The sequence below is a fragment of the Apodemus sylvaticus genome, chromosome 15, assembly GCF_947179515.1.
Source record: "Apodemus sylvaticus chromosome 15, mApoSyl1.1, whole genome shotgun sequence".
NCBI classification, from domain to species: Eukaryota; Metazoa; Chordata; class Mammalia; order Rodentia; family Muridae; genus Apodemus; species Apodemus sylvaticus.
Genome location: NC_067486.1, coordinates 40365089 through 40437177, shown reverse-complemented (window position 1 = coordinate 40437177; position 72089 = coordinate 40365089). Strand labels below are relative to the sequence as shown.

At 38.2% G+C, this 72089-nt stretch overlaps 1 protein-coding gene and 1 pseudogene across 3 annotated transcripts; one reads left to right on the top strand and one right to left on the bottom strand.

Moving 5' to 3' along the window:
• Positions 1-15314: 15314 nt before the first annotated feature.
• On the top strand, positions 15315-71485 carry LOC127665791 (olfactory receptor 183). 3 transcript variants are annotated; one of them, XR_007973504.1, is made up of 2 exons: positions 15315-15459; positions 59468-59537. XR_007973504.1 is itself a non-coding variant. In XM_052158330.1 (2 exons), exon 2 carries the CDS (start codon positions 70479-70481, stop codon positions 71406-71408), a length of 930 nt encoding a protein of 309 aa, XP_052014290.1. In that variant the 5' UTR covers positions 15323-15459; positions 70461-70478; the 3' UTR covers positions 71409-71485. The 3 variants fall into 3 exon arrangements, 2 of the variants coding, with proteins under 2 accessions (XP_052014290.1, XP_052014289.1); XM_052158330.1 differs by lacking the exon at positions 59468-59537 and adding an exon at positions 70461-71485 and having other exon boundaries at positions 15323-15459; XM_052158329.1 differs by lacking the exons at positions 15315-15459; positions 59468-59537 and adding exons at positions 60645-60771; positions 70461-71485.
• Positions 68811-69659, bottom strand: LOC127665792 (nascent polypeptide-associated complex subunit alpha-like; annotated as a pseudogene).
• Positions 71486-72089: the final 604 nt, after the last annotated feature.

Below are 72089 nucleotides of genomic sequence, written 5' to 3'. Positions count from 1 at the left end.
CCTTCCCCACTTTCTCTTCTATTAGATTCAGCATATGTAGTTTTATATGGAGGTCGTTGATTTACTTGAACTTGAGCTTTGTACAAGGAGATAATAATGGATCAATTTGCATTCTTCTACATGCTGACTGCCAAGTGAACCAACACTATTTATTGAAATGTTGTCTTTTGTCCACTGGATGTTTTTAGTTTCTTTGTCAAAGATCATGTGAGCACAGAAGTGTGGGTTTATTTCTGCCTCCTCAATTCTATTCCATTGATCTATGAGCCTGCCTCTGTACCAACACCATGCAGTTTTTTATCACTATTACTTTGTAGTAGAACTTGAGGCCTAGGATGGTGATTCCACCGGAAGTTCTTTTATTGTTGAGAATAGTTTTCACTATCCTGGGTTTTGATAGTCCAAAACGTTGTTCAAAAGTTAAAAGTTGCAAATCTCTTCTCAATTCAATCTCTTTAACTATTGACTTCTGTAGAGCACACACACACACACACACACACACACACACACACATACACACACAATCATATACTTTCTGTATACAATGGAATAATATAGAGTAAACATTTTCATTCCCAAAGTAAGGAAAGATTGGACCAAGGAAGCCAAGAATACAGCAGAGCAAACAAAATAACCTTCAATTTTATGTCCTGAGTCTGAAGTTTATGATGATATATACTAGTTGTAGGACAGACATGCCCACCCAGTTCTGCTGCACTACAGCAAATGTATGCGACTTTTCTCTTTGTGTTGTGGTTAAAGGAATGCCTCTTCATATGCCCTTTTTATATGTCTTAGACTTTGGAGATACCAAAAGTCAATCTGTATATTCAACAATACAATTAGGATGATAAAGTCTTGGCATTGGAATTTTGATTTGCTAGTGTGAATTGTCTAGCTGGGGTATTATTCTCCTATTGTACGGTAACTTTATTAAACTTCCATATATATATATATATATATATATATATATATATATATATATATATATATATATATATATATATGTGCATATGCATTTTAATAAGCATTTTAGAGTATAGTAGGTTTCCATATAACTTTGTAAGTAGATCTCTGTCAGTTATCCTTCCATTACATTCTTTTTCCATTAATTAATTAATTTATTCACTTTATATTCTAATAGTTGTTCCCTCTTTTCCAGACCCCTCCCCTCACACAGATCCAACCCCCATAGCCAAGTCCTCTGAGAGGGTTGAGGACATTTCTCAGTATCCCCCCAATCTGGTACATCAAGCATTTGCAGGCCTAGGTACATCCTTACCCACCAAGGCCAGATAAGGCAGCTCAGTTAGGGGAATGGGATCAACAGACAGGCAACAGCCTTAAAGACAGCCCACACTCCAATTGGTGGTGCATATGAAGACTGAGCTGCACATCTGCTCCACATGTGACAGGGCCCTGAGTGGAACTGATGTGTACTCTTTGGCTGGTAGTTCTTTATCTGACAGCCCCTAAATGTCCAGGATAGCTGACAGAATCTTTCAGTCAGCTACTGGATAGAGCTTCTCAGAGGATAATTATGTTAAGCTGTCTACAAGCATAACAGTATCATAAACAGTGTTAGTGTCTTAGGGTTTTAGGCTATGAAGAGATACCATGAACAAGACAACTTTTATAAGGACAACATTTAATTGAGGCTAGCTTATAGGTTAAGAGGTTCAATCCATTATCATCAAGGCAGGAGCATAGTAACATCCAGGCAGGCATGGAACAGGAGGAGCTGAGAGTTCTACATCTTCATCTAAAGGCTGCTAAGAGAAGCTGTCTCTTGCATGGCTAGGAGGAAGGTCTCAAAGCCTACCCCCATGGTGACATGCTTCCTTTAAAAAAGACGCACATACTTTAGCAAGGCTACACTTCCTAATAGTGACACTCCCTGTGTCAAGCATATTCAAACCATCACAGTCAGGGATTGTCTTTGCCCATGAGATGGTTCTCAAGTTGGTTGCCCATTTCTTCAGTCTCTGTTCCATCTTTGCCTCTGAGTTTCTTATAGAGAAAAGTTTTGTTGGTGGGCCATTGTCCATAGTTTCTACTAGAGGTCTTGCCTGGCAACAGGAGGTGGCATCTTTAGGTTCAATATCCACACTACTAGCAATCTCAGCTAAAGTAAGCCCCAGGGATTCCAGGAACCCTCCCCCATCCCAGGTCTCTTGCACATTCTAGAGATGCCCACACATCCCCCAAACCACCATCCATTGATTTTCATTCATTCTCCTGGCCCTGTGGCTCTCTTTCTTGTCTCTCTCTATACCTGATTCCCACCCTCTTTGCCCTTCCCATCCCTTCTTCAAGGATTTCCATCCTTCCACCTGATTCCCATAACTAACTGTTTTATTCCCTCTTATAAGTGAGTTTACGTTTTCTCTCTTGGCCCCTCCTTCTTGTTTAGCTTCCTTGGGTCTGTGGAGTGTAGCATGGGTATCCTGTACTTTATGGCTAATATACACTTACAAGTGAGTACATAACATTCATGTTTGGGTTACCTGACTCAGGAAGACATTTCCTTGTTCCATCCATTTGCCTGCCAAATTCATGATGTCTTTGTTTTTAATAGCTGAGTAGTATTCTATTATGTAAATGAGCTACATTCTCCATATCCATTCTTGAAGAACATCTATGTTACTTCAAGTTTGTAGCTATTATGAATAAACCTGCTATGAACATAGTAGAGCACATGTCCTTGCGGTATTGTAGAGCACATTTTGGGTATGTGCTCAGGAGCAATATAGCTATGTCTTCAGGTATAAATCATTCCAGTTTTCTGAGGAACTGCCAAGATTAATTTTCAGAGTGGTTTTATAAGCTTGCATTCCCATTAGCAATGGAGGAGTGTTCCTCTCGCTACACATCCTTGCCAGCAAGTACTATCATTTGAGATTTTTATCTTAGCCATTGTGATTGGTGTAAAATAGAATCTCAGAGGCATTTTGATTTGTAGTTCTCTGATGACTTAGAGCTTTGAACATTAAGTGCTTTTCTGTTGTTTGAGATTTCTCTGTTGGGAATTATAATTAGCTCTATACTCCAATTTTAGTTGGATTAATTGATTTATTGGTGTCTAACTTCTTGAGTTCTTTATGTAAGTTAGATATTATCCCTCTCTTGGATATAAAGTTGGTAAAGATTTTTTCCCACTCTTTAGCCTGCCATTTTGTTCTAATGACAGTGTCCTTTGCCTTACTGAATCTTTTAAATTTCATGAGGTCCCATTTATTGTTGATCTTAGTGCCTGAGACATTGGTGTTTAGTTGAGCAAGTTGTCTCCTATACTAGGGAGTTTGGGGTTATTTACCAATTTCTCTTCTATTAAAGTTGTGTATTGGTTTTATGTTGAGGTTTTTGATGTACTTGAACTTGACTTATATACAGGATAATTAATATGGATCCATTTGTATTCTTCTACATGCAGACATCTGATTAGACCAGCACCATTTGTTGAAGATGTTCTGCCATTTCCATTGTGTGTTTTTGGTTTCTTTGTTCAAATCAAATATTTGTAGATATATGGATTTATTTCTAAGTCTTCATTTCAGTTCCATGGATCAACTTGTCTGTTTGTATACCAATACCATGAAGTTTTTATTACTATTAATTTGTAGTACAGCTTGAAATCAGGAATGGTGATACCTCCAGAAGTTATTTTACTATACACAATTATGTTAACCATCCTGTTTTTTCCGACATGAAGTTGAGAATTACTTTTTTTAAAGGCCTGTAAAGAATTATGTTGTAATTTTGATGGGGCTGTATTGAATCTGTAGATTTCTTTTGGTAGCATGACCATTTTTACTACGTTAATCCTATCAATCCATGAGCATGGATACCATTCAATATCAGATTTTCTGATATCTTCTTCAATTTCAAGTTCTATGGTAGAATTTTGTGGGTCACTTATAAATACTACCATATCTTCTGTAAATAGTTATAATTTGGTTTCTATTTTGCAATTTGTATCCTCTTGATATACTTTAATTGCCTTGTTGCTGTAACTAAAACTTCAAGTACTATATTGAAGAGATAGGGAGAAAATGGGCAGCCTACCCTTATCCCTGATTTTAGTGGAAGTGCTTTAATTTTCTCTCCATTTACTTTTATGTTGGATATTATCTTGATGTATATTTTCTTCATTGAGTTTATGTATGTGCCTTGTATCCTTGATCCGTCCAAGACTTTTAGCATGAAGGGGTTGTTGGGTTGTGGCAAAGGCTTTCTCAGTATCTAATGAGATAGTCATGTGCTTTTTTTTCTTTCAGGTTGTTTATAGGGCGAATACATTGATGGATTTTCATATAATGAACCAACCCTGTATTCCTGGGATGAAGCCTAGTTGATCATGTTGGAAGGTGTTTTTCATGTGTTCCTGGATTTGGTTTGCTAGTATTTTGTTGAGAATTTTTGCATCAACGTTCATAAGGGAGATTGGTCTGAGATTCTCTTTTTTTGTTGAGGCAAATTGTGCTTTATATATCAGGGTGACTGTGGCCTCACAGAATGAGTTTGGAAATGTTCCTTGTGTTTCTATTTTGTGGACTAGTTAAAGAAGTATTGGTAGTAGCTCTTCTTAATTCTGTACTAGAACTACCTGGCCCTGGGTATTTTTTTTAATAGTTGGGGGAGACTTTTAATGACTGCTTCTATTTCTTTAGGGGTTATAGCACTACTTAAATAATTTACTTCTTCTTGATTTAACTTTGGTAAGTGTTGTCTGTCTATAAAATTATCCATTTCATCTAGATTTTCAAATTTCATGGAGTACAAGCTTCTGAAGTAAGTCCTAATGATTTTGACTTTTCCTAAGTGTCCATTATTATGTCTCTTTTTTTATTTCTGATTTTGTTAATTTGACTGCTATCTCTGTGCCTTTTAGTTAATTTGACTAAGGGGTTGTCTATCTTGTTGATTTTCTCAAAGAACCAGCTTTTAGGTTTTTTTTGTTTGTTTGTTTTTGGTTTTTTTTTTTTTTTTTTTTTTTTTTTTTTTGCTTGTTCTCTTTGCTTCTAGTTGATGGATTTCAGCCCTGATATTGATTATTTCCTGCTGTCTACTCATTCTGCTTGTGTTTACCTGTTTGTTTTATAAAGCTTACAGGTGTACATTTAAATTATTGGTATGAGAATGCTTCAATTTCTTCACTTGATCTTAGCCAAAAGGTCAAGAAGTGATGCTTAAATTTCTTTATTTAGGCACTTAGTGCTATGAACTTTCCTTTTAGCACTGCTTTTTTTATGTCCCAGACATTTGGGTTTGTTGTGTCTTCTTTTCATTGAACTCAAAAGCATCTTTGATTTCTTTCTTTATTTCTTCTTTGACCCAATGTTTATTGAGTAGAGAATTGTTCAGTTTCAATGAGTTTTTAGGTTGTCCATTGCTTCTATTGTTGTTAATGTCTAATTGTAATCCATGGTAATGAGATGAATGCAAGGTGTTATTTCAATCTTCTTGTATCTATAGAGGCTTGCTTTGCGACCAAGTACATGGTCAGTTTTTGAGAAGGTTTCATAAGGTGTTGAGAAGAAGGTATTTGTGTGTGTGTGTTCTATTGGTATGTTCTGTAAATATTTGATAGGGCCATTTGAATCATAACCTCTGTTAGCTTAATTATTTCTCAGTTTAGTTTCTGTTTCAATGACCTGTCCATTAGTGAGAGTGGGGAGTTGAAGTCTCCTCCTACTAATGTGTGAGTTATATAATGTGGATTAAATTTTAGAAATATTTCTTTTATGAATGTGGTATTCTTGCATCTGGGGCATAGATGCTCAAAATTGAGACATCACTTTGATAGATTTTTCCTTTGATGAGTATGAAGTGTCTCTTGCCATGTGTTTTGATTACTTTTGTTTGACATTATATTTTATTATATAGTAGAATGGCTGCTCCAACTTAATTCGAGTCTATTTGCTTGAAAAAAAACCCTTTTTATCCCTTTATTCTGAAGTAGTGTGTATCTGTATTGTCCAGGTTTGTGTCTTGTATACAGAAGAATGATGGATCCTGTTCATGGTTTCACTCTGTTAGCCTCTGTATTTTTATTGGTGAATTAAGTCCATTGATGTTGAGAGGTATTAATCACCAATGATTGTTAATTCCTTTAGGCTTAGATTTTTTAAATCCCACTTTAATTATGGTTCTTTAATGTTTTTCCATTCTAGTAGAAAATGGGGGTTGTCGGCATGTTTAGAAATATTTCTCTGGGGGAGATTCCAATCTTTATTGTCAGCAGTCCAGTATGTTAGCAAAACACCAAACATGAATCAGTAGGAACAGCTCAATCCTGAAGAAACTATGTGGCTCTGCCAGTTGGCATGAATCAGTGGAAGTGTCAAGAAGCAGGTAGAATAACACCAGAAATTCTTTGGTGCATTTCTTTCTACAAAGTCATGTCAAGTGAAGATCAGTGAAGAGAGAAAGATGAACCAATGCAAGAGTATCATCAGCCAAGACCAGCATCAGTGAAGCCCAACGAAGCCTAGCAAAGGCCAATGCAAAAGCATTATCTACTATTTGGTTATATTTATAATCTTTCCAAATATCACGTGGCTTGTCAAGCATTGCTCCAGCAAAACATCACATGATAGCTTCCAGAAAAACAGCACATGCCTGTTCTCAGCAAAACATCTTCTTATAAGACAGTTCCTAAAAAAAAATTACATAACACAACAGAATCTCCAAGGAAACCAGAAATTCCCACCTCAAGTTCCTGTTAATTTGATGGTGGTGGTGGAGGTGGTGGTGGTGGTGATGGTTGGGGTAGTAGTGGTGTGTGGTGGGTGGTATGTGGTGTGTGTGTTTCTCTTCTTTTCACTTTGCTATGAGATTATTAATTTCTTGTGCTTTCTTGGGTGTAGTTATCATCCATGTGTTTGAATTTGTCTTCTAGTATCCTCTGTAGGGCTGGCTTAGTGGAAAGATATTGCTTAAGTTTGTTCTTGTTATAGAATCTCTTGGTTTCTCCATGTATGGTGATTGAATATTTTGCTAGATACAGTAATTTGGACTGGCATCTGTGGTCCCTTAGGGTTTGCAAGACATCTGTCTAGGCTCTTCTAGCTTTTAGAATCTCTGCTGAGAGCAAAGGATCCAGTCTGGAGGCCTCTAGTGGGAGCCTTCCAGTCTCCACCTCTTGATTGGGAACAGCCTGGGCTAAGGTGCCCCATCTCCAGGCAGTGCAGAAGGCCAGCTGTGCACCTGGAGGCCAACTGCAAAGAGGCAGCTTGCACTGGTGAGTCCATCTGACCCTGCAGAGTGGAGGATCCAGTCCTGAGGCCTTTGGCGGGAGCCGTCTGGTCTCCACCTCGGGATCAGGAACAGCCTGGGCCACAGCGCCCCATCTCCAGGCACTTCAGAAGGCCAGCTGTGCATCCGGAGGCTGACTGGGAGGAGGCACTTTGCACGGGTGAGTCCTGCATTGACAACAAGACAAACTAACACCAGTGAGAACTAGATGGCAAAAGGCAAAAGTAGGAACGTTACTAACAGAAATCAAGGCAATATGGCCGCATCTGAACCCAATTCTCTGTTAACAACAAGTCCTGGATATCCCAACACACCAGAAAAACAAGATTTGGATTTAAAAATCACTGGCCATGATGCTGTTACAGGAACACCTGAAGGACATAAATAAATCTCTTAATGAAATTCAGGAGCAGAGGGAGAGACTCCACGCGGCCATATTTGTTGCCTGCCAGGGCAGAAAAGCATCACTAGGTACTGTATTACCCTGAACTTAAGATCTCTGGGGGTCCTTCACTTGCTTGTTTGTGCTTTACTGTAATTCGTTAAGAGATTTTTGTGTTTCCTCTTTCATGACCTCAGCCTGTTGACCAAAGTTCTCCTGTATTTCTTTAAGTGTTTTTTGCGTTTCCTCATTATTGGCTTTTGTATTCTCCTGGATTTCTTTCAATGATTTTTGTGTTTCCCTTGCAAGGGCTTCTAACTTTTGATCCATTTTCTCCTGAATTTCTTTAAGTATGTCCTTCATGTGTTCCTGTACCAGCATCATGACCTGTGATTTTAAATCCAAATCTTGTTTTACTGGTGTGATGGGGTGTCCAGGACATGCTGGTAAAGGAGAATTGGGTTCAGATGTTGCCATATTGCCTTGATTTCTGTTAGGGATGTTCCTGTGTTTGCCTTTTGCCATCTAGTTCTCACTGGTGTTAGTTGGTCTTGTCAATGTTGGACTCACCAGTGCAAGCTGCCCCTTCCCAGGTGTCCTCTGGTGCACAGCTTACCTCCTGCACTGCCTGGAGACAGGGTGCTGTTGCCCAGGCTGTTCAGATCCTGAAGCAGACACCTTATGGCTCCCTCTGGGGCCCGCTGGATTCACCAGAGCACACCGACTTCTCCCTGCTGGCCGCCCGAAAGCCCATCTTGCCTCTAGCAGGGCCTGGAGAAGTGGTGTTGCCGCCCAGGCTGATCTGGATCCGGAAGCAGAGAGATCTGAGTGCTCTTGCCAGAGGCCTCAGGACTGGAACCCAAGCTCCGTGCCACAGAGCAAGCTGCACTGCAAACTCCCAGACTGCCTCTGGGTGCACACCGGGTCCCCTGCACTTCCTGGAGACTGAGCGCTATGGCCCAGGCTGTTCAGATCCCACCTGTGCACACCGACTTCTTCCCACTGGCCGTCCGGAAGCCCCTCTTGCCTCTTTTTGAAATCTCCTCAGGGACATTAGGCAGGACCTGGGCAGTAAGAGAAAAAGGCCAAGTAACATATAAAGGAAGACCTATCAGAATCACAGCAGACTTTTCACCTGAGACTATGAAGGCTAGAAGGTCCTGGGCAGATCTCATGCAGACTCTAAGAGAACACAAATGCCAGGCAAAACTACTATATCCAGCAAAACTCTCAATCACCATAGATGGAGAAACTAAGATATTCCATGACAAAACCAAGTTTACCCAATATCTATACACAAACCCAGCCCTACAAAGGATAATAGGAGGAAAACACCAATACAAAGAGGGAAACATCACCCTGGAAAAAGCAAGATAGTAACCTTTCATCAAACCCAAAAGAAGTTAAGCAATCAAATTTAAAAAATAACGTCAAAAATGACAGGAAGTAACAATCACTATTCCTTAATATCTCTTAACATCAGTGGACTTAATGCCCCAATAAAAAGACACAGACTAACTGACTGGATACGTAAACAGGACCCTACATTTTGCTGCTTACAGGAAACACACCTCAGGGTCAAAGAAAAACACTAGCTTAGAGTAAAAGGCTGGAAGACAATTTTACAAGCAAATGGTCTCAGGAAACAAGCTGGAGTACCATATTAATATCAGATAAAATTGACTTTCAACCCAAAGTCATCAAAAGAGACTCTGAGAGACACTTCTTGCTGGTCAAAGGAAAAGTAAAACAAGAACTCTCAATCCTGAACATCTATGCTACAAATGCAAGGGCACCCTCTTTCATAAAAGAAACTTTATTAAAGCTCAAATCACACATTGCACCTAACACTATAATTGTGGGTGACGTCAACACTGCACTTTCCTCAATGGACCGATCAGGAAAACAGAAACTAAACAGGGACACAATGAAACTAATTGAAGCTTTGACCAATTAGATTTAACAGATATATATAGAACATTCTATCCTAAAGCAAAAGAATATACCTTTTTCTCAGCACCTCATGGTACCTTCTCCAAAATCGACCATATAATTGGTCACAAGACAGACCTCAACAAATATAAGAAGATCGAACTAATCCCATGCCTCCTATCAGATCACTATGGAGTAAAAGTGGTCTTCAATAGCAACAAAAACAACAGAAAACCCACATATACTTCGAAACTGAACAATATTCTACTCAATGATACCTTGGTCAAGGAAGAAATAAAGAAAGAAATTAAAGACTTTTTAGAACACAATGAAAAGGAAGACACAACATACCCAAATCTATGGAACACAATGAAAGCAGTGCTAAGAGGAAAACTCATAGCCCTGAGTGCCTCCAAAAAGAAAATGGAAAGAGCATACATTACCAGCTTAATGACACACCTGAAAGCCCTGGAACAAAAAGAAGCTATTTCACCCAGGAGGAGTAGAAGGCAGGAAATCATCAAACTCAGGGCTGAAATCAATCAAGTAGAAACAAAGAGAACCATACAAAGAATCAACAAAACCAGGAGCTGGTTCTTTGAGAAAATCAACAAGATAAACCCTTAGCCACACTGACCAAAGGGCACAGAGAAAGTATCCAAATTAACAAACTTAGAAATCAAAAGGGATATATAACAACGGAAACTGAGGAAATCCAAAAAATCATCAGATCCTACTACAAGAGCCTGTACTCAACACAACTGGAGAATCTGGAGGAAATGGACAATTTCCTTGACAGATACCAAATACCAAAATTAAATCAGGACCAAATAGATCATCTAAACAGTCCCATAATGCCGAAAGAAATAGAAGGAATCATAGAAAGTCTTCCAACCAAGAAAAGCACAGGACCAGATGGTTTCAGTGCCGAATTCTATCAGACCTTCAAAGAAGAGTTAACACCAATACTCTTCAAACTATTCCACAAAATAGAAACAGAAGGAACACTACCCAATTCCTTCTATGAAGCCACAATTACGCTGATACCAAAGCCACACAAAGATCCAACAAAGAAAGAGAACTTCAGACCAGTTTCCCTTATGAACATCGATGCAAAAATACTCAATAAAATTCTTGCCAACCGAATCCAAGAACACATCAAAACGATCATCCACCATGATCAAGTAGGCTTTATCCCGGGATATGCAGGGTTGGTTCAATATACGGAAATCCATCAATGCAATCCACTACATAAACAAACTCAAAGAAAAAAAACACATGGTCAGTTCATTGGATGCTGAAAAAGCATTTGACAAAATTCAGCATCCTTTCATGCTTAAAGTCTTGGAAAGAACAGGAATTCAAGGCCCATACCTAAACATAATAAAAGCAATATACAGCAAACCGGTAGCCAGCATCAAACTAAATGGAGAGAAACTTGAAGCAATCCCACTAAAATCAGGGACTAGACAGGGCTGCCCCCTTTCTCCTTATCTTTTCAATATTGTACTTGAGGTACTAGCTCGGGCAATTCGACAACATAAGGAGGTCAAAGGGATACAAATTGGAAAGGAAGAAGTCAAACTATCATTATTTGCAGACGACATGATAGTCTACCTAAGTGACCCAAAGAACTCCACTAGAGAGCTCCTACAGCTGATAAACAACTTCAGCAAAGTGGCAGGTTATAAAATCAACTCAAGCAAATCAGTGGCCTTCCTATACTCAAAGGATAAGGAGGCTGAGAAAGAAATTAGGGAAATGACCCCCTTCACAATAGCCACAAACAGTATAAAGTACCTTGGGGTGACTCTTACCAAACATGTTAAAGATCTGTATGACAAGAACTTCAAGACTCTGAAGAAGGAAATGGAAGAAGACCTCAAAAAATGGGAAAACCTCCCATGCTCATGGATCGGTAGAATCAATATAGTTAAAATGGCCATTTTGCCAAAAGCAATATGCAGATTCCATGCAATACCCATCAAAATCCCAACTCAATTCTTCACAGAGTTAGAAAGAGCAATTATCAAATTCATCTGAAATAACAAAAAACCCAGGATAGCTAAAACTATTCTCAGCAACAAAAGAAAGTCTGGGGGAATCAGTATCCCTGACCTCAAGCAATACTACAGAGCAATAGTGTTAAAAACTGCATGGTATTGGTACAGTGACAGGCAGGCAGATCAATGGAACAGTATTGAAGATCCAAAAATGAACCCACACACCTATGGCCACTTGATCCTCAACAAAGAGGCTGAAAACATCCAATGGAAAAAAAGATAGCCTTTTCAACAAATGGTGCTGGTTCAACGGGAGGTCAGCATGCAGAAGAATGCGAATTGATCCATCCTTGTCTCCTTGTACTAAGCTCAAATCCAAATGGATCAAGGACAGAGCAGTCCAGGAACACCTTGTTCACTCTGACAAACCAAGTATAACATTGCTTGAGGCAAGCCTGAGCAGAGTTCCAAAGGCACAAAAGAGGAAGGCAGCATATCAGCAATCTGTGCCAGAGGAATCCCAGTCATCCAGTATCTCAGAAATAAACTTAAAGGTCCACAGTAGGTTGAAGCACCAGCCTGTGACAATAAGACCATCTAACACCAGTGAGAGCTAGATGGCTAAAGGCAAATGTAGGAACATTACTAACAGAAACTAAAGCATTATGGCAGCATCTAAACCCATGTCTCGAACAACAGCAAGTCCTGGATACCACAACACACCAGAAAAACAAGAGTTGCATTTAAAATCGCTAGTAAGGATGCTGTTAGAGGAATACATGAAGGACATAAATAAATCTCTTAAAGAAATTCAGGAGAAAAATGATCAAAAGCTAGAAGCCCTTACAAGGGAAACACAAAAGTCACTTAAAGAAATTCAGGAGAATATGGGTCAGAAGTTAATAGCCAATAAGGAGGAAATGCAAAAATGACTTAAAGAAATACAGGAGAACTTTGATCAACAGGCAGAAGTCATGAAAGAGGAAACACAAAAATCTCTCAAAGAATTACAGGGAAACACAAACAAGCAAGTTAAAGAACTGAGCAAAAACTTCCACGATCTAAAAACAGAAGTAAAAACAAATAAGAAAGCACAAAGGGAGATAACTTTGGAGATAGAAAACCTTGGGAAGAAATCAGGGACCATAGATGCAAATATCAACAACAGAATACAAGAGATAGAAGAAAGAATCTCAGATGCCGAAGATACCATAGAAACCATGAACTCAACAGTCAAAGAAAATGCAAAATGCAAAAAGTTCGTAATCCAAAACATCTAGGAAATCCAGGACACCATGAGAAAGCCAAACCTAAGGATTATAGGCATTGATGAGAGTGAAGATTTAAAACTTAAAGAGCCAGCAAATATCTTCAACAAAATTATGGAAGAAAACTTCCCTAACCTAAAGAGAGAGATGCCCATGAATATACAAGAAGCCTTCAGAACTCCAATCAGACTGGACCAGATCAGAAATACCTCCTGTCACATAATAATTAAAACCGCAGATGTACTAAACGAAGAAAGAATACTTAGGGCAGTAAGAGAAAAAGGGCAAGTAACATATAAAGCATGACCTATCAGAATTACGCCAGACTTCTCACCAGAGACCATGAAAGGTTGAAGATCCTGGGCAGAGCTCATGCAGACTCTAAGAGAACAAAAATGCCAGCCAAGACTACTATACCCAGGGAAACTCTCAATCACTGTAGATGGAGAAACCAAGATATTCCATGACAAAACCAAATTTACACAATATCTTTCAACAAATCCAGCCCTACAAAGGATAATAGGGGGAAAACACCATTATAACAAGGGAAACGATACACTGGAAAAAGCGGATTATTAAACATCTTTCATCAAACCCAAAAGAAGATAATCACACAAGTATAAAATTAACATAAAAAATGATAGGAAGCAATAACCACTACTCCTTAATATCTCTTAACATCAATGGACTCAATTCCCCAATAAAAAGACATACACTAACAGACTGCATATATAAACAGGACCCTACATTTTGCTGCATACAGGAAACACACCTCAGTGTCAAAGAACAAAACTACCTTAGAGTAAAAGGCTGGAAGGCAACTCTACAAGCAAATGATCTTAGGAAACAAGCCAGAGTTGCCATTCTAATATCAGACAAAACTGACTTTCAACCTAATGTCATCAAAAGAGACATGGAAGGACACTTCTTGCTGGTCAAAGAAAAATCCAACAAGAACTCTCATTCCTGAACATCTATGCTCCAAATACAAGGGTGCCTTCATTCATAAAAGAAACTTTACTAAAGCTCAAAGCACACATTGCACCTAACACAATAATTGTGGGTGACTTCAACACTCCATTCTCATCAATGGACTGATCAGGAAAACAGAAACTAAACAGGGAGACAGTGAAACTAATTGAAGCTTTGGACCAAGATTTTACAGATATATATAGAAATTTTCATCCCAAAGCAAAAGAATATACCTTTTTCTCAGCACCTCATGGTACATTCTCCAAAATCGATCATATAGTTACTCACAAGACAGATCTCAACAAATAGAAGAAGATCAAAATTATCCCATGCCTCCTATCAGATCACTATGGAGTAAAAGTGGTCTTTAATAACAACAAAAACAACAGAAAGCCCACATAAAAATGGAAACTAAACAATACTCTACTCAATGATACCTTGGTCAAGGAAGAAATAAAGAAAGAAATCAAAGATTTTTTAGATTTTAATGAAAATGAAGGCACAACATACCCAAATCTATGGGACACAATGAAAGCAATGCTAAGAGGAAAATTCATAGCTTTGAGTGCCTCCAAAAAGAAATTGGAGCAAGCATACACTAGAAGATTAATGGAACAACTGAAATCACTAGAACAAAAAGAAGCTAATTCACCCAGGAAGAGAAGAAGACAAGAAATTATTGAACTCAGGGCTGAAATCAATCAAGTACAAACTAAGAGAACCATACAAAGAATCAACAAAACCAGGAGCTGGTTCTTTGAAAAAATCAACAAGATAGATAAACCCTTAGCCAGACTAACCAAAGGGCACAGAGAAAGTATACAAATTAACAAAATTAGAAATGAAAACGGAGATATTACAACAGAAACCGAGGAAATTCAAAAAAATCATCAGATCCTACTACAAAAACCTGTACTCAACACAACTGGAGAATCTGGAGGAAATGGAAATGAGGTACAAGAAGAACGGAGGAGTGGCCCCTTGTTCTGAAAAGACTCAGTGAAGCAGTATAGAGCAAAATCAGAACAGGAAAGTGGGCAGGGCTGGGTGGGAAAACAGGGGGAGGGAAGGGGACTGATGGGACTTTCGGGGAGTGGGGGTACAGAAAAGGGGAAATCATTTGAAATTTAAATAAATATATCAATAAGTTAAAAAAAAAAGATTCCTAATCTAAAAAAAAAAAAAAAAAGGAGGCTTACCCCCTTGATATGCATTTACATAAAACACAGGAATACTAAAAAAGAGATATTTTTACATCATTTAAAAATGTATGATTTGTTTATATATTCATTTAAGTTTATTTATTAAAATATAATGCTGTTTAACAAAAAAAAAATCAAACCAAACAAGAGATCTGTATTCAACCCCACCCCCCAAAAAAGAAAAAGAAATTCAGGAGAAAATGGATCAAAAGTTAGAAGCCCTTACAAGGGAAACACAAAAAGCATTGAAAGACATTCAGGAGAATATGGGTCAAAAGATAGAAGCCAATAAGGAGGAAATGCAAAAATCACTTAAAGAAATAACAGGAGAACTTTGGTCAACAGGCTGAGATCATGAAAGAGGAAACACAAAAATCTCTTTAAAAATTACAGGAAAACACAAACAAGCAAGTGAAGGAGCTGAATCTCTGCTGAGAAGTCAGGTATAATTCTGAGATGTCTTTTTTAACCTTTTAAAGTTGTGTTCCTTTTCCCTTGCAGCATTTAATATGTTTTCTTTATTCTGTATATTTAATGTTTTAATTATCTTGTGCTGGGAGATTTTCTTTTCTGGTCCAATCTATTTGGCATTCTGTAAGCTTCTTGTACATTTATAGCTATCTCATTGTTTAGGTTAGGGAAACTTTGTTCTATAGTTTTGTTGAAGATATTTTCTAGGCTGTTAATTTGAGAATCTTCTTCTATTCCTATTATTCTTAGTTTTGGTCTTTTCATAGTGTCTAAAATTTCCTGGGTGTTTTGTGTTAGAAATTAGATTTTGCATTTTCTTTGATGTATCACTTTCTTCTATCATATCTTCTACACCTGAGATTCTCTCTTCCATCTCTTGTATTCTGCAAGCTTCTTCTATGTTTCTACCTATCTCTTTGTTTATGCTAGGGTGCATTTTTCTATGATTGTTTTGAATATAGCTTCTAAGCCATTAATTTGAGAATCTTTTTCTATTCCTATTATTCTTTGGTTTGTTCTTTTCATGGTGTCCCAAATTTCCTGGATGTTTTGAGTTAGAAACTTTTTTTCATTTTTTTCTTATATTATCTTCTATGCCTGAGATTACCTCTTCCATCTTCTTGTATTCTGTTGGTGATCCTTACATTTGTAATTTCTGTTTTCTTTCCTAGGCTTTTAATCTCTAATTTTGCCTCTATTTGTGTTTTCTTCATTGCTACTCTTTCCACTTTCAGTTCTTGAACAGTTTTATTAATTTCCTTCACCTGTTTGATTGTATTTTTCTATATTTCTTTACATTTATTAGTGTCATCTTTAAAAGCCTCTAACTCTCTAATCATATTTTTCTGTATTTCTTTAAGAGATTTATTTATTTCCTCTTTAAGAGCTTCCACCATCTTCATAAAGTGAGATTTAAAGTCATTGTCTAGCTCATCAGTTGTGTTAAGATATCCAGAGCTTGCTGTCATATGAGCAGCTGGGTTCTGCTGATGGCAAATTTCACTGGCTTTTTTTTTGATAGTATAATGTGTGCTGGTTTTTAGTCATCTGCTTATGTCTGGTCTTGACTGGCATGGTAGTCCTTTGTTGTAACATGCTTCTGGGTCTGCAAATAGATGAGCTAGTTTTTAAGGACAACAGGCTTCTAGTTGCCTTAGGTGACCGTAGGTCTCCAGTCAAGCAGGCAGAGCTGGTTGTTGTGGTTTTTCCAGGTGGCAGAAGGTCTTCAGGAGGCAGACTGAGCTGGTTGTTCTGGGTGGCAGCAGGCCTCCTCCTGGGAAACATGCTGAGCTGTGGCTTAGGGAGTGGGGTACAGATTCCAGATTGCAGATAGAGGTGTGGACTGGAAGATGGAGCACAGAAAGGATCTCCATTAGCTTCTTTACTCTGCTTTTCAACACCATAACCCATGGTTTCTAATTCCCCTCTTCCACTTTGTCTTAGCCACTTTTCTATTGCTGTGAAAGAACACCACAACTAAGGCAACTATTACAAAAGAGTATTTAACTGAGGGCTTGTTTACACTTTCAGCGGTTTAGTTCACTATCACCATGGCAGGAAGCATGGTGGCATGCAGGCAGATGTTGGAACAGTGGCTGAGGACCTCATTCTGTAGGCAGAGGGAAAGACTTCTGGATTTCCATAGGGTTTTGAATCTCAAATCCCATCCCCAGTGACATCCTTCCTCCAACAAGGCCATACTCTTTAATGTTTCTAATCATTTCAAATAATGCTACTCCCCATTGATGAGCCATTCAAATATGTGAGTACAGGGTGCAGGGGCGGGGGGAAGCTTTCTGAACAGAATACCATTTGCACAGGCACTAAGATCAGCAACTAATAAATATGGCCTCATGAAACTGAAATGCTTCTCCATGGGAAAGGAAACCATCATGCACACAAAACGGAAGACTACGTAACGGGAAATATTTTTAGGCATTCCACTTTAGATAGAGAACTAATATTCAAAATGTATAAAGAAGTCAAAAGGCTAGAAATCAAGAAATAAAAGAATTCTATTGAAAATGGGGTACAGATCTAAACAAACCTTGAAATAAAGGGAACTCAACAGGCTGAGAAACACTTGAAATGTTTAACATCCTTAACCATTAGGAGAATGAAAATCAAACTATTTTGGTATTTCATTTTTCACTATTAGAATGGCTAAGAGCAATAAAACAAATAAAACAAGTAATAGCTCATGCTGGCTAGGGAGTGGAATAAAGGAAAGACTTATCTATTTGTGGTAGGAGCAGAAATTTATACAGCTGCTATGGTAACCAGTGTGGTTACTCCTCAGAAAAACGGAGATTAAACTACCTAAAGATCCAGCTATACCAATCTTGGGCATATACCTCATTCTATCTCAGAGGCACTTGTTCAACCATGTTAATTGCTGCTGTATTCATAGTAACCAGAAATTGAAACTATCTAGATGTCCCTCATGTACACAATGGAGTATTACTCAGTTGTTAAAAGAATGAAAATGTGAAATTCAAAGACAAATGGATAGAACTAGGAAAAAAATCAGCCTGTGTGAGGCAACCCAGATAGGCAAATAGAATAAACAGCTATGAAAGGATAGCAGAGGAAAGGAGAGCTGGAATAGGAGGATCAAGGAAAGAGGGAGAAGGTAGAGGGAATCAGGGGAGGAACTACAGAGAGAGACTGCCAAATGTAAGGGCCATCTGAGGTGTTGTGTAGAAACCTAATACAATAGATGCTTCCTAAAACATGTACTCGTATTAACAATGGCTTAATAAAATTGACAAATAATTGGGGAAACAAGCCCTGCTGGCCATTCTTGTCACCAAATGAAGCTTTCAGCATTTGGACTGGGTTATATATAATTGACAAATGGGTCCCATGGGAATCATCAAGAAGCCTAGGCAGTAGCCAAGACTTTGGGCTGCTCTCCACAAACAGATAACAAGGCCCCATTGCTGAAGAAAACACAAACATAACTCATTGAACATGGAGAAGTGGAACATTTGTAGACATGGAGCCTTCTTCTTTCCTACATTAGAATATTTTGTTACAGGAAGATACGCTGAATGCTACCAAAGTAGAAACAAAATACAAACCTCCCATAAACCTTTGATCTACAGTGGTGTTCTTCCTGCAAGGGATGCTAGTGCGATAGTGACAGAAGACTTATGGGAGTAACCAACCAATATCTTACTTGACTTAAGGCCCATTCTGTAATATGGAATTGGTCACTGTGTGGGTGATCAAGAATCTGAGACCAGATAGCTCAGGGACCTAGCATAAAGTGAAATAGTAGTGTTCTAAAGAAACAAAAACCCAAACAAACTAATAAAAAGCAAACAAAAACAAAAACAAAAACAAAAAAAAAACCCAACAACAATAAACATGAAGTAGCAATAAATGACCCTTAAAAACATTCTGCTATACTCAGATCAGTGCCTTCCTCATCCATCATCAGACTGTTCAATAGCTAAATAAATTTAAGAGTCCTCCCATTCACTTGTCTTTATCGTCATCTCCAGCCGTAGATGTAGGATATTTTGTTTATAATTTTAAGACGTAGGTATTTTGCTTATAATTTCAATGAGATATCAGTCTTCCAAAAAACACTTCAGCATAATATTGCTAAGCTCTTTCTACATGACAAGCTTTTCATGAAATATGTTTGACTCATACAAATTCTGGAAATCCTCTCAAAATATCTCCAACATAATTTAATTATTCTCACACCTCATTCCTATTTACTAATGAAAGAATATAGGAACATGTCATTGGTGACATAGCCAGGGTTATATGACAAGTCAGTAGAAAAGCCAGACTTTAAAATATAGACTGTGAAATTATTTTCACACAGAAATTATGCATTCTGCTTTCTTCTCCATCCCTCCTCCACTTATGATTACTGCCGATTTGGATACATTCAGTAATTCTTGTAGTTAGTTCAAGGAGATCCAGAATAGGTAATTAAAGTCAGTAATGAGCTCTGCAAATAAGCTTTGATTCATAGAAGATGTAGTTTTGGAGTTAAACTAGAAAAATAAAACCCCTTCTTTGGTCTGCTTAGGATTCACAACTACTAAAGTGGGGAGATTTCTAGGACGGCATGAGTTAGAGCATGTGGTTAGCCGCATACTAGTGGTGGAAGTGAAGAGATTTACGAAATGTCAGAGAACAGCCATCACCACTAACACACTGCTCTAATGAATCCTCCATCGGTTGATGAAAGATGTTAAGTGTAAGAATATATTCATGACTTGGCCTAGTGCCAGAAAAGGAAGAAATTTTCTTCTCATGCCAAAGTCGACTCTCGGGTCTCATCACTATTAGTAAGCATTGCTTTCAGTTGGCGAAAATAATGTGACCTTTCCAATAAAGTCTCTGTATATTCCCTAATAAGGTCCACTGAGCATTGCATACACATTGCAGGCACAAACTTAAATTACAAAACTTTTCAACTCCCAGTACATAAGCATGAAACTTCTAATGAAGTCTCAAGTGGAGGCCTGGATTCATAATTATATTTTCAATAGAGATTGTTAATTTACTGTGCATGTCCCTGATTAACAGTTTAATAAGGTTGTTCACCATTATCCTATCTCCAGTGATGCTTGGTAGATCAATCCTTATAAAATTCATGATACTCACAAAAGGGGAAATATTTTTGCAATAACTATTCTAGGAAATAAATAAAGATGCTCCTTCCCTTCATTTCATAATGAAACAAAAGTTTTTCAGTCTTCTCATTTAGACTTACTGAAGTTAGTTCAGATTTATATTTGAGAAAAAGTACATTAGAATAAAATTAGAATATCATTATTCCAATATCTGAGCATTAAACTGAAATAATGAATAGATTTGCATGAACTAGAATTCTTAATCTCATGAATGAGAGCTTTACTTAATTTTCATTTAATTACATAGATAAAAAGCCAATGGATTCACTTCTATAAGTCCACTTTCCCTGCATCATCACCCCCTCCCCTGACCCCCAAAACGTACACTATAGCACCAGTATATGCCATGGTCCCTCTTCCCTCTTGAATTCTTTCTTAAGTTCATTTCTCACTCCCTACCTGTATCATCTAAAAATTAAAATTTTTATTTCTATCCTTATAATCTCCTTCCCTTCCTTTCCCCTGGCATTTTCCAATCACCATTTCTTTTTTCTGCTACCTGGTCTGCAGTTTTGAAAGTGGAGGTTCTACCCACACTGGTGGTTTGCTTCAGATGTTATTTCTAGTTTTGGTCACTGTAAATAGTGAGCAATGAACTTGGGAGCCTGCATGTTTTTTTAACCTATTCATTCAGTTTTCTTTAAAGTGGTGGGATGCAGTGCCTTCCTTCCTTCCTTCCTTTCTTCCTTCCTTTCTCTCTCTCTCTCTCTCTCTCTCTCTCTCTCTCTCTCTCTCTCTCTCTCTCTCTCTCTTTCTTTCTTTCTTTCTTTTATTTTTTTAAAACAAAGCCATGCTATTGTTTGTTTGTTTGCTGATACAAGGTTTATTTTTGTAGCCCTGGCTGTCCTGGAACTCACTTTGTAGACCAGGCTGGCCTCTAACTCACAGGTCCACATGCCTCTGTCTCCTAAGTGCTTAGATTAAAGGTATACACCACCACTGCCTGGTCTATGGTATTTTTTAAATTAAAACATTTATTTTATATGTATGGGTATTTGCCCCTGCATGTATGTTTGTGTATATCTAATGCCCACAGATGTCAGAAAGAAGTGCCATATGACCTAGACTGGTGTTTACAGATAGTTGTGAGCTGACATGTGAGGGGCTGGAATTGACTCAGTCTTCTGGAAGATCAGATGAACTCTTATCTACTGAGATATCTTTCTATTTCTAGGTCTAGGTCTACTTTTTGACAGATATTCCATATTGTATTTAATAATAACTATACTAATTTACATTTGTGGCAGTAAGGTATAGGGGTTTATCTCCACTCAATATCATTTGGATATATCATCATTATCCATTTTTACATTAACCATTTTTACTGAAGTGATCCTTCTTGTAATAATGGCTTTGAGTTATTTTGAGTATTTTTTAGATAGAAATATGACTTTTATATAGAGAGATGTCTATTTAGATTCATATATCATTTTTTAGCCAGGTTGGGAGTTTTTGTTTGTTTCCTTATGTATTCTAACTACCGCCACCCTTTCAGATATATAATTGTAACCATTCTCTCTCCTTCTGTAATGCTCTCTGTCCATGGTTGAGTATTTCCTCTCTGTGGAGAAGCATTTTGGTTTTAGGGAATTGCCTTTGTCTCGTTTGTTTCCTCCTGTCATTATGAGGTCTTGAACACAAATCCCAGGTACATTCTCAATGGCATGGAGCATATCTACCCATTTCAGTTTCAGGTCTCAGACTTGAGAATATAGTCTATATTAGTAGATTTTTAAAGTTCCTAAAATCTGAGGATCTAGTTGTATATTCTATAAATAGATTTGCTATGTTCCCAGTTTATTGAAAAGACTCCTCTCTTACATGCTGGGGAATCCTCTGTGTATATGGCCAGGAGTGGTATAGCAGGATCTTCTGGAAGTGAGGTGCCCAGTTTTCTGAGGAAATGCCAGACTGATTTCCAGAGTGGTTGTACCAATTTGCAACCCCACCAGCAGTGGAGGAGTGTTCCTCTTTCTCCACATCCTCACCAACACCTGCTGTCTCCTGAATTTTTAATCTTAGCCATTCTGACTGGTGTAAGGTGAAATCTCAGGGTTGTTTTGATTTGCATTTCCCTGATGACCAATGAAGTTGAGCATTTTTTAAGATGTTTCTCCGCCATCCAAAGTTCTTCAGGTGAAAATTCTTTGTTTAATTCTATACGCTATTTTTTAATAGGGTATTTGTCTTTCTGGGGTCTAACTTCTTCAGTTCTTTGTATATATTGCATATTAGCTCTCTATCTGATGTAGGGTTGGTGAAGATCTTTTCCCACTTTGTTGGTTGCTGATTTGTCCTTTTGATGGTGTCCTTTGCCTTACAGAAACTTTGTAATTTTATGAGGTCCCATTTGTCAATTCTTGATCTTAGAGCATACACTATTGGTGTTCTGTTCAGGAACTTTCTCTCCCCCTGTACCGATGTCCTCAAGGATCTTCCCCAGTTTCTTTTTTATTAGTTTCAGAGTGTTTGGCTATATGCTCCACTATGTTTATAGCAGCCATATTTATAATAGCCAGAAGCTGGAAAGAACCCAGGTATCCCTCAACAGAAGAATGGATGTAAAAAATGCGGTATATCTACACAATGGAGTACTATTCAGCCATTAGAAACAATGAATTCATGAAATTCTTAGGCAAATGTATGGAGCTAGAGAACATCATACTAAGTGAGGTAACCCAGTCTCAAAAGATTAATCATGGTATGCCCTCACTAATAAGTAGATATTAGCCTAGAAAACTGGAATACCTAAAACATAATCCACACATCAAATGAGGTACAAGAAGAACGAAGGAGTGGCCCCTGGTTCTGGAAAGACTCAGTGTAGCAGTATAAGGCAAAACCAGAACAGGGAAGTGGGAAGGGGTGGGTGGGAGAACAGGGGGAAGGAAGTGGGCTTATGTGACTTTTGGGGAGTGGGGGGGCCAGAAAAGGGGAAATCATTTGAAATGTAAATAAAAAATATATCGAATAAAAAAAAAGACTCCTTTCAAAGATCATCCAGATCCTATGCCACCTAGGAATCCATCCCATAAACAATTACAAAACCCAGTCACTATTGTGGATGACCACAAGTGCTTGCTAACAGGAACTGGATATAGTAGTCACCTAGGAGGCTCTGCAAATGCATGATAAATACAGAGGGGGAACTTTCAGTCAGCCATTGAACAGAGCACAGGGTCCCCAATGGATGAGATAGAGAAAAGACCAAAGGAGCTGAAGGGGTTTGCAGTGCCATAGGAGGAACAACAATATGAGTCACTAAGTACTGCCAGAGCTCCCAGGGACAGAACCATCAACCAAAGAATACACTTGGAGTTACCCATGGCCCCAGACACATCAGCAGCAGAGGATGATCTTGTTGGACACCAAATGGGGGAGAGGCCCTTGGTCCTGGAAAGACTTGATATCGTAGTGTAGACGAATGCCAGGACAGGAAGGCAGGGATGGGTTGACTGGAGAAGGTTAGATGGCATAAGGGATTTTGTGGGGAGACCAGGAAAGGGGACAACATATGCAGTGTAAATAAAGAATATACCTAATTTTAATAAAAGGAAAAGAAAAAAGAAAAGACTCCTTTCATCAACTCAGATTCTTTGCACTGTTGTCAAAGATCATTTGATTGCTGATATATGGGCTTACCTCTGGGATCTTTATTCTGTTGTCTGCTTTTTATGTCAATATGGCATTATTGTGGTTAATACAGTCTTAAAGCATATTTTGGCCTTAAGCCACATCTTGTCTTCTTTATTGCCATTTAAAAATTACTTGAAGTCTTTGGGTTTATGTGTGATTAATGGTTTTATATAAATTTTATAGTTTTTAAATAATCTCTAAAGAATGTTATTGTTAATTGGATGATGGCTATCTAATCTATATATCACTCTGGGGTATTTGAATTCTTTAATAATATTATTTCAACTCATAAACATAGGATGTTTCATCATTTTTCTTTCTCTTTTCTTCAATCTCTTACATCAGTGTTTTATGTTTTCATCAATGAGATCATTCTTCCTGTAGGATGGATTTATGAACAGACATGTGTTTTATCTTTTATAGCTATTGTAAATGACATTGATGTCTTGATTTCCACATTAGGTAATTCAGTGTTTAACATTTACTAACTCACTACATTTTGTACAATGTTCTTTCCTACTGAATCTTGGCTAAAATAAATTTTAAGTTCTAATAGTGTTTGCTGTAAGTTTTGTGTTTTTATTTACATCAAATCATATTGTCTGAGAAATTGTGACTATTGACCATCTTTTTAAATTTGGATAACCTTAGTTATTAGTTTTGGAGATATTCAGGTTAAGAATCTCAGTAGTACATTGAATAAAAATGAAAGTAAACATCTTCGATCTGCTCCAGTGAAAGAGTTCAGATTTTTTCCATTCAATAAAATGTTAGGGCTATGAGTTTTCCTCTTAGTACTTCTTTCATTGTGTCCCATAGATTTGGGTATGTTGTATCTTCATTTTCATTAAATTCTAAAAAGTCTTTGATTTCTTTCTTTATTTCTTCCTTGACCAAGATATCATTGAGTATTGTTCAATTTCCATGTTTATGTGGGCTTTCAGGGTTTTTTTTTTGTTTCTATTGAAGACCACTTTTACTCCATAGTGATCTGACAGGAGGCATGGGATTATTTCGATGTTCTTATAATTGTTGAGGTCTGTCTTTTAACCAATTATATGATCGATTTTGGAGAAGGTACCATGAGGTGCTGAGAAAAAGGTATATTCTTTTGCTTTAGGATGAAATGTTTCATATATATATGAAGATATATAATATATATATATTATATATCTTAAATCTAATTGGTCCAAAGCCTCAATTAGTTTCGGAGGACCCTGCTATACCTCTCCTAAGCATATACCCAAAGGATTCTCTGGCATGCAATAAGGACACATGCTCCATTATGTTCACAGCAGCCTTATTTATAATAGCCAGAAGCTGGAAAGAACCCAGATGTCCCTCAATGGAGGAATGGATACAGAAAATGTGGTATATTTATACAATGGAATACTATTCAGCAATTAAAAACAACGAATTCATGAAATTTTTAGGCAAATGGTTGGAACTGAAAATATCATCCTAAGTGAGGTAACCCAATCACAAAAGAATACACATGGAATGCAATCTCTGATAAGCTGATATTAATTAGCCCAGAAGCTCTGAATGCCCAAGGCACAAATCGCATAACAAATGACTCCCATGAAGAAGTATGGAGAGGGTCTTGATCCTGGAAAGGATTGATCTAGCGTTGGAGGGGAATATAAGGACAGAGAAAAAGGAGGGAGGTGACTGGAGAATGGATGGAGAGAAGAGGGTTTATGGAACATATGGGGAGGGGGGATCCAGGAAAGGGGAAATCATTTGGAATGTAAACAAAGAATATAGAAAATAAAATACACACACACACACACACACACACACACACACATACACACACACACACACACCAATATATATATATATAAAATAAAATGTTAGTGGTTCATTTGTATTCAGCATAACCTCTTGCAATTCTAACAGAATACATCCATTTCACTATACTTTACCACTGTTAAAGATTTCTTTTCAAAATTATCTGATTATTTTTATTTTCTTTGGTTTTATCACACTACAGTTAATAATTTCCTTTACTTTTTCATTTTAAAATTATCTAATAGTTTCTCTGGTTCTTTTACAGTACAGTTAAAGATTTTCTACACTATTTCTTTATAAAATTATCTGATTGTTTTTATTTTCTCTGCTTCAATGCAAGTGTTCAACATTATGACTGTTCTGATCTCCTTGTCATTAAAGAAAACCCCCTGAAAAAAGAATAAGGAAAGATTTCTACACTTGTGAAGCCTATCCAATATCTGCATTTTATGCTATGTCTCTCTGCTCTTCATGTTCGTACAATCCAGTTGTCCATTAGTCGATGGTCAAGGCATGATTGAGTCTCTACATATATGCTCATAGTTCCCCCTAAGTTCAACTATCTACATTCTGAGAAGTCGGCAAGCCACAGATTCTCTGAGAAGAATCTTTAAATTTTTTAAAATTTATATCTTACTTTAATATTTTCTTTTTTATTAAAAGAGTTAGAAATTGTGACATTGTAGACATGTCACATTATATTTTAAAATATTATATTATAAAATATTAGTTTTTTTAAAAACTTGGCAATTTTAATCATTGCAGATTTTTCAATCAAAATTTTAAGTTTAATATCACTAGCTTTAATATATTTTAAGTATTTTATTTGATATTTATTAGCATGTATAAAGATTTTAAATAAATTACTCTTATCATACATTAATGATTATAACTGAGAGCAATTGAAATGTTACAGACTCATATATTATGAATGTGATAGGTATTACAATCAGTTTTACCTCTTAAAAATCGACTGCATGTGACTCTACATTATACAGGATTGTACAGCCATATTATCAGTATAATTTGGTAGTCATTGTGTTCCTGTATATTAGTGGCCAACTTGTGCTTGAATGGGTAAAAGGAAATCCCAGGAGTACTGAGATGCATCAAAAGGTCTTCATTATACCCTTGAGAGAAAATTGTGAGCTTTACTTGTTGGAAGTATTGACCTTGCAGTGTCTCGGAGAAATAAAAGTTGGAGTACAGCCAGAACTAAGAAAGGAGGCAAAGCAGGGAACAGAACCGATCAGTAGGAAGAATCATTTAGATTATTGTGGACTGAGTAAAGATAAAATGTGATTTGCCCTTTTGCTTCAGAGTACTTAGAGACAAAGCAACTAAATAAGGCAAAATCTAAAGAAAAAACAAAGTTATCATAGTATAATGAAATGTTTCCAATCTTCCTAAAACAAACTAGAAACCAAAATGGAAAATCAGAAAACACACATATAAAATCAGCATCATTTTTTATTTCTTTAAAAACAGTATTTTTAAAGCAAATTTTGAAAAAATGTGTGCACATGTACTATATTTTGATCTCTAGCACTGCTCTCCACCCCTATGTTATCTCTCTATGTGTACTCCTCTTCTGTTTCAAGTTAATAGCTCACTGAGTCTGATTAGTACTGCTTATATACGCACGGGTGTAAGGTCATCCGTATGTGCTGTAATATGGAAAATTTCCCGGTGACCACATTTTCCAAAACAGGTGACATTCCTCTTTCAGTCATCAGCTGCCAATAACTCCCTAGAAAGAGCTAAAGCATCCATAACTCTTCCCTCATTCCTGATAGTATTTTAACTGGTTGGATTCTGTGTAGAACTTGTGTATGTAACCAGATTGTTATATATTCATGTATGCTAAGGCCATGTTATATCCTGAAGACAACAATCTTTCCTCCTTTTTTCTTTTGTTTCTTTTTCTTTTATTTTTAATTAGGTATTTTCTTTATTTACATTTCAAATGTTTCCCCCTTCCTCTCTGAAAAGCCACTATCCCATTTCACCTCCCCCTGCTCACCAACCTACACACTCCTGCTTCCCTGTCCTGGAATTTCCATACATTGGGGCATCAAGCCTTCTCAGGACCAAGGGTCTCTCCTCACTTTGATATCCAACAAAGCCATCCTCTGCTACGTATGCAGCTGGATCCATGGGTCCCTCCATGTGTACTCTTTGGTTGATGGTTTATTCCCTGGGAGCTCTGGGGGGTACTGTTTGGTTCATATCTGCCTATGGAGCTACAAGCTCCTTCAGCTCCTTCAGTCCTTTCTCTAGCTCCTCCATTAGGGACCTTGTGCTCAGTCCAATGGTTAGCTGACAGCATCCACCTCTGTATTCGTCAGGTACTGACAGAGCCTGTCAAGACACAGCTATTTCAGGCTTCTGTCTGCAAACGCTTGTTGGCTCCACAATAGTGACTTGGTTTGGTGACTCTATATGGGATGGATCTCCAGGCAGGGCAGTCTCTGGATGGTCTTTCCTTCAGTCTCTGCTCCACACTTTGTTTCTATATCTCCTCCCATGGGTATTTTGTTCCCCCTTCTAAGAAGGATCAAAGTATCCATACTTTAGCATTCCTTCTTCTTGAGCTTAATTTGGTCTGTGAATTGTACCTAGGATATTCAGAGCTTCTGGCTAATATCCACTTATCACTGAGTGCATACCATGCGTGTTCTTTTGTGATTGGGTTACCTCACTTAGGATGATATTTTCTAGTTCCATCTATTTGCCTGTGAATTTCATGAATTCATTGTTTTTAATAGGCTGAGTACTATTCCATTGTGTAAATGTATCACATTTTCTGTATCTATTCCTCTGTTGAGGGACATCTAGGCTCTTTACAGCTTCTGGATATTATAAATAAGGCTGCTAGGAACATAGTGGAGCATGTGTCCTTATTGCATGTTGGAGCATCTTCTGGATATATGCCAAGGAGTGATATAGCAGGTCCTCAGGTAGTATCATGCCCAGTTTTCTGAGGAACCTCCAGATGATTTCCAAAGTGGTTGTACCAACTTGCACTCCCACCAGCAGCAGTGTTCCTCTTTCTCCACATTCTTACCAGTATATGCTGTCCCTTGAATTTTTTATCTTAACCATTCTGAATGGTGTAAGGTAGAATCTGAGGGTGGTTTTGATTTACCTTTCTCTCATGACTAAGGATGTTGAACATTTCTTTAGGCGCTTCTTGGCCATTCCATATTCCTTAGTTGAGAATTCTTTGTTTAGCTGTGTACCCCATTTTTAATAGGGTTATTTGGTTCTCTGGAGTCTAACTTCTTGAGTTCTTTGTATATATTGGATATTAGACCTATTAGCAAATGGACTATAGGTAAAGATCTGTTCCCAATCTGTTAGTTTCCATTTATTCTATTAATAGAGTCCTTTGCCTTACAGAACCTTTGGAATTTTAGAGGTCCCGTTTGTCAATTCTTGATCTTAGAGGATAAGCTTTTGGTTCAGGTAATTTTCTCCTGTGCCCATGTGCTTGAGGCCCCTCTGCACTTCCTTTTCTATTAGTTTCAATCTATCTGGTCTTACATGGAGGTCCTTGATCTACTTGGATTTGAGCTTTGTACAAGGAGAAAAAAATGGATTCTTATACTGCCAGTTGAACCAGCACAATTTGTTGAAAATGCTGTTTTTTGTCTACTAGATGAATTTATCTCCTTTGTCAAAAGTCAAGTGGTCATAGGTGTGTGGGTTCATTTTGGGGACTTAAATTTTATTCCATTGATCTACCTCCCTGTCAGTGTACCAATACCATGCAGTTTTTATGACTATTGCTCTGTAGTACTGCTTGAGATCAGGGATGGTGATTCAGCCAGAAGTTCTTTTATTGTTGAGAATAGTTTTTGCTATACTGGGTTTTTTGTTATTCCAGATGAATTTGCAAATGCTCTTTCTAAGTCTATGAAGAATTTGCAAATTGCTCTTTCTAACTCTATGAAGAATTGAGTTGGGATTTGATGGGGATTGCATTGAAACTGTAGATTGCTTTTGGCAAGATAGCCATTTTTACTATATTAATCTGGCCATCCATAAGCATGGGAGATCTTTCAATCTTCTGAGTTTTCTTCTGTTTCTTTCTTCAGAGACTTGAAATCTTGTCATACAGATCTTTCACTTGTTTGGTTAGAGTCACACCAAGGTATTTTATATTATTTGTGACTATTGTGAAGGGAGTCATTTCCCTACTTTCTTTCTCAACCTGTTTATCCTTTGAGTAGATGAAGGCACTGATTTGAATTAATTTTATATCCAGCCACTTTGATGAAGTTGTTTATCAGCTGTAGGAGATCTCTGGTGGAATTTTTGGGGTCACTTAAGTATACTATCATATCATCTGCGAATAGTGATATTTTGACTTCTTCCTTTCCAATTTGCATCCCTTTGATCTCTTTTTCTTGTCTAATTGCTCTGGCTAGGACTTCAAGTACTGCATTAAATAGGTAGGGAGGGAGTGGGCAGCTTGTCCAGTCCCTGATTTTAGTGGGTTTGCTTCAAGTTTATGTTGGCTACTGGTTTGCTGCATATTGCTTTTACTATATTTAGGTATGGGCCTTGAATTCCATATCTTTTCATGACTTTTATCATGAGTAGATGTTGGATTTTGTCAAATGCTTTCACAGCATCTAATGAAATTATCTTGTGTATTTTTTGAGTTCATTTATATAGTAGATTATGTTGATGGATTTCCATTTATTGAACTATCCCTGTATCCCTGGGATGAAGCCTACTTGATCATGATGGATAATAGTTTTGATGTGGTCTTGGATTGGTTTTAGAGAATTATATTGAGTATTTTTGCATCAATATTCATAAGGGAAACTGGTCTGAAGTTCTCTTTCTGTGGTTTAGGTATCAGAGTAATTCTGGCTTCATAGAATGAATTGGGTAATGTTCCTTCTGTTTCTATTTTGTGAAATAGTTTGAAGAGTTTGGTATTATGTCTTCTTTGAAGGTCTGATAGAACTCTGCGCTAAACCCATATGGACCTGGATGTTTTTTGGTTGGGAAACTATTAATGAAGACTGCTAGTATTTCATTAGGTGTTATGAGATATTTTAGATGCTTTATCTGATCCCAATTTAACTTTGGTACCTGGTATCTGTCTAAAAAATTGACCATTTCATCCAGATTTTCCAGTTTTGAGGAATATGGTCTTTTATAATAGGATCTGTTGATTTTTTGGATTTACCCATTTTTTTGTTGTTTTGTCTCCCTTTTTGATTTTGTCAATTTGGTTACTGTCTCTGTGCCCTCTGGTTAGTTTGGCTAAGGGTTTATCTATCTTGTTGATTTTCTCAATGAACCCCCTCCTGGTATGGTTGATTCTTTATATAGTTCTTTTTCTTTCTACTTGGTTGATTTCAGCCCCGAGTTTATCTCCTGTCCTCTTGGGTGTATTTGCTTCTTTTTCTTCTAGGGATTTCAGATATGCTGTTACGCTGCTAGTGTTTTAGTAAAGTTTCTTTCATGAATGTGGGTGCCCTTGCAGTTGGAGCACAGATGATCAGAATTGAGAGTTCTTCTTGGTAGATTTTTCCTTTAATGTTTATGAAGGCACTCAGAGCTTTGAGCTTTCGTCTTAGCACAACTTTCATTGGGTCTCATAAGTTTGGGGTAGTTATGGCTTTATTTTCATTAAATTCTAAAAAGATTTTAATTTCTTTCTTCCTTGACCAAGTTATCATTGAGTAGAGTATTGATCAGCTTCCATGTGTATGTTAGCTTTCTATTGTTTTTGTTGTTATTGAAGACCAACCTAAGTCCACAGTGATCTGATAGGATGCATGGGATCATTTCAGTTTTCTTGTTTCTGTTGAGGCTTGTTTTGTGACCGATTATATAGTCAATTTTGGACAAAGTATCTCAAGGTCCTAAGAAGAATGTTTATTCTTGTTTTTTAGGATAAAATGCTCTATAGATATCTATTCAATCCATTTGGTTCATAATTTCTGTTAGTTTCACGGTATCTTTGTTTAGTTTCTGTTTCCATGATCTGTAAATTGATTAGAATGGGGTATTGAAGTCTCCCACTATTATTGTGTGAGGTGCAGTGTGTGCTTTGAGTTTTAGTAAAGTTTCTTTCATGAATGTGGGTGCCCTTGCATTTGGAGCACAGATGATCAGAATTGAGAGTTCTTCTGGGTAGATTTTTCCTTTGATGTTTATGAAGTGTCCTTCCTTATCTTTTTTGATAGCTTTAGGTTGAAAGTCGATTTTATTCGATATTAGAATGGCTACTCCAAATTTTTTCCTGGGACCATTTATTTGGAAAATTGTTTTCCAGCCTTTTACGTTGATGTAGTGTCTTTGTCACTGAGGTAAGTTTCTTGTATGCAGCAAAGTTTTGGTTCCTGTTTATGTATCCAGTCTGTTAGTCTATGTCTTTTTATTGGGGTGTTGAATCCATTATTATTAGGAGATATTAAGGAAAAGTGATTGTTTCTTCCTGTTATTTTTGTTGTTATAGGCAGAATTATGTTTATGTGAATATCCTCTTTTTGGTTTGTTAAAAGAAGATTAGGTTTTTTTTGCTTTTTCTAGGGTGTAGTTTCCCTTTTTGTGTTGGAGTTTTCTATTTGAAAGGCTGAATTTGAGGGAAGATATTGTGTAAATTTGTTTTTGTCATGGAATATCTTGGCTTCTCCATCTAAGATAATTGAGATTTTACTGGGTATAGTAGCCTTGGCTGGCATTTGCATTCTCTTAGGGTCTGTATGACATCTGCGCAACATCTTCTGTCTTTTATAGTCTCTGGAGAGAAGTCTCATGTAATTCTCATAGGTCTGCCTTTATATATGTTACTTGACCTTTTTCCCTTACTAGTTTTAATATTCTTTCTTTGTTTTGTGTATTTCATGTTTTGATTATTATATGATGAGAGGAATTACTTTTCTTTTCCAATCTATTTGGAGTTCTGTAGGCTTCTTGTATGTCCATGGTTATATTTTTCTTTAGGATAGGGAAGTTTTCTTCTATAATTTTGTTGAAGATATTTACTGTCCCTTTAATTTGGGAATCTTCACTCTTTTCTAACCTATTATCCTCAGGTTTTGTCTTCTCAATATATACTAGATTTCCTGGATGTTTTGGGTTAGGGACTTTCTGCATTTTGCATTTTCTTTGACTGTTGTGTCAGTGTTTTCTATGGTATTTTCTGTACCTGATATTCTCTCTTCCATCTCTTGTATTCTGTTGGTGATGATTCCTGATCTATTTTCTAGGTTTTTCTCTCTCCAGAGTTGTCTCCCTTTGTGATTTCTTTATTGTTTTTACTTCCATTTTTAGGTCCTGGATGGTTTTGTTCAATTCTTTTACCTGTTTGGTTGTGTTTTCCTGTAATTCTTTAAGGGATTTTTGTGTTTCCTCTTTAAGGGCTTTTACCTGTTTACCTGTGTTCTGTATTTCGTTAGGGGAGTTATTTTTGTCCTTCTTAAAGTCATCTATCAGCATCATGAGATGTGATTTTTAAATACAAATCTTGCTTTTCAGGTGTGCTAGGGTAGCCAGGACTTGCTGTGGTAGGAGAACTGACTTCTGATGATGCCAAGTAGCTATGATTTCTGTTGTTAGGGTTCTTTTGCTTGCCTCTCACCATCTGGTTATCTCTGGTGTTAGTTGGTTTTTCTTTTTCTGGCTGGACCTTGTCCCTCCTGTGGGCCTGTAAGCCTGTGTCAGTACTACTAGGAGACCGGCTCTCTTCCTGTGTGATCTCTGTACAGTGGTATGTGGAATAGCCCCAGCTCCTAGATACAGCTGGAGACTGAGAGGGTCCTCTCTCAGCTGTTCCACTGTTCCTGTAGCCATGTGCTCCTGACCAGTCCCACTCTGGACAGTCATTGGAGAGAAAGTAAAATGCTCACCTCTAAGCCTGGGATTGAGAGCACTCCTGGGTGATCAGCTCTCTCCTGGCAGGACCCATGCACAGAGGTTGAGATGGTTTTAATGATTGCTTCTATTTGTTTAGGGGCTATGGGACTGTTTAAATGGTTTACCCGAGTGAGATTTAACTTTGGTAAGTGGTATCTGTCTAGAAAATCATGCATTTCATCTAAATTTTGTAGTTTTGTCAAGGATATGATTTTTTAAAACGATGTGAAGAATTTTTTTTTGAATTTCCTTAGTTTCTGTTATTATGTCTCCCTTTTAATTTCTAATTCTGTTAATTTGGATACTGTCTCTTGTTTTGTTAGTTTGGAAAAGGATTTACCTATTTTGTTGGTTTTCTCAAAGAACCAGATCTTGTTTTTGTTGATTGTTTGTATTGTTCTCTTTGTTTCTAATTGGTTGACTACAGGCCTGAGTTTTACTATTTCTTGCTATTTAATCTTCTTGTGTGTATTTGCTTCTGTTTGTTCTAGAGCTTTCAGGTGTGTGTGTGTGTGTGCTGTGAAATTGTTAGTGTACGATTTCTCCAATTTCTTTAGGAAAGCAGTGAGTGCTATGAATTTTCTTCTTAACACTATCTTCATTGTGTCCCATATATTTGGGTATACTGTTCCTTCATTCTCATTTTATAAAGTCTTTAATTTCTTTCTGTATTTCCTCCCTGACCAAGTTATCATTAAATCGAGAGTTGTTCAGTTTCCGTGAGTGTGTTGGCTTCCTGTTGTTTTGGTGTTAGTGAAGTTCAGCCTTAATATGAGGTGATCTGATACAACGCAAGAAAAGTATTTCAGTCTTATTGTATCTGTTGAGGCTAGTTTTGTGTCCAATTATATTTTCAATTTTAGATAAGGTTCTATGAGATGCTGTGAATAGGTATATTCCTTTATTTTTGGGGTGCAAAGTTCTGTAGGTATCTGTTAAACCCATTTGGTTCATAACTTGTGTTAGTTTCAGAGTATCTCTGTTTAGTTTCTGTTTCAATAACTAAACCCTAGTGGTGAAAATGGGATGCTGATGTCTCCCACTATTATTGTGTGAAGTTCAATGTATGTTTTAAGCTTTAATAAAGTTTCTTTTAGGAATGTGGGTGCCTTTACATTTGGGGCATAGATGTTCCAATTTGATTCTTCGTCTTGGTAGATTTTTCCTTTGATGAGTATGAAGTGTCCTTCCCCATCTGTTTTGATTTATGTTGGTTTAAAGTCTATATTATTGTATGTTAAATCATCTAATCCATTATGTTTCTTGTGACCATTTTCTTGGAAAACTTTTTCTAGCTCTTTATTCTGATGTTGTGGTTATCTTTGTTGCCAAGATATGTATCTTGCATACATAAATTAATGGATCTTGTTTGCACATCTAGTCTGTTAGCTTGCAGCTTTCTATTGGGGAATTGAGTCCATTGATGTTGAGAGCTATTAAAGAATAATAATTGTTATTTCATATTATTTTTGTTGTTGGAGGTACTATTTTCTCTGTCTCTTTCTTTCTCTCTTTCTCTGTCTCTGTCTCTGTCTCTCTCTCTCTCTCTCTCTCTCTCTCTCTGTGTGTGTGTGTGTGTGTGTGTGTGTGTGTTTCTTTTTGGCTTGTCATGAGATAACTAATTTCTTGTGTTTTCTTGGGTGTAGTTACCTTCCTTGTGTTGGAATTTTTCTTCTAGTATCTTCTGTAGAGGTGGATTACTAGGAGGATATTGATTAAATTTGGTTTTGACATCAAATATCTTGGTTTCTCCATCTATAATGATTTAGTTTTTCTTGGTAGAGCACCCTGGGCTGGCATTTGTGTTCTCTTAGGATGTGCATGATATCTGTCCAGGAGCTTCTGGCTTTTACAGTCTCCACTGAGAAATCTGGTACAATTCTGACAGGTCTGCCTTTTTATGTTCCTTGGCCCTTTTTGTTTACAACTTTTCGCATTCTTTCTTCATTCATAATGTCCAATCTAGTGTTTTGATTATTATGTGACAGGAGAATTTTCTTTTCTGATCCACTCCATTTGGTGTTCCATAGTCATCTTGTATGTTTATGCCATTTCTTTTTCATTAGGGAAGTTTTCTTCTATAATTTTGTTGAAGATATTTTCTGGACCTTTGAATAGAAAATCTTCACCTTCTTCTATTCCTATTAGTCTTAGGTTTGGTCTTTTCATTGTGTCCCAAATTTCCTGGATGTTTTGCACTATGAACTTTTTAAAATATTTTTTGACAGATGTGTCAATATCTTCTTTGGCATCTTCCACAGCTGATATTCTCTCTTCCATCTCTTATATTCTGTCAGTGATGCTTGCATCTGTAGCTCCTGTACTCTTTCCTAGATGTTCCATCTCCAGCATTGCCTCTATTTGTCATTTCTTCATTTTTCTTTTTCTATTTTTATGTCATGGACCATTTTGCTCAATTACTTCTCCTGTTTGATGGTATTTCTCTGTATTTCTTTAATGGATGTGTTTCCTCTTTAAGGTCTTCTACCTGTTGGCCTGAGTTTTCCTGTATTTCTTTAAGGGAGTTATTTATATGCTCTTTCAAGTCCTCTATAGGATTTGCTGCCTGCCGGGTCAGAAAAGGATCACTAAGTACTGTATTACCCTGAGCTTTAGATTTCTGGTGGTGCAAACCGCCAGGGGTCTGCCTGCACTCAGGAGCTGAGCACATAGGCGGTTTGTCTGCCAGCCCTCCAGGCTCGGGGCCTTGTCCTGCCCAGGGAGCTGTGGAAGGGGAGAAGCCCCGCGGCCATATCTGCTGCCTGCCAGAACAGAAAAGGATCACTAGGTACTGTATCACCCTGAGCTTTAGATCTCTGGTGGTGCAAACCACCAGGGGTCTGCCTGCACTCAGGAACTGAGCACATAGGCGGTTTGTCTGCCAGCCCGCTGGGCACAGGGCCTTTGTCCTGCCCAGAGAGCTGAGGAAGGAGAGAAGCCCCGTGGCCATACTCGCTGCCTGCCAGGACAGCAAAGGGTCACTAGGTACTGTATCATCCTGAGCTTTAGATCTTTGGTGGTGCAAACCACCAGGGATTTGCCTGCACTCAGGAACTGAGCACATAAGCGGTTTGTCTGCCAGCCCGCTGGGCATAGGGCCTTTGTCCTGCCCAGAGAGCTGAGGAAGGAGAGAAGCCCCACGGCCATACTCGCTGCCTGCCAGGACAGCAAAGGGTCACTAAGTACTGTATCATCCTGAGCTTTAGATCTTTGGTGGTGCAAACCACCAGGGATTTGCCTGCACTCAGGAACTGAGCACATAAGCGGTTTGTCTGCCAGCCCCGCCGGGCCTCCTGCCCAGTGAGCTGCGGAAGGAGAGAAGCCCTGCAGCCATTTTCGCTGCCTGCCAGGACAGAAAAGGGTCACTAGGTACTGTATCACCCTGAGCTTTAGATTTCTGGTGGTGCAAACCGCCAGGGGTCTGCCTTCACTCAGGAACTGAGCACATAGGCAGTTCATCTGCATGCCAGTCCATTGCTGGACCTGTGTCCTATGTGAGAATCAACAGAGGGAGTGACCCCTACCACAACATCTTCGCTCCATAATAGAGCAGACAGAGAACACCTGGTTGACCTTGACAACCTAAGGATATCATTGCTTGAGGCAATACTGAGAAGGGCTCCAAAGGCACAAAAGAGGAAGGCTGCATATCAGTAATCTGTACCCGAAGAAACCCAGTCATCCAGTGTTGCAGAGATAACCTTAAAGATCCACAGTATGTTGAATCACCAGCCAGTGACAATAAGACCATCTAACACCTGGGAGAACTAGATGGCTAAAGGCAAACATAGGAATGTTACTAACAGAAACCAAGGCATTATGGCAGCATCTGAACCCAATTCTCCAACAATAGCAAGTCCTGGATGACTCAACACACCAGAAAAACAAGATTTGGATTTAAAATCACTGGTCATGATGCTGGTACAGGAACACATGAAGGACATACTTAAAGAAATTCAGGAGAAAATGGATCAAAAATTAGAAGCCCTTATTCTAATGACACAAAAATCATTCAAAGAAATTCAGGAGAATACAAAAGCCAATAAGGAGGAAATGCAAAAATCACTTAAAGAAATACAGGAGAACCTTGATCAATAGGCAGAAGTCATGAAAGAGGAAACACAAAAAACCTTTTAAGAATTAGAGGAAAACACAAACAAGCAAATGACAGAACTGAGCAAAAACTTCCAGGATCTAAAAACAGAAGTAGAAACAACTAAGAAAGCACAAAAGAAGACAACTTTGGAGATAGAAAACCTTGGGAAGAAATCAGGGACCATAGATGCAAATATCAACAACAGATTACAAGAGATAGAAGAAAGAATCTCAGATGCCGAAGATACCATAGAAACCATGGACTCAACAGTTAAAGAAAATGCAAAATGCAAAAAGCTTGTAACCCGAAACATCCAGGAAATCTAGGACACAATGAAAAAGCCAAATCTAAGGATTATAAGCATTGATGAGAGTGAAGATTTACAACTTAAAGGGCCAGCAAATATCTTCAACAAAATTATGGAAGAAAACTTCCCTAACCTAAAGAGAGAGATGCTCATGAATCTACAAGAAGCCTACAGAACTCGAAACAGACTGGACCAGAACAGAAATACCTCCCGTCACATAATAATCAAAACCCCAAATGTACTAAACAAAAAAAGAACACTTAGGGCAGTAAGAGAAAAAGGGCAAGTAACATATAAAGGAAGACCTATCAGAATTATACCAGATTTCTCACCAGAGACCATGAGAGCTAGATCCTGGGTGGAACTCATGCAGACTCTAAGAGAACACAAATGCCAGCCGAGACTACTATACCCAGTGAAACTCTCAATAACTATAGATTGAGAAACCAAGATATTCCATGTCAAAACCAAATTTACACAATATCTTTCTACAAACCCAGCCCTACAAAGGATAATAGGAGGAAAACACCATTACAACGAGGGAAACTATACCCGGGAAAAAGCAGGATATTAAGCTTCTTTCATCAAACCCAAAGAAGATAACCACACAAGTATAAAATTAAAATAAAAAATGATAGGAAGCAATAACCACTACTCCTTGATATCTCTTAGCATCAATGGACTCAATTCCCCAATAAAAAGGCATAGACTAACAGACTGGTTACGTAAACAGGACCCTACATTTTGCTGCATACAGGAAACACACCTCAGAGTCAAAGACAAAATCTACCTTAGAATAAAAGGCTGGAAGACAATTCTACAAGCAAATGGTCCCAGGAAACAAGCCGGAGTTGCCATTCTAATTTCAGATAAAATTGACTTTCAACCTAATGTCATCAAAAGAGACATGGAAGGTCACTACTTGCTGGTTAAAGGAAAAATCCAACAAGAAGAACCCTCAATCCTGAACATCTATGCCTGAAATACAAGGGCACCCTCATTCATAAAAGGAACTTTACTAAAGCTCAAAGTACATATTGCACCTAACACAATAATTGTGGGTGACTTCAACACTCCACTCTCACCAATGGACTGATCAGGAAAACAGAAACTAAACAGGGAGACAGTGAAACTAATTGAAGTTTTGAACCAATTGGAATTAACAGATATATATAGAACTTTTCATCCCAAAGCAAACAAATATACCTTTTTCTCAGCACCTCATGTTACCTTCTCCAAAATAGATCATATAGTTGGTCACAAGACAGACCTCAACAAATATAAGAAGATTGAAATAATCCCATGCCTCCTATCAGATCACTATGGAGTAAAAGTGGTCTTTAATAACAGTAAAAACCACAGAAAGCCCACATACAAATGGAAACTGAACAATACTCTACTCAATGATACCTTGGTCAAGGAAGAAATAAAGAAAGAAATCAAAAATTTCTTAGAATTTAATGAAAATGAAGGCACAACATACACAAATATATGGGACACAATGAAAGCAGGGCTAAGAGGAAAACTCATAGCTTTGAGTGCCTCCAAAAAGAAATTCAAGAGAGCATACACTAGAAGATTAATGGAACAACTGAAAGCCCTGGAACAAGAAGAAGCTAATTCACCCAGGAGGAGAAGAAGACAGGAAATCATCAAACTCAGGGCTGAAATCAATCAAGTGGAAACAAAGAGAACCATACAAAGAATCAACGAGTCCAGGAGCTGGTTCTTTGAGAAAATCAACAAGATAGATAAACCCTTAGCCAGACTGACCAAAGGACACAGAGAAAGTATCCAAATTAACAAAATTAGAAATGAAAATGGAGATATTACAACAGAAACTGAGGAAATTCAAAAAATCATCAGATCCTACTACAAAAACCTGTACTCAACACAACTGGAGAATCTGGAGCAAATGGACATTTTCTTAGACAGATACCAATTACCAAAATTAAACCAGGATCAAATAGACCATCTAAACAGACCCATAACCCCTCAAGTAATAGAAGGGTCATCGATAGGCTTCCGACCAAAAAAAGCACAGGACCAGATGGTTTCAGTGCAGAATTCTATCAGACCTTCAAAGAAGACTTAGCACCAATACTCTTCAAACTTTTCCACCACATAGAAATAGAAGGAACACTACCCAACTCCTTCTTCAAAACCACTATTATGCTGATACCAAAACCACACAAAGATCCAACTAAGAAAGAGAAATTCAGGCCAATTTCCCTTATGAATATCAATGCAAAAATACTAAATAAAATTCTTGCCCACCGAATCCAAGAACACATAAAACCGATCATCCATCCTGATCAAGTAGGCTTCATCCCAGTGATGCAGGGATGATTCAATATAGGGAAATCCATCAATGCAACCCACTACATAAACAAACTCAAAGAAAAAATAGTACATGATCATTTCATTAGATGCTGAAAAAGCATTTGACAAAATTCAGCATCCTTTCATGCTAAAAGTCTTGGAAAGGACAGGAATTCAAGGCCCATATCTAAACATAATAAAAGCAATGTACAGCAAACCAGTAGCCAACATCAAACTAAATGGAGAGAAACTTGAAGCAATCCCACTAAAATCAGGGACTAGACAAGGCTGCCCCCTCTCTCCATATCTTTTCAATATAGTTCTTAATGTCCTAGCTAGAGCAAATAGACAACATAAGGAAGTCAAAGGGATACATATTGGAAAGGAAGAAGTCAAACTATCACTATTTGCAGATGATATGATCGTATACTTAAGTGACCCTAAAAACTCTACTAGAGAACTCCTACAGCTGAGAAACAACTTCAGCAAAGTGGCTGGCTACAAAATCAACACAAGCAAATCAGTAGCCTTTATATATTCAAAGGATAACCAGAACGAGAAAGAAATTAGAAAAATGACTCCCTTCACAATAGCTACAAACAGCATAAAGTATCTTGGGGTGACTCTAAACAAACAAGTGAAAGACCTATATGACAAGAACTTCAGATCTCTGAAGAAGGAACTCGAAGAAGATCTCAGAAAATGGAAAAATCTTCCATGCTCATGGATTGGCAGTATTAATATAGTTAGAATGGCCATCTTGCCAAAGGGAATCTACAGATTCAATGCTATCCCCATAAAAATCCCAACTCAGTTCTTCATAGAGCTAGAAAGAGCAATGCTCAAATTCATCTGGAATAACAAAAAACCCAGGATAGCTAAAACTATTCTCAACAGTAAAAGAACTTCTGGGGAACTCAGTATCCCAGACTAAACTTTACTACAGAACAATAGTGATAAAAACTGCATGGTATTGGTACAATGTCAGGCAAGCGGATCAATGGAATAGGATTGAAGACCCAGAAATGAACCAACACACCTATGGTCACTTGATCTTCGACAAAGGAGCTGAAAGCATCCAGTGGGAAAAAAAAGATAGTCTTTTTAACAAATGGTGCTGGTTCAATTGGAGGTTAGCATGCAGAAGAATGTGAATCAATCCATTCTTATCTCCTTGTACTAAGCTCAACTCCAAATGGATCAAGGACCTCCACATAAAACCTGACACACTGAAACTAATCGAAAAGAAACTGGGAAAGACCCTGAAGGACATGGGCACAGGGGAAAAGCTCCTGAATAGAACACCAATAGCTTATGCTCTAAGATCGAGAATTGACAAATGGGACCTCATAAAACTACAGTTTCTGTAAGGCAAAGGACACTGTCAAAAGGACAAAATGTCAACCAACAGATTGGGTAAGGATCTTCACCAACCCTAAATCTGACAGAGGGCTAATATCTAATATATACAAAGAACTCAAGAAAGTAGAACCCAGAGAACCAAATAACCCCATTAAAAAGTGGGGTACAGAGCTAAACAAAGAATTTTCACATGAAGAACTTTGGAGAGCTGAGAAACACCTTAAGAAATGTTCAACATCATTAATCATTAGGGAAATGCAAATCAAAACAACCCTGAGATTTCACCTCACACCAGTCAGAATGGCTAAGGCCAAAAACTCAGGAGATAGGAGGTGTTGTCGAGGATGTGGAGAAAGAGGAACACTTCTCCACTGCTGGTGGGATTGCAAGATGGTGTGACCACTTTGGAAATCAGTCTGGCGGTTCCTCAGAAAACTGGGCATGACACTTCCTGAGGACCCTATTATACCACTCCTGGGCATATATCCAGAGGATTCTTCAGCATGCAATAAGGACACATGCTCCACTATGTTCATAGCAGCCCTATTTGTAGTAGCCAGAAGCTGGAAAGAACCTAGGTATCCTTCAAAGGAGGAATGGATACAAAAAATGTGGTATATTTATACAATGGAGTACTATTCAGCCATTAGAAACAATGAATTCATGAAATTCTTAGACAAATGGATGGACCTGGAGAACATCATACTAAGTGAGGTAACCCAGTCTCAAAAGATCAATCATGGTATGCACTCACTGATAAGTGGATATTAGCCTAGAAACTTTGAATACCCAGGACATGATCCACAAATTAAATGATGTCCAAAAAGAATAGAGGAGTGGCCCCTGGTTCTGGAAAGACTCAGTGCAAGAGTATAGGGGAATTCCAGAACAGGGAAGTGGGAAGGGGTGGATGGAAGAATAGGGGGACAGAAGAGGGTTTATGGGACTTGCGGGGAGTGGGGACCTAGAAAAGGGGAAATCATTTGCAATGTAAATAAAAAAATAAAAGAAAATAAAAAAAGAAACAAACTAAAAAAAAAAAGAGTATAGGGGAATTCCAGAACAGGGAAGTGGGAAGGGGTAGATGGAGGAACAGGGGGAGGGAAGGGCTTATGGGACTTGCAGGGTGTGGGGACCCAGAAAATGGGAATCATTTGAAATGTAAATAAAAAATATATCAATTAAAAAAAAGGCCTCTATAATCTTCAAGACATGGGAAGATTTTTATTTCTGAGTCTTGCTCTTCAGGGGTTTTGGGGTATCCAGGATTGCTGTAGTAGGTGAACTGGCTTCTGATTATGCCAATTATATTGGCTCCTGTTTGTACTTGCCTTTCACCTTCTGCTTATCTCTAGTGTTAACTAATAGCCACTTATCAGTGAGTACATTCAATGTGTGTTCTTTTGTGATTGTGTTACCTCACTCGGGATGATATTTTCTAGTTCCATCCATTTGCCTAAGAATTTCATGAATTCAGAGGAGAGGCCATTGGTCATATGAAGGCTCATTGCCCCAGTGTAGGGGAATGCCAGTTCAGGAAAGTGGAGAGAGGGGTTGGTAAGCAGGGGGATGGAGAATGGGATAGGGGTTTTCAGAGGTGTAATGAGAAAAGGGGATAACATTTGAAATTTAAATGAAGCAAATGTCTATAAGAAAAATGGAATTAGAAAAAGAAATGGAAAAGCTTCTTTATGGTAAAGTACACTGTCTGATGGACAAAGTGGCACCAAAAAAGATTTTCATCAACTACACATTTGATAGAGGGTTAATATACAAAATAAAGAAAAAAAGTGGACACAAAGAAATCAAATAATTCAATGTCAATAGGGTATATACTTAAATGAAATTCTTAAAAGAGGAAACACAAATGGCTAAGAAACAGCAAACAACAGATTAGGAAATGATCTTTTCTAACCCTACATCTGATAGAGGGCTAATATCCAATATATACAAAGAACTCAAGAAGCTAGACACTAGAGAACCAAATAGCCCTATTTAAAAATGGAGTACAGAGCTAAGCAAAGAATTCTTAACTGAGGAATATTTAATGGCCAGAAGAAACTAAAAAACAAAACAAAACAACAACATTTGTCACCAGGGAAATGCAAATCAAAACAACCCTGAGATTCCACTTCACACTAGTCAGAATGGCTAAGATAAAAAACTCAGGTGACAGCAGATGCTGGTGAGGATGTAGAAAAAGAGCAACACACCTCCCTTGCTGTTTGTATTGCAAGCTTGTACAACCACTCTGGAAATCAGTCTGGCAGTTTCTCCAAAAATTGGACATAGTACTATCTGAGGACCCAGCTATACCACTCTTGGGCATACACCCAGAAGATGTTCCAATGTGTAATAAGGACACATGCTCCACTATGTTCATAGCAGTTTTATTTATAATAGCCAGAAGCTGGAAAGAAGCCAGATGTCCTGCAACAGAGGATTGGATACAGAAAATGTGGCACATTTACACAATGGAGTATTACTCAGCTATTCGAAACAATGACTTCATGAAATTCACAGGCAAATGGATGAAACTAGAAAATATCATTCTGAGTAGATAACCCAGTCAAAAAAGAACACACATGGCATGGTATGTACTCACTGATAAGTGGATATTAGCCCCTGTATTAGTTTGGGTTCTCTAGAGTCACAGAACGTATGGATAGTCTTTATATAGTTAGGGAATTTGTCAGTGACTTACAGTCTATACTCCAACTCCCCAACAATGATCAGCAGCAGCTGTGGATGGAAGTCCAAGGATCTAGCAGTTTCTCAGTCCCACGAAGCAAGCAGGCAAGGAAGAGTGAGAGAGAATCTTCCTTATTCCAATGTCCTCATATATCTCCAGCAGAGGGTGTAGCCCAGATTAAAGGCTGTAGGTCTCCAACAGAGGGTGTAGCCCAGATTATTGGCATGTGGGTCTCCAGCAGAGGGTGTGGCCCAGATTAAAGGTGTGTGCATCTATGCCTTTAATCCCAAATGATCTTGAACTCAGAGATCTCCTTGTCTTAGCCACTATGCTTCAAGGTCTCCATGCCAAGATCCAGGTCAGAAACTTATATCTCTGAGCCTCAAAATTAGGATCATAGGTAAGCCTTCCAATTATAAACTGTAGTTCATTCCAAATATAGTCAAGTTGACAACCAGGAATAGCCACTACAGCCCCAAAGCTCAGAACACACGGCATACAATTGACAGACCACATGGAGCTCAAGAAGTAGGAAGACCAAAGTGTGGATGCTTCTGTCCTTCTTAGAAGGGGAACAAAATACTCACTGGAGGAAATACAGAGAAAAATGTAGAGCAAAGAGTGAAGGAAAGGCCATCTAGAGACTGTTCCATCTTGTGGATACATCCCATATACAGACACCAAACCCATGATGACAGGAGCCTGATATAGCTGTCTCCTGAGAGGTTCTTCCAGAGCCTGACAAATTCAGAGGCAGATGCTCATGGCTAACCTATTGAACTGAGCATGGGACCCACTTGAAAGAGTTAGAGAAAGGACTGAATGAGCTGAAGGGGTTTGCAACCCCATAAGAAGAACAACAATATCAACCAACCAGACCCCTCAGAGCTCCCAGGGAATAAACCACCAACAAACGAGTACACGTGAAGTGACCCATGGCCCCAGCTGCATATGTAACAGAGAATGTCCTTCTTGGGCATCAAAGGGAGGAAAGGCTCTTGGTCCTGAGATGGCTTGACACCACAGTTTAGGGGAATGCCAGGGCTGTGAGGCAGGAGTGGATGAGTGGGTAGGGGAGCACCCTCCTAAAAGCAGTAGGAGGAGGGATGAAATAGTGGGTTTCCAGAGGGAAAACTGGGAAAGCGGATAACATTTGAAATGTAGATAAATAAAATATCCAATAAAAAGTAATAAAAAAAAAAGAAATGCTTAAAGTAGTGGTCATTACCTTTAGCCACCAGGAAAATGCAAATCAATGGCTAAGATCTATAAAACACACACCAGCTAATGCTGAATTAAGGGGAACCCACTTACATTGCTGGTGAGATTGTAAACTTGTGCACCCATTATGGAAATAAATGCAAGGGATTCTCTGGAACCTAGGAAAAGATTTACCCAAAGATCCAGCTATTCCATTTTTGTGAATATACCCAAAAAAGACACTTTATCCTATAACAAAGACACTTCCTCAGTCATATCCATTGCTTCACTATTCATAATAGCCAGAAACTGGAAACAACATAGATGTCCCTAAACAAATGAATGGATAAAGGAAATGTGGTACATGAGTACCACAAAATGAGTAAAATATTGCTCAGCCATTAAAAATTGGAATAGTGTTTCCTCCTGTATTTTGTTCACCCTTCTAAAAACACTGAAGCATCCATATTTTGGTCTTCCTTCTTCTTAGGTTTCATATGGTCTGTGAATTGAATCTTGGGTATTCCGAACATTTGGGCTAATAGCCATGTATCAGTGAGTACAAACCATGCTTGGTCTTTTGTGACTGAGTTACCTCACTCAGGATGATATTTTCAAGTTTCATCCCTTTGCCTGCGAATTTCATGAAGTTGTTATTAATAGCTGAGTAGTATTCCATTGTGTAAATGTACCACAATTTCTGTATCCATTCCTCTCTTGAGGAACATCTGGGTTCTCTCCAGATTTTGGCTATTATAAATAAGGTGGCTGTGAACATAGTGGAGCATGTGTCCTTATTACATGTTGGAGCACCTTCTGGGTATAGCTGGGTATACCACCTTGAAGTGGTATAGCTGGGTCCTCAGGTAGTACTATATCCAGTTTTCGGAGGAACTGTCAGACTAATCTCCAGAGTAGTTGTACCAGCTTTCAATCCTACCAGCAATGGAGAAAACAAAGTGTGGAGCAGAGGCTGAAGGAAAGGCTATCCAGAAACTGCCCCACCCGGGTGTCTATGCCATACACAGCCACCAAATCCAGAAATTATTGTGAATGCTGAAAAGTGCTTGCTGATGGAAGCCTGATATGGCTGTCTCCTGAGAGGCTCTGACAGATTCTGACAAATACAGAGGTGGATGCTCACAGCCAATCAATGGACTGAGCTTGGGGCATCCCTGATGGAGGAGTTGGAGAAGGGACTGAAGGAACTGATGGGGTTTACAGCCCCATGGAGGGAGCAACAGTATCAACTGGCCAGACCCCCTGGAGCTCCCCGGCACTGGACCAGCAACCAAAGAATACACACGGAGTGACCCATGACACTGGCCCCATATATGGCAGAGGATGGCCTTGTTGGACATCAGTGGGAGGAGAGGCTCTTTGGGTTGAGGATGTTTGATGCTCCAGTTTAGGAGAATGCCAATGCAGGAGGATGGGAGAGGTGAGAGGGTGGGGGAGCACACTCATAGAGGCAGGATGAAGGAGATGGGACAGAAAGTTTCATAAGGGGAGACCTGGAAAAGGGAAAATATTTAAGATGTAAATAAAGAAAATATCCAATCAAGAAAATTAATAAATAAAAATTCCCCACAGACAATGCCCTTCTTAAAAGAAAATTGGAATAATAAAATTCACAGGTTAATTGACAGAGCTAAAAATAAAAACATCCTGATGAGTTAGCACATAACCATAAAGAAAAATATGGTATGTATTCACTTACAAGTGGATATTAGCTATTAGGTCTTGATAAAGAAGCTAAATATATATAACCACAGAGGCTAGGTATAGAGTAAGAGAGCTGGGGGAAAGATGGAATGTTCTTAGAAAGGAAATAGAATAGATAGTTGTGGATAGACAATGGTAGGGGCACATTGATGGAATGATCAGACAAGGTAGGAGAGAGAAGAACAGGATGAAGGAAGGAATATAAGGAGGAACAAGGCCATCTGAGGGTTCATATGGAAAACTAATACAGTAGAATCTTCCTATAATATATGCACGTAAAAAAGCAGTTTAAATGAAATTACAAAATAACAGGAGAGATGGATCCCAAATTGAACAGCTATTGTCATCAAATGGTGCTTCTACTGCCAGGAATGGGTTGTATATAAATGAGTTGTTGGCCAAGAGACCCCATGGGAACCCCAGACAACTCAGGCTATCATCAAGGATATTTGTGGCTCGCCACAAACTGATAGCAGGGCCCTTTTCCTGAAGACAGCACCTACACAATTCATTTAACAGGGAAAATTTGGGTTGATACCCACCTAGACCCATGGACCTATGGACTAGTGTTTATGATTCTTGAAGGTACCAGCATGCTACTAGAAGACAAATGTTAATACCAGGAGAGATATAAAGTTTCCAATTTACAGTGATGGCCTGCCTGGAAGACACACTACTGCAATAGTGGCCCCAAGCTTGTGGAAGTATCCAACTAACCAACATTGGAGTGGAGTGAAGGTCTACATAAGGCTCCTACATAAGATGGAATCCATTCCCAACACTGCTCTGGTAGTCAAGAACCTAAGACCGGAAAGATCACAGACCTAAGGGAAAACCAAATACTTTTCTGCTAAAGAAACATGGCCATAAAATGACTCCTACCAATGTTCTGCTATTCCCCTACATCAGGTTTTCCTCAGCTATGATCAAAGAAGCTTTCTATGGCAGATGGTGAAGAAAAATACAGAGTGTGAGACCTCTGCATTTCTTTGAGAGTCTGTGAAACACTCACTCCTAAATGTGATGTCTCAAGTACACTTCTCCCTTCAAGTCTCAGGGGACTCTGTAGAAGAGGATGTGGAAAATCGTAGGTGCAAAGATAGAATGGAAGTAAGGCCCTCTAAACACAGCAGGACCAGTAACCATACAAATACACAAAGACTGTGGCAGCATGCACAGGGTCTGCAAAGATCTGCTGAAGACATAGTCCCAGGAGGAATGGACATAAGCCCTTAACCAGGAAGCTATGGCCAATTGATAAGCCCTCACAAATGAAAAATAAAATCAGGTTTCCTCAAGAAAATTTCACTTAGCATACAGTCTTAAGGTCATTCCCCATGACCAGTGGTAGTAGATGGCCAACTCAAAATTAACTCGGTGGCATCTTTAGAGTTTCTTTTTGTTATAAAATCTCTCTCTCTCTCTCTCTCTCTCTCTCTCTCTCTCTCTCTCTCTCTCTCTCTCTCAATCTATCATCTATCCATCTATCTATCATCTCTCTTATCTTACAGATCCTTTGAGTATATATGTATTCAGGTTTGTGTTTTTAAAGGAAATCCTGTATGTACAAATGTGTGTGTCTGTGTGTCTGCTTTTGTATCCTGTGCTTTTTCTTCTTACTCTGTTTTTTCTCTGTTTCTTTTGACCTATTAGGATATTAGGATATGTTTTTTGTTATTGTTGTGTTTTATCTTATTGTTGTTTTTTAGATGTATATTTTCTGAGAGAGAGAGAGGGGGGAGGGAAAGAGAGAGAATAAAATGTTGGGAGGGAAGATGTTGGTAATCTCAGAGTAGTAGAAGAAGAAGTCAAAATCAGAACATATTGCATAAAAATCTATTTACAATAAAAGGAAAAAGTCATAGTGGAACATAATCTTTAATAAGCTTATTTGAATATTCATATTGGTGTGTATGTGTGTGTGCATGCACACATGTGTGAATATATCAAGAATTAGTGTGAGAGATAGGATATACAGAAGGAACTGGAGAAGGAAGGAAAGGGCAGAAATCACATTATTCAGTGTTCATGTATGAAATTCCCAAAACAAATGAAATTATAATGAAACATTTAAAGTAAAAAAGTTGGGGGCTGGTGAGGTCGCTTAGTAGATAAAGTCCTTGCCATGCAAGTGTGAGAACCTGAATTTAGATTCTCAGCACCCACATAAAAACAAGGCATGGTGGAATGTACCTATGATCATTGCGTTGAGAGTGGTGTATGTTCACAGGCAGATCCTGGAGCTTGATAGCCAGCCAGTCTAGCTGAAGCCATGGGCTCCAATTTCAGTGAGATATCAACCGTCAATAAATAAGGCTCAGAAGTGATTGAGGAAGACATCTTGACAACTTTTGGCATCTACATACAAACATGCATGCTCTCTCTCTCTCTCTCTCTCTCTCTCTCTCTCTCTCTCTCTCTACACACACACACACACACACACACACACACAACACATTGGAAAAAGGTCAGAAGAGAATTTTCAATGCTGATTAGTTGAGTATGCCTGTGTATACACACATGATAGTAGTAGTGTCTGTGTACTCTTGAGCACTGCTTAATGCAGAAATCTATAAAGGAGCATCATCTCCACTCAGGGACATTTATAATATAAATGTCTTTAGAATAAGAATGAGGATATTATACAACTTTAAAACGTTTCCTTTAAAACATCAAAGTTATTTTATTTTTATATATGTGTATGTGCCTGCATGGGTACACATGTGTTTGGGTACACATTCACAGGCCAGAGGAAGGCACAGGATCTCATGAAGTTGGAGTTACAGGTCGTTGTGAGTCACCCGCTATGGGTGCTGGAAACTGAACTTGGGTCCTCTGGAAAAGCAGTAAGCACTCTTAACTGTTCAAACATCCTTCCATCTCTAGGTCATCATTACCTCATAGTTCTTCAGTTACTACCTCCAAGTTTTTGCTAGGCCTGACTTCCTGCTCTAATTTCCCTCAGTGATATGGAACTATGAACTGAAATACCATGATCCTCTCAAAAAAAAAAAAACAGAAAATTAAATGTGTTACATATACACAATAGAATTGTATTCAGTTGTAAAGAAGCATTAAATTGTGAACTATAAAGTTAAATGCACAGAAATGGAGCATAGTATACTGAGTGAGGTAACCCAGTTTCAGAAAGACAAATACCACATGATGATCCTTGCTCTGAAGTTTTAGATTTTAGCATATAATCTGAAGTAATCACAGAAACCAGAAACATAGAAAAGGATCATTTATGAAAAATGGGAATAGCACCCTAGAAAAGGGGTTACAAGATACAAATGTTGTGAAGGAGGAAATGAGAAAATTGTGAGGGAGACTTTTAACTTGGGAGAGAGAAAGGATGGTAATGGACAGGGAGGAAGGAGAGATAATACTAAGAATGTTTTGATAAGTCTCAGGAAAGCATTTTACAAGTTTACTTTAATATTCAGATTTACAATACATACGTACATGAAAGGACACACTTTCACATACAGTATTTCCATGGTTTTATAAAGATGTGATATGGAGTGATAATATCCCCCAACAGACTCATAAAATATGTAATGATAATCACAATGTTGGGCATGGGAAACTTTTTTAGAGCTCTTGGTTAGAGAATTAAAATTGACTCCCAAAATGATTGTGATAGTCCTGTTTTTTTCTTTCTGTCCTTGAAGATACAATGCAGTTGGTACAGAAACCACACACTTTGGCCACAACTTGAAATAGTTGACTGTGACTGACTCATGTAATTCTTCTCCCAGAGCTTGGACTCTTTGCATCAACTACTACCCATTGTATGAAGGTTTACTGACAAATGTTAAGAGCAGCACAAATCCATATATATAAGCATGAATGTTTACAAGGCTGTTTAACAACATGACCATTTAGGGGAACAACTGTTTCTTGGGTCCTATTGTCTTCACAGCCATACTTTTGTACAGTTGTAAAATTGTAGTACCAGACATAAAATTCCTTTTGATGTGAGTCTCAACTCCAATCAAAAAGTAGTTGGTTATTCTCACAATCATCATAACATTATTGCTTCAGTGGACACATATTGCTTGACTGTATCATATAGATTTAATATTGTTAAGTTTTCCTTCCTCTGTAGCCTGTATAGTATGATACTATGGAAGTTAGTCAGAAGGAAAATGTATCTTGTTCATCTTGAGCCTGATTTTTTAAATGTTCTACAACCCAAATGTGTGGTGTCTTCAGCAATAGTTTCTTACCATCTAGTCATTATTGGCTACTAAGAATAATGGAAATACCCTGTGTTTTTAAGTTCCCTGGCCAATAACTCATAGACAATATCTTGTGTCTGGTACTGAGATTTTCAGATAATCACCAACACCTGCTGCAAGCAAGATTATGTAAAATTCCTGTGTCCAAATTTCTTTTAAAAATAAACCTTTAATATTAACTTGCAAATCACTGGTACTTTAAAAGTTTTACTCATATATCATTAGTTTTTTTTTATTTTTTTTAATTCGATATAATTTATTTACATTTCAAATGATTTCCCTTTTCTAGCCCCCCCACTCCCCGAAAGTCCCGTAAGCCCCCTTCTCTTCCCCTGTCCTCCCTCCCACCCCTTCCCACTTCCCCGTTCTGGTTTTGCCGAATACTGTTTTCTAGGTTAATATCCACTTATTAGTGAGTGCGTACCATGATTCACCTTTTGAGTCTGGGTTACCTCACTTAGTATGATGTTCTCTAGCTCCATCCATTTGCCTAAGAATTTCATGAATTCATTGTTTCTAATGGCTGAATAGTACTCCATTGTGTAGATATACCACATTTTTTGCATCCACTCTTCTGTTGAGGGATACCTGGGTTCTTTCCGGCATCTGGCAATTATAAATAGGGCTGCTCATTAGAAACAATGAATTAACCTAGAAAACTGGAATACCCAAAATATAATCCACACATCAAATGAGGTACAAGAAGAAAGGAGGAGTGGCCCCTGGTTCTGGAAAGACTCGGTGAAACAGTATTCGGCAAAACCAGAACGGGGAAGTGGGAAGGGGTGGGTGGGAGGACAGGGGAAGAGAAGGGGGCTTACGGGACTTTCAGGGAGTGGGGGGACTAGAAAAGGGAAATCATTTGAAATGTAATAAAATTATATCGAATAAAAATAAATAAAATAAAATTTACAATTCTATGAATGCCATATGTCTGAGCTACCCTAGTTGCCAGAAATAAGAAGTTTCTATTGTTAAGTTGGGATTGTAGAACAATGGTTTCCTAAAAAACACATAGGTATATAGCAAGAGGGTCTCCTCCCAAAAAATACAACTAAGAAAATAAAATCCAATGGCTGTCTTCCCTGGCTGATAAAAATAAATAAATAAATAAATAAATAAATAAATAAATAAATAAATAAATAAATAAATAAATAGGGCTGCTATGAGCATAGTAGAACATGTATCCTTATTACATGGTGGGGAGTCTTCTGGGTATATGCCCAGGAGTGGTATAGCAGGATCTTCTGGAAGTGAGGTGCCCAGTTTTCGGAGGAACCGCCAGACTGATTTCCAGAGTGGTTGTACCAATTTGCAACCCCACCAGCAGTGGAGGAGCGTTCCTCTTTCTCCACACCCTCTCCAACACCTGCTATCTCCTGAATTTTTAATCTTAGCCATTCTGACTGGTGTAAGATGAAATCTTAGGGTTGTTTTGATTTGCATTTCCCTAATAACTAATGAAGTTGAGCATTTTTTAAGATGCTTCTCTGCCATCCGAAGTTCTTCAGGTGAGAATTCTTTGTTTAACTCTGTACCCCATTTTTTTAATAGGGTTGTTTGGTTTTCTGGAGTCTAACTTCTTGAGTTCTTTATATATATTGGATATTAGCCCTCTATCTGATGTAGGATTGGTGAAGATCTTTTCCCAATTTGTTGGTTAACAATTTGTCCTCTTGATGGTGTCCTTTGCTTACAGAAACGTTGTAATTTTATGAGGTCCCATTTGTCAATTCTTGCTCTTAGCGCATACACTATTGGTGTTCTGTTCAGAAACTTTCTCCCTGTACCGATGTCCTCAAGGGTCTTCCCCAGTTTCTTTTCTATTAGCTTCAGAGTGTCTGGCTTTACGTGGAGGTCCTTGATCCATTTGGATTTGAGCTTAGTACAAGGAGACAAGGATGGATCAATTCGCATTCTTCTGCATGCTGACCTCCAGTTGAACCAGCACCATTTCTTGAAAAGGCTATCTTTTTTCCATTGGATGTTTTCAGCCTCTTTGTCGAGGATCAAGTGGCCATAGGTGTGTGGGTTCATTTCTGGATCTTCAATCCTGTTCCATTGATCCTCCTGCCTGCCACTGTACCAATACCATGCAGTTTTTAACACTATTGCTCTGTAGTATTGCTTGAGGTCAGGGATACTGATTAGCCCAGATTTTCTTTTGTTGCTGAGAATAGTTTTAGCTATCCTGGGTTTTTTGTTGTTCCAGATGAATTTGATAATTGCTCTTTCTAAGCAATTTAGTGAAGAATTGAGTTGGGATTTTGATGGGTATTGCATTGAATCTGTATAGTGCTTTAGGCAAAATGGCCATTTTAACTATATTGATTCTACCGATCCATGAGCATGGGAGGTTTTCCCATTTTTTGAGGTCTTCTTCCATTTCCTTCTTCAGAGTCTTGAAGTTCTTGTCATACAGATCTTTCACATGTTTGGTAAGAGTCACCCCAAGATACTTTATACTGTTTGTGGCTATTGTGAAGGGGGTCATTTCCCTAATTTCTTTCTCAGCCTGCTTATCCTTTGAGTATAGGAAGGCCACTGATTTGCTTGAGTTGATTTTATAACCTGCCACTTTGCTGAAGTTGTTTATCAGCTGCAGGAGCTCTCTAGTGGAGTTCTTTGGGTCACTTAGGTAGACGATCATGTCGTCTGCAAATAATGATAGTTTGACTTCTTCCTTTCCAATTTGTATCCCTTTGACCTCCTTATGTTGTCAAATTGCCCGAGCTAGTACCTCAAGTACAATATTGAAAAGATAAGGAGAAAGGGGGCAGCCTTGTCTGGTCCCTGATTTCAGTGGGATTGCTTCAAGTTTCTCTCCATTTAGTTTGATGCTGGCTACCGGTTTGCTGTATATTGCTTTTACTATGTTTAGGTATGGGCCTTGAATTCCTGTTCTCTCCAAGAATTTAAGCATGAAAGGATGCTGAAATTTGTCAAATGCTTTTTCAGCATCCAATGAAATGACCATGTGGTTTTGTTCTTTGAGTTTGTTTATGTAGTGGATTGTATTGATGGATTTCTGTATATTGAACCAACCCTGCATTCCCGGGATAAAGCCTACTTGATCATGGTGGATGATCGTTTTGATGTGTTCTTGGATTCGGTTGGCAAGAATTTTATTGAGTATTTTTGCATCGTAGTTCATAAGGGAAATTGGTCTGAAGTTCTCTTTCTTTGCTGGATCTTTTTGTGGCTTTGGTATCAGCGTAATTGTGGCTTCGTAGAAGGAATTGGGTAGTGTTCCTTCTGTTTCTATTTTGTGGAATAGTTTGAAGAGTATTGGTGTTAACTCTTCTTTGAAGGTCTGGTAGAATTCTGCACTGAAGCCATCTGGTCCTGTGCTTTTTTTGGTTGGAAGATTTCTATGACTCCTTCTATTTCTTTAGGCATTATGGGACTGTTTAGATGGTCTAGTTGGTCCTGATTTAATTTTGGTATTTGGTATCTGTCAAGGAAATTGTCCATTTCCTCCAGATTCTCCAGTTGTGTTGAGTACAGGCTCTTGTAGTAGGATCTGATGATTTTTTGGATTTCCTCAGTTTCCGTTGTTATATCTCCCTTTTCATTTCTAAGTTTGTTAATTTGGATACTTTCTCTGTGCCCTTTGGTCAGTCATGCTAAGGGTTTATCTATCTTGTTGATTTTCTCAAAGAACCAGCTCCTGGTTTTGTTGATTTTTTGTATGGTTCTCTTTGTTTCTACTTGATTGATTTTGGCCCTGAGTTTGATGATTTCCTGCCTTCTATTCCTCCTGGGCAAAATAGCTTCTTTTTGTTCTAGGGCTTTCATGTGTGTCATTAAGCTAGTAATGTATGCTCTCTCCATTTTCTTTTTGGAGGCACTCAGGGCTATGAGTTTTCCTCTTAGCACTGCTTTCATTGTGTCCCATAGATTTGGGTATGTTGTGTTTTCATTTTCATTGTGTTCTAAAAAGTCTTTAATTTCTTTCTTTATTTCTTCCTTGACCAAGGTATCATTGAGTAGAGTATTGTTCAGTTTCCACGTGTATGTGGGTTTTCTGTTGTTTCTGTTGCTATTGAAGACCACTTTTACTCCATAGTGATCAGATAGGAGGCATGGGATTAGTTCTATCTTCTTATATTTGTTGAGGTCTGTCTTGTGACCAATTATATGGTCGATTTTGGAGAAGGTACCATGAGGTGCTGAGAAAAAGGTTTATTCTTTTGTTTTAGGATAGAATGTTCTCTATATATCTCTTAAATCTAATTGGTCCAAAGCTTCAATTAGTTTCATTGTGTCCCTGTTTAGTTTCTGTTTTCCTGATCAGTCCATTGAGGAAAGTGCAGTGTTGAAGTCACCCACAATTATTGTGTTAGGTGCAATGTGTGCTTTGAGTTTTAATAAAGTTTCTTTTACGAAAGAGGGTGCCCTTGCATTTGGGGCATAGATGTTCAGGATTGACAGTTCTTCTTTTTGTATTTTTCCTTTGACCAGCAAGAAGTGTCCCTCAGGGTCTCTTTTGATGACTTTGGGTTGAAAGTCAATTTTATCTGATATTAAAATGGCTATTCCAGCTTGTTTCTTGAGACCATTTGCTTGTAAAATTGTCTTCCAGCCTTTTACTCTAAGGTAGTGTTTGTCTTTGACCCTGAGGTGTGTTTCCTGTAAGCAGCAAAATGTAGGGTCCTGTTTATGTATCCAGTCAGTTAGTCTATGTCTTTTTATTGGGGCATTGAGTCTATTGATTTTAAGAGATATTAAGGAATAGTGATTGTTACTTCCTATCATTTTTGACGTTATTTTTTAAACTTGAATGCTTAACTTCTTTGGGGTTTGATGAAAGGTTACTATCTTGCTTTTACCAGGGTGAAGTTTCCCTCCTTGTTTTGGTGTTGTCCTCCTATTATCCTTTTTAGGGCCGGGTTTGTGGATAGATATTGGGTAAACTTTGTTTTGTCATGAAATATCTTAGTTTCTCCATCTATGGTGATTGAGAGTTTTGCTGGATATAGTAGTTTTTGTTGGCATTTGTGTTCTCTTAGAGTCTGCATGAGATCTGCCCAGGACCTTCTAGCCTTCATAGTCTCAGGTGAAAAGTCTGCTGTGATTCTGATAGGTCTTCCTTTATATGTTACTTGGCCTTTTTCTCTTACTGCCTTTAGTATTCTTTCTTTGTTTAGAACATTTGGTGTTTTGATTATTATGTGACGGGAAGTATTTCTGTTCTGGTCCAGTCTGTTTGGAGTACTGTAGGATTCTTGTATATTCATAGGCATCTCTCTCTTTAGGTTAGGGACGTTTTCTTCCATAATTTTATTGAAGATATTTGCTGGCCCTTTAAGTTGTAAATCTTCACTCTCATCTATGCCTATAATTCTTAGGTTTGGTCTTCTCATTGTGTCCTGGGTTTCCTGGATATTTTGGGTTACAAGCTTTTTGCATTTTGCATTTTCTTTAACTGTTGAGTCCATGGTTTATATGGAATCTTCAGCATCTGAGATTCTTTCTTCTATCTCTTGTATTCTGTTGTTGGTATTTGCATCTATGTCCCCTGATTTCTTCCCAAGGCTTTCTATCTCCAAAGTTGTCTCCCTTTGAGTTTTCTTAGTTGTTTCTACTTCTGATTTTAGATCCTGGATGGTTTTGCTTAGCTCCTTCAGTTGCTTGTTTGTGTTTTCCTGTAATTCTTTAAGAGATTTTTGTGTTTCCTCTTTCATGACCTCAGCCTGTTGACCAAAGTTCTCCTGTATTTCTTTAAGAGATTTTTGTGTTTCCTCTTTCATGACCTCAGCCTGTTGACCAAAGTTCTCCTGTATTTCTTTAAGTGTTTTTTGCATTTCCTCCTTGTTGGCTTTTGTATTCTCCTGGATTTCTTTCAATGATTTTTGTGTTTCCCTTGCAAGGGCTTCTAACTTTTGATCCATTTTCTCCTGAATTTCTTTAAGTATGTCCTTCATGTGTTCCTGTACCAGCATCATGACCAGTGATTTTAAATCCAAATCTTGTTTTACTGGTGTGATGGGGTATCCAGGACATGTTGGTAGAGGAGAATTGGGTTCAGATGTTGCCATATTGCCTTGATTTCTGTTAGTGACGTTCCTGCGTTTGCCTTTTGCCATCTAGTTCTCACTGGTGTTAGTTTGTCTTGTCAGTGCTGGACTCACCAGTGCAAGCTGCCCCTTCCCAGTTTGCCTCTGGTGTACAGCTTACCTCCTGCACTGCTTGTAGACAGGGTGCTGCTGCCCAGGGTGTTCAGATCCCAAAGCAGGCACCCGAAGGCTCCCACCAGGGCCCGCTGGATTCACTGGAGCACACTGACTTCTCCCACCTGGCCGCATGGAAGCCCAGCTAGCCTCTTGCAGGACTTGGAGATGTGGTGCTGCCGCCCAGGCTGATCTAGATCCGAAGCGGAGAGAGTAGAGCTGAGGGCTTCCGCCTGAGGCCTTGCCCCAGATTGTGTCTGTGGACCAGATGGAGCCCGTGTGCACCCCCAGGGAGTGCTGAGGGTGTATGCTGCTGTGACCTCCCCTGTGTTCCGATCACTCTGCTGGGCAGCCGATCCGCCATCCGGGCTGGTGCACACAAGGTTAGCCTGGCCGCCCAGTCCCTGAGTCCAGGCAAAAGCCTGGGAGGCCAAGGTCCGAGCAAAGTTCCCCTAGGGCTATGACTGTTAATTGGGTCCTCCAGGTGACTAGGATGGTGGGCGTGCGCACCCACGCTCCCTGAAAGCGCCGGGAGAGTCTGCTGTGCTAACAACCTCCTGAGCGGGTTGACTCACAGATGGCCCACCAAGCCACCCAGTTCTTGGGGTCAGTCCTGTGCCTTTTGGGGTCTAGACCCCCGCTTTGTTAGTCTCAGGCTATGCCTGTTACAGGTCTGCCCGCCAGAGCTCTCTGTAGTCCTGCAGGCAAAATGGCGGCGCGTGCGCAGGCCTGGGCAAAAAACCTCCTGGCTGGGTTGGCACCCCGATGACCCCCCGACCAGCCCAGGGCCTAGGTGCAGGCCAATGCCCGTCGGGCTCAGACCACCGCGGTGTTGGCCTCGGATTATGATTATGTTTGCGTACCTCAGTCTGTCCGATCCCTGGAGTCCGACCAAGATGGATGCACCTCTCCTGACTGGTGGGAGGCCGAGTTCTGAAGTGGCTTCTGTGCAGGAAAGGAGCCGCACAACTGCAGCTGCTTGCCGCCTGGCTGGTCAGCGAAGGTCAGTGGTCGTGGGTGCAGGGCCTAACTGGACCCTGTGTCGCCTTGGTTCCACTGCTGCTGGCCGCCCAGCAGATGGTGTCTTATTCATATCATTAGTTTTAAGTAACTTGCTTCATTCTCTTTTATTGTCCATTTCCTGCCTCTATTATATTTAAATATTTAACACAGTATTTATTCCACTATTTTATGTCATATATATCTATTATCTCACTTAGTTTAATTTTTTTTTTTTACTTCAGTTGTAACATTGTGGGTTTCCATACCATCTTCCATACATTTTTTTCCTTTCTTTAGGTTAACTCTTTCTTTAGGTTATGCTTTTCATTCAGGTTAACCCTTCTTTTACCCCTAGCTTTTCTACCCTACACCATGATTGAAATAGTCTGTGCCTAATATTTCATGTTTATTTTCATTTTACCCAAAATTTACCGTATCTTCTCTCTGGATATGTGCTCTCCCAGTTTCATTTCTATTTTGGCAGCTTTCAAAAACATTCTTGTGAAGTAAGTCTTAAGTCAAATCAGTTTTTGGTTGGTTACTCCCACAAGCTTTGTGCTATTATTGACCTAGTATATCTTTTAATCAGGCCACCATTGTAGATAGAGATATTGTGGCTGGTGATATGTTTATATTTCTCTTTTGAGAGCATGTAGAGTAATGTAGTTGCTGTCTTCTGCAACTGTCTGATTGGACTTAAAACCTACAACACTAGATAAAGCTGTGACTGCCATGATTATTGAAATCAAGAACTGGTCTTATTGCTATTAGTCTGCTAGAAGGACGTAGCACTAAATTACCTCCTACGTACTTCATGTGATACCCATAGATCAGTGTATCTCCTCATCCTCATCAGAGAAGTTTCCTTTTTCTTTAAGCCAGATGGTGATAAACACAGAGATCCACAACTTTTCAAGGAGTAGAGGATGAGAGCCTGCCAGATGCTCAATCTTAAATGTGAGATGTCTTTACCCTATTTTCTCCTACTAAGGCTCAACAATCACTGAGGAATAAGAAGTTGAAAGATGTGAAAACATCTACAGGGTGCTGTAGATGACTACAAGGAAGCTGTATTCTGGACACAAAAGGGTGGATGTAATATGAATAGATAGAAGCTGTGACTACATGCATAACTACTGCAGAAGGTCAAGCTAGAAAGAATCTCACCATGTAGAGAGGAGATGGACAAGGTCCTGAAGAAGTGGGAATACTCAACAAACTTCTGGTGAACAAAGAAACCACAGAGATGGGCCTGGAGCTGGATGACAAAGCCAACATTGGCTTTCCAGAGCAGTTGGTAGTCATAGGCAGCAGTGATCTTGGAGATGAATGATGGAGGAGATAGCAGTCCTTTGGTGGGGTAGGAGCCTCTTCACATGTACAATTCCCCATCCTGGAAGGAACTAGCTGAGGAGCTATTGTGAATTGATTGCTGCTAGGAGGCAAAGAGCTAGTTTCTTTAACGATGTGGCCCCAGATATATTGATCATGCTCCAAAGCATTGGAGCAGCACAAACTGGGCTTGATTGGTGTGTGTGTGTGTGTGTGTGTGTGTGTGTGTGTGTGTGTAAGAGAGAGAGAGAGAGAGAGAGGGAGAGAGAGAGGGAGGGAGAGAGAGAAGAGAGACAGAGACAGACAGAGAGACAGATACACAGAGACAGACAGAGACAGAGATAGAGACAGAGAGATAGAGAGATGCAGAGAGAGACAGAAAATGACAGAGAACAGGGACAGAGAACAGAGTATAGAGTTGATGGATACAAATGAAAATGGTTAATCAGGGAAAAGCTGTGGACAGAATTCCAGCAGATAAGGAATTCTGGATATCCACTAATATTATTTCAAGCAATGTTTCAAGCATAGAACCATTTCTCTAAAGTCACATAAACTGATTTGCCTTCCATGATGGAAAGATCAACACAATCAGTGTAACTCACATTTACATTGGGAAAGGTGACAGAGAGAGGACTCAGTGTTCTTTGATGATGATAGATAATATACTGGGTACTTAACAGCACTCAAAAACAATTTTGGCTTCTGTCTGAAACTTCAGGCTACTAAGAGCATGAGGAAGTCTCATCACTATGAAGGAAGGGCACATTTTTCTCATTCATGTTGTGTGATGACTGGATGCTGGAGAAAGAGACTGGGGTGGTGACTAAAGAATGAGTCACCCCATCTTCAAGGTACTATTTTTTCTTTTATTGTAGTTACCTTTCATAAGTGTTTACATGGAACACAAAATATTTCACATTAGTTGTCAGTAAATAATATAACTTTTTTGAATTTTCATAAAACATTCCTTTTTGTGTGTAGTGCTGGGTATTAAATTCAGAGTGCTAGGCAAATACTCTACCGTAACTGAGCTACATTCCCAGGCCATATATATATATATATATATATATATATACTTACACACACACACATATATATATATAATCTTGGTCTTTCCAAGTTCTTTGCTCTTCAACCAAACTGTTAATTCTAGCCCATAAAACTGATATATTTGAACATCTGATCAAATGTCTTTCCTAAGAAATTGAATGATTAATTTCAGTGCTGAGAATTCTGATGCATAGGAGAACTTCCCCAAAAGATGGTTGCAATGATGTATTCATCTACCACTACAAATTTGAATAAAACACAGACCCATTTGTGTGCAGACTGATTCCTCACATTCACAGCCAGCTTCTCAGGACAAACTCCACTTGAAACCATACATGGAAGACATGAAAGAGGATGTAATGTAACAGAAGAAGAGATGTGCATAGTTTTATCAACACTTCATGTGCCTTCCTCCTGTCTACATTGATCATTTAAGCCAGCCTTGGTGCATTTAATTTAATGGGGCACTAATCTGCATGTACAATTTATTATAGTCTGGAGGAAAAATACCCACTTACTGATGAGTATTTCCACTAGCAAACTAACTTAATGGACCATGAAAAAGTGTCCATAGGTCATTCAGAGTCAAGCATCATCTAGCTGCTAGTGTGCCCATGTACACCATTGGCAGAGACTGTACTAAGGTTGGACCACAACTATGTACAGATGCAAAACTACTATTTTCTTTTAAAGTTATTTCTCCAAAGTATTTGCTGTGTTAATGGAAAATTTACTAAGATTAAAAATTGGTACCAAGTTTTTATATATTTACATAATCTTAAATACACACACATATACACACATATATCCATTTGTATATGTATTTGTGTATGCGTATGCATATGCGTATGCGTATGCATATGCATATGCATATGCATATGTATATGTATCTTGGTGCCAAGAATGTGGTAGGGTTAGTGCTGTGACTGTGCCTGAATATGTGGTTTAGAATCATTTTTAAATTCATCTTCAGATGAAGCTTTGGAATTTTTAGTAGCATACTAAAAATGACCAAAACTTAGAAAGGCATTGGGTTTTTTATTTGTTTTGTTTTAAATTGTATGAAAGCTCACATATCTGGAAAGGTAATAGAATTCTCAAAGTAAAAATGACACAGATAATATTTCAGATGGAAATATAGACTCTAACAGAAACCAGGTTGTGTTTGTGTTCCATTTGAAAATAATTTGCTTACAATTTGCTGATTCCCTGAGACATTGTCAAAGACTAAGTATAAAGATGATATTTATCTTGTGGAATAAATTTTGTAGCAATAAATATTTCACATAACTGCTATTTTTAGACTTATTTACACTGACAATTGGAAGCAAAGAAGAAACAAATTAAGAAGAATGTATAGTGTATCTTGGGAAAAAACACGTGAAAAGTGACTACCAAAATGAGTTAAGTTAGGATTTCTGGCAGAACTAAGAAAAAGCAAAGAACCTTATAGTTGGCAGTAGGAAAGACACCTGGAGGGATTTCAGAGACTACTTAAGTGATAGCCAGTCAGTATATAGCTAGAGTTATAAAAACACAAATTTGGTTTGTGGACATTTCAGGGCAGAGTTTATTGAGGAGAACCCATGAAACACCTTTTTATGAAGGCTTATTTCAGCTGGTGACTCACACAGAGGCAATTGCACCACTTAAGTAGGACCTGACATGGTTCATGCTGGTACATCTCCTCAGCAGGTAAGGCTGGATTTGCAGTCATAGAGAATGTAAAATGAATGCTATCATGAGATTTCCAACAAGGGAAGTCAGGGAGGCAAGATAGATTTTAAGAAAGTTGGATTATTAGCAAATGACAGTGTGATTCATTAACCTTTTGAGTAAAGCCACAGCTTCAAATGGAGTCTCACCAAGTTAAAGATGCAACTACCATGAAACATCTCTGGAGGTACAATGAAAGCAGCATATAAAACCTGCTCATGAAGGAGAGATTGTGTATGCTCCCAGCTATCAGATTTACAAAGCAGGCCTTCCTAACAACCTGGAAGCATTTCTCACCACAGTATAGCCTGTCCTCTTGACACGAAGGCCTTAGATTTAAGTTTTAACCTGGCAGGCTTAGGTGTTCTTTAGTTCTGATGTCTTTCTATTACCTACTTCTGCCTATCATAGCAGTGATGTTTATCCTATGACACTGTGTTCTTCCTTTAGTAAGGATTACCTATTGTGGTAGTTTGAATGAGAATGGTCCCTATAGGCTTATCTATTTGAATGCTTTCTAGTTCCCAGTTGGTGGAACTGTTTGGGACGGTTTGGGCAATGTGGCCTTATTGGGATATGTTAGTGGAAGTGGGCTTTGAGGTTTAAAGTCCACCTTCAGTTGCCTCGCTCTGCTTTTTCTACCTTACAATGGTTGTATCTATGTGTAAGTTTTCACGTACTGCTGAATAGCCACGCCTTTCTGCCTGCTGCAGTGATCCCCACCATAATTATCGTGGACTAACTCTTTGAAACTATAAGCATGCCCCCAATAAATGTTTCTTTACTAGTTGACTTGGTCATAGTTTCCTTTCACAGAAATATTAAAAAAAACACTAAGACACCTGTGATAATATATCTTGGAAACATATAACTTGGTATTTTGGGTTTTTTTTTTATTTGTTTGTCTGTTTTTGCTTTTTGTTTTTACTGGACTTATAACAGTTAAGACATGGGGAAATCTTATAGGTAAACTAAATGCATTTAGATTCTGAATGTGGCCCTTAATCCTATGTTTTAAAGACTAAATTTGTAGTCTATAATGCTATAGAAGGTCAGAGAAAACTGTCACAGATTTGGGGCCCAGTGAGAAGCATTATGCCTCTCATGACACATCCGTTAAGGGGATAATGAGGCTATCGTCTTTTCTTTCTCTCTCTTATACCCTGTCATTACATAAAAGGTTTTCTAGGTGTTATGGTTTGAATGAAAGTTTTCCCCATAAGGTCGTGTGTTTGATTGCTTGGTTCCCAGCTAGTGGCACTGTTGTTTAAGTTGTAGAAACTTCTGGACATGAGCCCTGTTTGGAAGACATAGGACCATTGGGGTAGGGCTGAAGGGTAACAGAGAGTTCTGGTCTGTACTCTCTGTTTCCTAGTCAGTGCCATTGGACAATTCGCAGTGTCATGCCTTGTCTACCAAGAGCCATTTTCTCACTACTATGCTTCACTATAAAAGTCTATTTCTTCTAAACTATAAGTTGAAACTAACCTCTATTCCCACGTACTGTATGTTTTCGGTAAGTAACTAATGTATATCCTCTTCCACAATGGTCAGTGCCACCATTGACTAAAACAATGGCTTACTGACCATGCAGCAGCAGTGCCAGTTTGCTAAAGATTTGTTTGAATATTTGATGCATCCGTGTGCATGGGATCATGTGGGAGAAAAGGCACATACATGCAGGAATGAAAGTGTCAGGGGCAGCCTCATGCGTTGCTCCTCATTTTCCACCGTGTTTGAGATAGGGTCTCTTAGTTCATCACTGTGCATATACTAAACTAGCCGACTTGTGGTATTCTGGGTATTTTCTTCCTTCTGCTTCTAGGTTACTGTAAAATCACAGAGATTATAGACATGAGGTGCCAGGAATAGCTTCTGTAGGTCCTAGGTTACTCAAATGAAAATCCGCACACTTTACAGGCAGATCTGCTCCACCCTGGCACATAAACACTGGTATATGAAGCAACATAGCCTTAAACTCTCAAAGTCTAGTGGAACAGTTTCACCTCGTCCTAAAGGGAGCCCTCTCGTCCTCAGGAGAATTTCTTTCCACTCCATCTGTCTTTGGAATAAGAAGTGAGTGACACAGCTATTGGTTCTTGTACTTCAAATGTATATAAGTCACCTTTGCTGAGACTTGGAGACTCTGAAAGGAAAGGGTATGGAAAAAGATTGCTGCCTGTTTTGTTATCTTTTGAATTTACAGGTGTTTTTCTCTGTTTTATAATACTTTAAAATTTTATTATTATGATTATTGAAAATACTTTTTTATTTTTTTGAAATTAAAGCATAATTACCTTGCTTTATTCCTTCTTTTTTCCCTTCCTACCCTTTTCTTACATCCCACTTGATCTCTTTCAAATTCCTGAAGGCCTAATACTTTATAAGGTCACCACCATCTCTCTCAATATATAGGTAAGGTATAAATAATTGTTATATTTTAGATCTTTAGATGAAAGTAAAATATTATATATATTTAGCAATTAGGGTAAATTAATAAAAAACAGTTAATAAACAGTAGTGACAGTATCCTGTTATCCTTCTTTCTTAAAATTTGAATAAATATATTGTTATAAGAATTATGATTTGATGAAGTGTCTATTATCTTATTGAGTGAATCATAATGACTTTATTTTATGAGGTAGAACTTATGAAAGAAAACCTTTACAAACAGTTTTAAATAATCAAATCATGACTCTTACATGCGAAATAGTCTATACTGTTTTGATAAATGACTCATTGTGTTTATTTAATAATACATCCTGATTAAATGTTTTCATCTTGATTAAAGATTAGCTTTATATTTTTACTGTACCTGACAATATTTTTTGATATATGTATAAAGTCAAGATGCACACACATATAAATGTATGTGTGCCAGGAAATGTTTGATAGTTCTTTTCAAAACTTATGGCTTAACAAGAACCCACCCATTAAATAAGGTGATCATTGTCACATGTTCAGTGCTTAGAATTATGTACGGGGGGGGGGGGGGACACAACTCCAAGTGAAACATACTGGCACTGGAGCTACTGCTGCTGATCATTTATATTAGCTTAATCAGGTTCCTGTGGAGGAAAGCACTTTCAATGTAAGCACAATTTTAGATTAAATCTTCTTTATTCATTGCCCCAAGATCATAGTAGAATTTAATTTTTTTATAAATATGAAATTTACCTCATGGCCTTTGATGTATATTTATGAACAATGTCATATGACCAAAGTTAGGGAACTTCACATGCCAACATCTCTTCTTTGGTTTTTATTAGTGGTGGCAGAGTATTTGAGATATACACTTTTCACAAGTCCAGTGATATGTATTATCAAAATTAGTATCCATGCTGCCCTCATATCTGAAAATAAACAATAATAGGTATGGAAAAGACACCCAGCCTATGCTATATATCTGAAAACAGCATGAGTTGTAAAGCAAAGTTTTAAATTAGGGCTTTTTCTTGTACTCAGAATTTCTGGCTAAAACCATAGCTAATAAAGGAGAAGATTAATGTGACTGACAATTCTGATGACTTTAGGGTGAAGACAAATCTGTGCATCTAACATCCAAAGCCTTTCTTTTTCATTATCGTATTTAGCCTATCCCAGACCACTTGCTCTGCTCCTTTAACCATTGTGCCCTAACCACATTATTCCTGTTCTTTGACCATTTTGTGCCTTCCCCTCATTTTCTAAACTCACTGCCAGTTGCTTTTCAAGTTTCTCCTTTCTTCTGGTTTAATGTTTCCCTCATCTCCTCTTTGTAACTTTCATTAAAGTTGTCTGCAGTAAAATGGGTTATAGCATCTCCAGGCCCAATGCAGGTTCTTAGTGCTCCCACCATTATCACACATTCTTCCACTCACCATGCTCAGGTTGTTTTCTGACACACTTTGCATTCTGTGACATGAGAGAGTTGTTCCCCGGCAAGTCACCGAAATCTTCATATTCTCTGCACTCAATGCCTCCATTAATTTCATTTCCTACTAGAGCCTTTAGTTTTGTGTTTGCACCAATCTTGGAAGGCTTTTTGTTTGCTTGCTTGCTTATTTTGTTTTCTGAGGGTTTGCCTTTTCTTTAAAACCACAGATTTCAAATTTTGACTCCAAATGTGCTTACAGATTTTTTTAAGATTTAATTTGATTTTTGTTTACTTATTCACATTATAGTCTGCTCATTGTCCTACATCCAGTAACTTCCTCCCACAATTCTTTTTCTTTCCCCTCTCCCGTTCTCACACACAGCTATCCTCCCTCACCTTAGAACTTCAATTTGTGCAAGGCCAGCCTCTTCCTCTCGCACTGAGGACAGACCAGGCAACCCACCTAGTAGAACATATCCCAAATATAGGCAATAGTTTTTATGATAGCCCCCCTTGCAGAATCTTTGCCCAATATTTTTTCTAGAATGTCTTATTTCTTTTGCTTAATTTGGGGTCCAGGGTTGGAATACTGAACAATTTAAAAAGAACATCACTGAGGAATGAGATTGACAGTTGACAATGCCATTGGTGTGGTGCCACATGCATTTCATGGAGTCTTGTATTTGTTGTTTTGTTTGCCTTCGAGAAACAGTTTCTTTGTCTTTGTCTCTTTCCTTTTTCTCTTTCCTTTTTTATATTCCAAAGCATGTATATGTGGTTTGACTTGGAAATCACTGATTAAATCCTCTCATTCTTCTTCTAGGTAGGGGAGGTTTGAGAAGCAGGTTGGTCTTCTTTGGTGGATAAAAGCCACTGATTAGCATTCACTAGATCCATGTATTAGAGAGTGATGCATATGCGTCTATCGAATAAAATAAGTGCAATCTACCCACAATACAACCTTTAACAATGTTAAAGGTTCTTTAACAAAACCTTTTCAGCAGTCTCTTTTCCTCCACATTTTTTCCTTATATTCTTTACAGAGTAGGCGAACCATAACTCTGCTTCAAACTTTTCTATTTACACCAAGTCATTGCTTACTTCAGAGTTTAATAAAGGCATAGAACTAACTATATTCCTCTTGGATGTTGAGAAAATGCTCTTTTATGGAACTTTTTGCACTTATTATTTTTCCTTCTATTGGAAAATATATTTTTATCACATAATATATTTCAATTACAGTTTCCCATCCCTCTATACCTTCCAATTTCTCCCCCTTCTCCTCCCATTTTTATTTATTTATTTATTTATCTATTTTAATTTATTGATATATTTATTTACATTTCAAATGATTTCCCCTTTTCTGGACCCCCACTCCCCGAAAGTCCCATCAGTCCCCTTCCTTCCCCCTGTTTTCCCACCCAACCCTTCCCCCTTCCCTGTTCTGATTTTGTTCTATACTGCTTCACTGAGTCTTCCCAGAACAAGTGACTCTCATAGAAAAGAAAAGGCTTCTAAGAGATAATAGTAAAACACAACAAAATAAAATATGATAAAACAAAAATTATTACATTGAGCTTGTACTGGATGAACCAGCAGAGGGGAAAAGGCTAAGAGAAGGTACCAGAAGCAGAGACCCACTGATTGCACACTCAGGAATCCTATAAGCTGGAAGTCATAATATTTATACAAAACAGTGCAGACCTATGCAGGCCCTGTGCATGCTACTTGAGTCTCTGTGAGTTCATATGAGCTTTGTTCTTGCTGATTTAGAGGGCACTGTTTCTTGATCGCTAAGGTGAGAAATCTGATGGAGGAATCCCATTTAGTGCTGGGTATTCTAGGCAATTCTTTTTCTTTTGATGTCCATTGATCTGACTAGATCAGTGATTTATAATCATTGTGATTTATCTCTGTTTCTCTGTTACTCTTTGATTCCTATTATATAGCTGAATCTTAGTTATCATGTATAGTGAATGCTACTGAACCTGTGTAATCATCACCCTATCAGGACAACTGCCTTTTAATATATGAACTAAGAAATATGCTTATCTTGGTTTCAGCAAAGGAACATTTTTAGAGCATATATTCTGAATGCATTCTTACATATTGGCTTTATTGCTATACTCATTCTTTTTTTCCATCTAACAAGAAGCCACAACTTTAGTAGTGATAAACAATAAAAATTTTAAGCCAAGCTCTAGTTCTCCCTTTTCAAACACCAAAAAGTGGGGAAAGAAAAGAGGGTGTGTCCTTGCTGTCAAATAGTTACATTGCTAATTCCGTAATAGCATTTACAATAGTGTTACTGTTGTTTTACAGGGCTCTGACAGTTTTGATACATTTGCTTGTGACATGACCGGTTCCTTGACCTTAACTTCCACACCCCGTTCATCCACCTTTTCTTTTTCACTCTCCTCTCCAATGGGGGTTGGAGTCTGTGTGTTTTCTTTTTTTTTTCCTATATTCTTTGTTTACATTTCAAATGCTTTCCCAGTCCCCACCCCACCCACCCCATATGTCCCATAAGTCCTCTTCTCTCCATCCATTCTCCTATCTTTCCCCCTCCCTTTCTATGTCCTGGTACTCCCCTACAATGCTAGATCAAGGCTTTCCAGGATTAGGGCCCTCTTCTTCCTTCTTCATGGGAATCATTTCTTGAATGTTTGAAACAGCTTCACCTTGAACTTTGAGTTTCTTAGCAGCTGCTAACTGTCCTGCTGAGACAAATCTTTAATCTTGGCCTTCCCCAAACACTATGTAGGTATCTGAAGCAGGCCTCTTGTAAACATCCAGTTTTATGATGACAAAGAGGATATTTTTAGATTTCCACGGAGTGACTCTTGTAACCCCTTTAACCTGTTGAAGACTCAAGTTTGGTCATAGCCTTCGTCATCTTCTTCTCACTCTGTATCCGCTTGGCTTTATTACCAGGTTCTGCGGCCCAGTGGCGGCCGCAGCTGGACTTGTGTGTCTGTCTGTGTGGAATCTTGTTCCTCAAGCTGTCACACTGATTCATCACTGACTGTCAGACTCTGTTCCCAAGGCTGGCTCAGCCTGACGCTGTGGCAACTCCTGCTCTGTAGCAGGGACTGTTTCTGTGGCTTCAGCAGGCATTTTGTGTGGATAACACAGAACCAAGATGATACACTCATTCTTAATCATGTATATTTTATATAAATCATCTTTCTGGGCCACTGATATGGTAAATTTGTTTGGGAAACTTTCAATAGTAGTTGTGTCCCTTACGCTAACGTTTTTCTTGAAAGTTTTGTTGTGCCTTGCAAATATTTATTTAAAAATGTATCTGTAAAAAAAATCATTCTGCATCTTGTGAATCTCATTAGAAGCTGATTCCTAAGGGATAAAATGCAAATTCCTTTACAAGGTACTCAATGTAGTTTATTCTCCAGTACATTCCAATAGCTTTTCTCATGTTCAGACATCATAAATAGGACAAAATTTCCAGTGCAAATATGTTTCTCAATTAATCTATTATAAGCTTAGAAGGTCTCCCAGTCACTCACAATGTTACTGCCTACTCATTACTGCATGGAATCAATTGAAAAATTTAGTTATTCTTAATTTCCAGCGTAATCCATGCCAGGCAGTGGTGGCACATGCCTTTAATCCCAGCACCTGGGAGGCAGAGGCAGGTGGATTTCTGAGTTCAAGGCCAGCCTGGTCTACAGAGTGAGTTTCAGGACAGTCAGGGCTACATAGAGAAACCCTGTCTCAAAAAACAAAAACAAAAACAAAAACAAACAAACAAACAAAAATGTCCAGAGTAATCCTTGTGTTATCAAGTTTCCCAGGCTATGAAGAAAGTATAATATATTGTTTCATCACTAGAAGCACCTTCAGTATTCACATAAATGTTTCACAGTGACTACTTATGTTCATTACATGTAATTTCAGGAGACCTTCAATGACGGCATGGAAAAGAAGAACGGAAGCCTATGGACAGAGTTCGTTCTCACAGGTCTCACATGCCAACCACAGTGGAAAACCCTCCTCTTCCTAGTGTTCTTGGTTATATACCTCATGACTATTGTGGGCAACCTTGGTCTGATCACTCTCATCTGGAATGACCCTCGACTTCACATCCCCATGTACTTATTCCTCAGTAACTTAGCCATTGTGGATACTTGGTTATCATCCACAGTGACACCAAAGATGTTATTTAATCTTTTGGACAAGGGCAAGGTGATTTCTGTTGCTGAATGTATGACACAGTTTTTTTCCTTTGCAATAAGTGTGACCACGGAATGTTTTCTCTTGGCAGCAATGGCTTACGATCGCTATGCAGCTATATGCAATCCTTTGCTTTACCCAGTGATTATGACCAATAGATTATGCATTCGCCTATTAGCCTTATCATTTATAGGTGGCTTTCTTCATGCTGTGATTCATGAAAGCTTTTTATCCAGATTAACCTTCTGTAACTCCAACATACTATATCATTTTTACTGCGATGTTATACCACTGTTAAAAATTTCCTGTACTGATCCTTCTTTAAATTATCTGATCATTTTCATTTTTTCTGGTTCAATACAAGTGTTCACCATTATGACTGTTCTTATTTCTTACACATTTGTTCTTTTTACAATTTTAAAGAAGAAGTCTGACAAGGGCATAAGGAAAGCCTTCTCCACCTGTGGAGCCCATCTCCTTTCTGTGTCTTTATACTATGGGCCTCTTCTGTTCATGTATGTTCATCCTGCGTCTTCAGAAGTAGAAGATCAAGACATGATCCTCTCTCTGTTTTACACAGTTATAATCCCCGTATTAAATCCAATTATCTACAGCCTCAGAAATAAGCAAGTCATAGATTCCCTGAAAAAAATGTTGAAAATAGCAGTTTAGATTTGATTAATATCTGTTAATTTTATTAAAATCCATAATAGTATAAAAGTAAATGTGAATATTTTTCATTTGACAAGAATTTCACTTAAACCTATACTTATCTTCTTAATAAATTAATGGATATCTGTATTAATTGTTCATATGCATACAAGTAAACTTTTAATAATATGATCTTATAAAATGATAAAATAAAAAGCAAGGAAACAATTTGTAATTTTAAGTTATTATGCTATGCATGTATCAAATATTACAATCATTTTATTTCAAAAGCACTTGAGTGTGATACTTTAGTGATAAAATTATATTAGGTAGCCTGGAAATCATGTTACATTTACTCTATGTTGTTGGCAGGTTTCTGTGGGAATACATAGAAGAAAACATCAGGAAACCTGAGAGCCATAAAATGTCTTTCATGATGTATTTGATGTGAAATTGTGAATATTATTGCTCATGAAATTAGCTCATATGTATTATGCATAAATAGACAAATATTTGAACATAGGAGAATTAATGAAATGACTGTCAAAGCCATGTAGAGCCAATCAGTATGAAGATGGTCTTAGCTCATTGCATTTTTGTGTTAAGACAAGAGCTGATATATTTCTCTGAGAGCACTCAACAGGTTGACTCATTAAGTATATTGAAGAACTAAATAAGATTCACTTAGAAAAAATAAATAAA

Bases quoted from the DNA above. Each gene is read 5' to 3' on its own strand.
- LOC127665791 (XM_052158329.1), top strand. From the start codon at position 60,751: ATGAGTCACCCCATCTTCAAG. The intron at 60,772-70,460 runs GTACTATTTTTT...ATGTAATTTCAG, and splicing joins TGAGTCACCCCATCTTCAAG to GAGACCTTCAATGACGGCAT.